This window comes from Triticum urartu, chromosome 7A, assembly GCF_056163025.1.
Source record: "Triticum urartu cultivar PI428250 chromosome 7A, HENAU_Tu73, whole genome shotgun sequence".
Classification (NCBI taxonomy): domain Eukaryota; kingdom Viridiplantae; phylum Streptophyta; class Magnoliopsida; order Poales; family Poaceae; genus Triticum; species Triticum urartu.
This window is the reverse complement of record NC_141879.1, coordinates 59,520,016-59,592,104: the sequence shown is the minus strand read 5'-3', so window position 1 is coordinate 59,592,104 and position 72,089 is coordinate 59,520,016. Positions and strand designations below refer to the sequence as shown.

Sequence of the window (72,089 nt, the reverse complement as noted above, 5' to 3'; positions counted from 1 at the left end):
ACAGTGCCTTGGAGGCCGCACACCCACCGGTTCCGACCATTGATTCGGAGCCTACTGCGCCGATCGAGGATCAGCGGTTGGACGCTGCCTCAGGGGCTGCGATCTTAGAGGCGATCGAGCCGAACTGCAGCCCCGCACTCCGCATGGCCCGTGACTCCGAGGAGCCAGATTCCTTTCCGAACTCCGAGCCCCCCGCGCCCCTGCCGATCGAATCCGATTGGGCGCCGATAACGGAGTTCACCGCCGCACACATCTTTCAGCACTCGCCCTTTGGCGACATCCTGAATTCCCTAAAGTCTCTCTCTTTATCAGGAGAGCCCTGGCCGGACTACGGTCAGCAAGGATGGGATTCGGACGATGAAGAAATTCAAAACCCGCCCACCACCCACTTCGTAGCCACTGTCGACGACTTAACCGACATGCTCGACTTCGACTCCGAAGACATCGACGGTATGGACAACGATGCAGGAGACAACCAAGAACCAACGCCTATAGGGCATCGGACAGCCACCTCATCTCACGATGTGTACATGGTGGATACCCCTAAAGGAAGCAACAACGAGGAAAACGGGGATGGAACGAGGGATCGATCTCTCGAAAAACAATCAAAGCGTCGGCGTAAACGCTGACCCAAGCCCCGCCTCGATAAAGACCCAGCCATAGAGCAGGATGAGCCGGTAGACGACGAGCATGCCTTAGAGCAACCGTCCCAACAGGACAACCCGGATAGAGAAACCGAACATCCCTCCCCGGCGAAAATGGCATTCCGGACGACCCTACGCCAGACAAGCCCACGAAGCAGAAGAACCTCCACAAACGGCTCATTGCAACCGCATGCAGCCTGAAAAAGCAGAAGCGGAAGCTAAAAACTGCGGAAGATGCACTCAGGATCAGATGGAGTAAAGTAATCAATACCGTAGACAAATACGGCGACAGTCGCCGCACTAAAAGCTATCCGAAGAGAAAGCTACTGTCTGAATTCGACGAGGAGGCCTTAGAGCCCTCGCATTCCAAAAGTGAGAAAGCCACACGGTCGGATAGACGACCCCATGGCCACCGTAAAGAGGCAAGCAGCGCCGCACTTAAGCCGGCATGCGACCCACTTAAGGATTCGCATCATGGCCCAGCCAGGTCCATTTACGGGCCAAGAAAGCAAGCTCTCGTAAGCAATGCAATAAAGCCATTATCAGAATCCGGCACACCCAAATACAGGGGTGCCGCATGCCCCCTATGTTTCACCGATGAGGTCCTGGATTATGAATTTTCAGCGGGATTCAAACCCGTAAACATAGAGGCATATGATGGAATAACAGACCCTAGAGTCTGGATCGAGGATTATATCCTCCACATACATATGGCTAGAGGAGATGACCTCCACGCCATAAAATACTTACCCCTCAAGCTTAAAGGGCCAGCCCGGCATTGGCTCAAAAGCCTTCCTGAAAACACAATCGGAAGTTGGGAAGAGCTCAAGGACGTTTTCCGAGCAAATTTTCAAGGGACCTATGTCCGCCCTCCGAATGCAGACGATCTTAGTCACATAACTCAACAGCCCGGAGAGTCAGCTCGACAATTCTGGAATAGATTTCTTACTAAAAAGAATCAGATAGTCGACTGTCCAGACGCTGAAGCCTTAGCGGCTTTCAGGCATAATGTCCGAGACGAATGGCTCGCCAGACACCTCGGCCAAGAAAAGCCAAGAACAATGGCCGCACTAACAAACCTCATGACCCGCTTTTGCGCAGGAGAGGACAACTAGTTAGCAAGATGCAGCACCAGTGAACCAAGTACATCCAAAACTAGGGATGGAAACGGAAAACCGCGACGCAATAAGGACCATCGCCGGACTAAGGAAAAAAGTCCGAAGAGCACGGCAGTCAACGCCGGATTCAAAAGCTCACGACAGAATCAGAAAAAGCCGCCCCTCCAAGATAACAGGGGCGACCTATCCAACCTAAACAAATCTTGGATAGGATATGTCAAATACACAGCACTCCCGGAAAGCCTACTAACCATACCCAGAGAGATTGTTGGGTTTTCAAACAATCCGGCAGACTCAATGCCGAACACAAGGGGCTCGACACACCAAGCGAAGACGAGGACGAACCCCAAAAGCAGAGTACTAGGAAACAAAAGAATTTCCCACAAGAAGTAAAAACAGTAAACTTACTCCACATAACAAAACGTGCGGCGCCCATAAAGGTACGCGCCCCACGGCCTATCCCAAAGGAATCCCGCCACTGGTTGTCAAAACCAATCATCTTCGATCGTCTGGATTATTCTAGAAGTACCAGGAACCCAGGCTGGACTGCCCTGGTACTCGATCCAATAATTGGCGGACTCCAGTTTTCAAATGTCCTCATGGACGGTGGCAGCGGACTCAACCTGATATATCAGTACTCAATCCGCCACATGGGGATCGACCCAAAAACAATTCGCCACAGCAAAACCTCCTTTCAAGGAGTAACGCCAGGTCCGGACACCCATTTCATGGGTTTTCTCCGGCTCGAGGTTATTTTCGTCTCTGCCGATAACTTCCGTCGCGAAAAGCTGACTTTCCACATCGTCCCATTCTCAAGTCGCTACCAAGCACTACTGGGACGCGAAGCTTTCACTCGCTTTAACGCAATACCGCATTATGCATCTCTTACGCTTAAGATGCCCGGTCCACGCTGCATCATCTCTTTAAAGGGGAAGCACTGAGAACACCTCCCCCAAGGGGAGGATTGTGCGGCCGCTTTAACAGCCCCACAATACAATGGCTTCACCAGCCAGAACATCGGAACAGGTCATTAAGACCACGGATACGGATAGACGAGTCCGGCACAAAAGTATCATTGATAAAGGCTTAGTGGCCATATGCCCCTACACTAGGGGCTTCACACGTATAAAATAAGAGACAATAAAGCTCAATTTTTCATATTTTACTTTACACTTTGTTTATTTCATATGACCTTTGTTTGGCACGCCCCTTTTTCAACTTAGTTGCTCTCTTTTTACAGATGAACGTCGTGCTGCGCCCGTCCAGGATACGGCACAACGGAGACACAGTCGCAGACGTGCAGTAGGGACCCGTTCCAAGGATTCTTTTCAGATTAAGACCCTGCGTAAACCTTTTTTGCTGTCTCTTGTTGATACACATCCCCTGGTTCTATGACCAAGGAGGAGGCTGGCGTCTTGGCATGTGGCCACGTCAGAATTCTTGCGCGTACCTGGACACTAGGGGCTTATACCTCAGAGCGTTACCTCGCCCGCTCTCATAAAGACCGAATACCTTAGGGAGTGTTCGGCGTCGCGAGTTTGGCCTTATATGCATCAGCTTGGAGTCATGATTTTGGTCAAATGTTGGGTTGCACGGCTCCTGTGTTCGGCCGCCTTACGTTCTGCTCTATCGGCTAAGGCGGCACCAGGAGAACTACTGCGATTGTGCCCTGGTTCGGCCAGGCGAGCACCTCAGTAGAGAAAGCCGAAAACCGACTGTCATTATATGGCGTGAGACTGGTCAACCACTCGATGACTCTTCGGAATCTGTAGGATTCCTCCGCATTAACGAAGGGCCATTTCCCGGCCAAGCACATACGCGCCCCGAATTCGGGTGAGCGCAGTCACCACCAGGAGCTACCTAAATAGTCCCATTGTCAAGCTCCTATGGCTAAGTGAAAGTGTTAAAGCATTATAGTCAGGTTGCCTAGCTCGCTGCGCTATCACCTCCTTTGTAGGACCAAGACGTTGGATTAAGTGTGAAAATGCGCCTTCTGCGAGCACCCCCGCACTATGTGCGTGGGGGCTGAAGCCAACGACTGCAATCTTTCAGATTTTGTATATATATATATATATATCTTAAAACGGCCGCACGGGAGGTGTTCCAAATACTTGAAGGCACAAGTATAAAGGCTACTACAATTCATCAAAATATTGCTTTATAATTACATATGCTATCAGAACATAGCATCCTTCGAGCACTGCGCCTCTATTACACGAGTGCCTTCAAGGACTTCCTGAAAATAGTGCTCGGAGGGTACTCGGCTTTTGTCCGATTCTCGGGATGCAACAACGGTGGTCTCCATCTCTGTCGTATGTCTTGACACGGGCAAGAGCCATCCGTGCGCCCTCTATGCATGCTGACCTCTTCATCGCATTGATACGTGGCACCGCATCAAGGAATTGCTGCACCAAGCTGAAATAACTTTTAGGCTCCGATCTCCCCGGCCACAGATGACCCATGACGTACTTCATGGCGAGTCCGGACAATCTATTCAGTTCGGCCCATTGAGCCAGATGACCGTCCACTGCCAGTGGACGCTCTGGATTCTGGAACTGCGACCAGAAAAGCCTTTCTACTTCGTGATCTTTTTTATCTCGAAAGTATTCGGTCGCATCAGCAGCACTCGCTGCCAAATCCAGATAGGTGTCCTCCGCACTCCACATCCGGTCCAACGGAGCAAACTTTGGATCGCAAAACTTCCTCCGCAGCATAAAGGGCTTTCCAGCCGCAATCTGTCCGGCCTGACGCAGCTCCTCCTTCGCAACTCTCATCGCAGAGCGAGCGTCCTTGGCATCAGCAACGGCCTTCTCTAAGTCCGTCTGTCTCGCCCAGTCTTCTTTCTCAAGAAACTTGCAACGGTCAGCAGCACTTTTTAACTTCACGGCCATCTCGGCCATCTCCTTCTTGCTTTGGCAGTGAGCAGCCTGTTCGGCTTTCAGCTCTTCAAGGGCCTTCTCGGCAGCCGCATCACTTTTCCTGGCTCGTTCCTTAGCTCGGGCAAGTTCCGCCCGAAGATTCTCCACGGCGGCCGCACCATCTGCGTCAAGCACACACATTGTAAGATACTGGCATAAAGCTCCTCTTACCAGATGCCGCCTGAGGAATTGCATACCTTGAGCCTCATCAAGCAGCTCGTTGACGAGCGCGATGTCGGCATCTGCCACGTCAAGTTGCCGCTTTAGTTCGGCAAAATCATCAGTTCGGCCCGATTCCGGACACTTCGCCACCTATATAAAAAGGCGACATTTTAGACCTGGGATTATGATCCTCTGCGCGCCGTCAATTTTGACAATGCACAGAGTCTCAGGGGCTACTATCTACACAGGGCGCATCTTGTTTATGCGCAACTGACAGAGAAGTACATTATCAAACGTACCTCAAAACCCGTCAGCAAACTTCTGACGGCCTCATACAATCCGCTTTCCGCAGACGAAATCCTTCCAATCACCGTACCCATCAACGCAAGGTGCTCCTCTGAGATAGAAGCTCACCCCAGCAGAATCATCAGCTCCTCCGACCGCGCATCGGACGGTGCCGGACTCGTCCTATGACCTCCATTGAAGGCCAGACGCGGAGAACCTTGGGGGGCATATGGCTACCTTCCACCCCTGCCGGATTCGGAGAAACCCTCCGTGACGACACCTCAGGGTCGCCCGCCTCGCCAGGCGGTACGGCAGGGGGAGGCGTTCCACTCTCCATCATCTCCGGAAGAAGACCCCCCGAAGACGAGCTCTGCTGAGAAGGGCTGAGGTCCGAGCTACAAAGTAAAATTTCGGTTAATCTTCTCAGATAAAAAGCAAGGATTTCTCTCATCCCTCTAAAGGAAAATCTTTCTCTACTTACGGCTCGCTGGAGGGCTGATCCCTTTGAGGGCGTAGTTCGGCCAAGGATCTCCCCGGCGTCGGACCCTCTGACGAGGACTTTTCCCTCGCTTTGAGGCCATGGTCTCCGGGTCATCAGAGGTGGCCCTCTTCTTCCCCTTAGGAGAGGAACTGTCGGTTCCTCCCTTCGGAGCAGCCTCCTTCGAGGAGGCCATATTTTCCTTGTCCTCCCCCTCACTTCCCTCCAAGGGCACGATCTTCAACATCCTGACTAGCACGGGATCCGGCCTGGTCTCGGGAAGGGGAGTCGGACACCTGATCAGCTTTGCCTTCGCTATCCACTCCTGTTTAAAAGGACAACTCTTTTAGGGGCGAATTATGACAATTTTACGGATAGCGAGTCCGGGCACAAGGTTACTTACTTGAGTATCCGGGCGATTGCAGCTTAAACCTGCATCCTCGGTCAAATCCGGACACATTGCTTGTGATCCGAAGAACATTTTATACATCTCCACTGGCGTTGCGCCCATAAAATGCTGGAGAGCTCGTGGTCCCTCCGGATTAAAATCCCACAGACGAAGGGAGCGACGTTTGCCGAGCAGTGTTCGGCGAATCAGCATGACCTGTGTCACCTTGACCAGGTTGAGGTCTCTTTCTAAGAGATCCCTAATGCGGCCCTGCAACAATGGCACGTCTTTGGATAACCCCCAATCTAATCCTTTGTTGACCCATGATGCTAGCCGTGGTGGGGGACCCGAGCGAAAGGCAGGAGGCGCCACCCACTTGGCGCTCCTGGGAGCGGTGATATAGAACCACACTCGTTGCCACAAGCCAATCTCCTCTTGAAAGGAGCCCTCGGGCCATGGAGCATCAGCATTCTTACTTATGACAGCGCCTCCGCACTCTGCGTGCCGTCCCTCGATCATCTTCGGCTCCACTCCAAAAGTCTTGAGCCATAATCCGAAGTGAGGAGTAACACGGAGGAACGCTTCGCACACAACGATGAATGAGGAAATGTGGAGGATGGACTCCGGAGCTAAGTCATGAAATTCCAGCCCATAATAGAACATCAGCCCCCTCACGAAGGGGTCCATCGGGAAGCCTAACCCCCGAAGGAAGTGAGACATGAACGCTACGCTCTCACCGGGCTGGGGACTGGGAGTAGCCTGCCTTTGAGCAGGCAACCTATGCGAAATTTCGGCGGTCAAGAACTTAGCCTCTCTCAACTTTAGCACGTCCTCCTCCATGACGGAGGAGGGCATCGATCAGCCTTGAAGGTCGGAACCGAACATTGTCGAAGGTCCGAAGCGCCTGGAATCTGGAGCCTAGGGTGTTGGAACTCGAGGCGACGGGCGAACTTGTTTTAAGATTGGAGAAAAGGAGTAAGGCCCTGGTCTCTTTATAAGAGGTTGAATACCAGGAGCCCTCCCCGTAACCGTTTGGGACTCGCCTTTAATTGAGAAGACATGCTAACGGGCATGATTGGGTTACCCACGTCCATATTGATGAGAATCCCGTAAATAAAGGCGACACGATCTCTGCTTTGACAAGACGTGCCAAGGAAACCGCCTTGCAAAACACGCTGAGGTGGAAAAGTGAAAACAATTCGAATAAAGGCTTGGCCGTAGTGTGATGTCACGCTGCGGAATACGTGAGCAGATTAGATTTGTGTTAAATTATTCTCTCTGTGGCAATACGTGGAAACTTATTTTGCAGAGCCGGACACTACTCTTGGTGTTTACAAAGTTTTATGAAAAAATTGGAGGAGGAACCCGCCTTGCAATGCCGAAGACAATCTACGCGCCGGACTCGTCGTCATTGAAGCTTGGTTCAGGGGCTACTGAGGGAGTCCTGGATTAGGGGGTGTTCGGGTAGCCGGACTATACCTTCAGCCGGACTCCAGGACTATGAAGATACAAGATTTAAGACTTCGCCCCGTGTCCGGATGGGACTTTCCTTGGCATGGAAGGCAAGCTTGGCCATGCGGATATTCAAGATCTCCTACCATTGTAACCGACTTTGCGTAACCCTAACCCTCTCCGGTGTCTATATAAACCGGAGGGTTTTAGTCCGTAGGACAACTTCATCATACAACAATCATACCATAGGCTAGCTTCTAGGGTTTAGCCTCCTTGATCTCGTGGTAGATCTACTCTTGTAATACCCATATCATCAATATTAATCAAGCAGGACGTAGGGTTTTACCTCCATCAATAGTGCCCAAACCTGGGTAAAACATCGTGTTCCTTGCCTCCTGTTACCATCCGGCCTAGACGCACAGTTCGGGACCCCCTACCCGAGATCCGCCGGTTTTGACACCGACAAGTGGTCTTCTAAACCATCAACACTTGATGCTTTTCTTGATTTCTACCTTCGTCGATTTTAGCATCACGAAGAGCTTGGGAATCATCTCCGTTATCCCTTGCATATTATAGTTCATCACGAAGTTCTAGTAACTTGGTGATAGTGACTAGAGAACTCTGTCGATCACTATCTTATTTGGAAGATTAACTCCCACTTAATTCTAGTGATTGTAGTACTCAGACATTCTAAGCACATGCTCACTAGCTGAGCTATTCTCCTCCATCTTGTAGGCAAAGTGCTTGTCAAAGGTCTCATACCATTCGACATGGGCATGAGTCTGAAATACTACATCTCATATGCTTCGTGGCGTTCAAAACGTCTTTGAAGCCCCGATTCTAAGTCGCAAAGCATGGTGAACTAAACTATCAAGTAGTCATCATATCGAGCTTGCCAAACGTTCATAACGTCTGCATCTGCTCCTGCAATCGGTCTGTCACCTAGCGGTGCATCAAGGACATAATTCTTCTGTGCAGCAATGAGGATAATCCTGAGATCACAGATCCAATCCGCATCATTGCTACTAACATTTTTCAACTTAGTTTTTCTCTAGGAACATATCAAAAATAAACGAGGAGCTACATCGCGAGCTATTGATCTACAACATAGTTATGCAAATACTATCAGGACTAAGTTTATGATAAATTAAAGTTCAATTAATCATATTACTTAAGAACTCCCACTTAGATAGACATCCCTCTAGTCATCTAAATGATCACGTGACCAAATTCAACTAAACCATGTCCGATCATCACGTGAGATGGAGTAGTTTTCAATGGTGAACATCACTATGTTGATCATATCTACTATATGATTCATGCTCGACCTTTCGGTCTCCAGTGTTCCGAGGCCATATCTGCATATGCTAGGCTTGTCAAGTTTAACCCGAGTATTTCTGCGTGTGCAAAACTGTCTTGCACCCGTTGTATATGAACGTAGAGCTTATCAAACCCGATCATCACGTGGTGTCTCGGCATGACGAACTTTGATAATGGTGCATACTCAAAGAGAACACTTGTACCTTGAAATTTAGTGAGAGATCATCTTATAATGCTACCGTCAATCAAGCAGAATAAGATGCATAAAGGATAAACATCACATGCAATCAATATAAGTGATATGATATGGACATCATCATCTTGTGCCTGTGATCTCCATCTCCAAAGCACCGTCATGATCACCATTGTCACCGGCTTGACACCTTGATCTTCATCGAAGCATCGTTGTTGTCACGCCAACTATTGCCTCCACAACTATCGCTACCGCTTAGTGATAAAGTAAAGCAATTACATGGAGATTGAATATCATACAATAAAGCGACAACCATATGGCTCCTGCCAGTTGCCGATAACTATGTTACAAAACATGATCATCTCATACAATAAAATTTAGCATCATGTCTTGACCATATCACATCACAATACCCTGCAAAAACAAGTTAGACGTCCTCTACTTTGTTGTTGCAAGTTTTATGTGGCTGCTATGGGCTGAGCAAGAACCATTCTTACCTACGCATCAAAACCACAACGATATTTCGTCAAGTTAGTGCTGTTTTAACCTTCAACAAGGACCGGGCATAGTCACACTTGGTTCAACTAAAGTTGGAGAAACTGACAGCCGGCAGCCACCTGTGTGCGAAGCACGTCGGTAGAACTAGTCTCGCGTAAGCGTACGCGTAATGTCGGTCCGGGCCGCTTCATCCAACAATACCGCCGAACCAAAGTATGACATGTTGGTAAACAGTATGACCTGTATCGCCCACAACTCACTTGCGTTCTACTCGTGCACATAACATCTACGCATAAACCTGGCTCTGATGCCACTGTTGGGGAACGTAGTAATTTCAAAAAATTCCTACGCACACGCAAAATCATGGTGGTGCATAGCAACGAGAGGGAAGAGTATCGTCCACGTACCCTCGTAGACTATAAGCGGAAGCGTTATGAGAACGCGATTGATGTAGTCGAACGTCTTCACGATCCGACCGATCCAAGTACCGAATGCACGACACCTCTGAGTTCAGCACACGTTCAGCTCGATGACGTCCCACGAACTCCGATCCAGCAGAGCTTCATGGGAGAGTTCCATCAGCACGACGGCATGATGATGGTGATGATGTTGCGACCGACGCAGGGCTTCGTCTAAGCACCGCTACAATATGATCGAGGTGGATTATGGTGGAGGGGGGCACTGCACACGGCTAAGGGATCAATGATCAACTTGTGTGTTCTAGGGTGCCCCCTCCCAATGTATATAAAGGAGGGAGGGGAGGCCGTCCAGCCTCTCTAGGCGCACCAAGGGGGGAGGAATCCTCCTCCTAGTAGGAGTATGATTCCTCCTTTCCTAGTCCTACTAGGAGGGGGAAGGGAGGAGAAGGGGAGGAGAAGGAAAGAGGGGGCGCAACCCCTCCCCTAGTCCAATTCGGACTAGGCCCATGGGGGGCGCACGGCCAGCCCTCGTGGCTTCTTCTCTTTTTCCCTTAAAGCCCACTAAGGCCCATATGTACTCCCGTATTCCCGTAACTCCCCCGGTACTCCGAAAAATACCCGGATCACTCGAAACCTTTATGATATCCGAATATAGCCTTCCAATATATCGATCTTTACGGCTCAATCATTTCGAGACTCCTCGTCATGTCCGTGATCTCATCCGGGACTCTGAACAACCTTCGGTACATCAAATCACATAAACTCATAATACCAATCATCACCGAACGTTAAGCGTGTGGACCCTACAGATTCGGGAACTATGTAGACATGACCGAGACATGTCTCTGGTCAATAACCAAAAGCGGAACCTGGATGCTCATATTGGCTCCTACATATTCTACAAAGATCTTTATCGGTCAAACCGCATAACGGTATACGTTGTTCCCTCTGTCATCGGTATGTTACTTGCCCGAGATTCGATCACCGGTATCTCAATACCTAGTTCAATCTCGTTACCGGCAAGTCTCTTTACTCATTCCATAATGCTACATCTTGTAACTAACTCATTAGCTCCATTGCTTGTAAGGCTTATAGTGATGTATATTACCGAGAGGGCCCAGAGATACCTCTCCGACAATCAGAGTGACAAATCCTAATCTTGATCCATGCCAACTCAACAAACACCATCGAAGACACCTGTAGAGCACCTTTATAATCACCCAGTTACGTTGTGACGTTTGGTAGCACACAAAGTGTTCCTCCGGTATTCGGGAGTTGCATGATCTCATAGTCATAGGTACATGTATAGTTATGGAGAAAACAATAGCAACAAACTAAACGATCATCGTGCTAAGCTAATAGATGGGTCAAGTCAATCACATCATTATCTAATGATGTGATCCTGTTAATCAAATGACAACTCATGTCTATGGTTAGGAAACATTACCTTCATTGATTCAACAAGCTAGTCAAGTAGAGGCAAAATAGTGACACTCTGTTTGTCTATGTATTCACACATGTACTAAGTTTCCGGTTAATACAATTCTAGCATGAATAATAAACATTTATCATGATATAAGGAAATATAAATAAAAACTTTATTATTGCCTCTAGGGCATATTTCCTTCAATTGCTAATGCTAGTGGTGGTGCACAAGGGGAAGAAGCTGAAGCGCAGTGGTTCCGTGTATGGCTGTGCATTCATTCAGAGAGAACGGGTTGAGGCGCACAAGGGGTTGATGCGCAAATATTTCGGTTCACCACCCATTTTTTCGGAGAGGTACTTCCGACGCCGGTTTGAAATGTACAAAGACTTGTTCATCCACATTTGCAATTATGTGAAGCAGCATGATCGATCCTTCGAGCAGAGGAGGAATTGTGCAGGGTTGCTTGGACATAGCACCGAACAGAAGGTCACTACCGCATTGTGTATGATGGCCTACGGTGTTCCGGCAGACTACATTGATGAAAACTTTGCGGCGACAGAGAGCACTTCTATGTTCTATATCAAGCAATTCATAAAGATAATGGTAGAAGTGTTTGGCCCAGAGTACTTGAGAACTCCCAATGCTCAGGACACTCAGAGGATGTTGGAGATGGACAAAGATCGTGGGTTTCTAGGTATGCTAGGGTCCGTCAATTGCAATCGTTGAAAATGAAAAAATTTCCCAAGAACATGGCATGGACAGTCGTGGAAAGGATGACACTATCATTCTTGAGGCCATTGCCGATCGAGAAACATGGATTCTGCATTCATATTTTGGGATGCCTGGATCTTGCAATGACATCGACGTGCTCAATCGGTCACCTATTTTTGCCAAGTTAGCAAATGAAGAAGCACCACCGGTGACCTTCGACGCAAATGACTGCACATACAACTACCAGTACTATATTGCGGATGGGATCTACATGCTAAAAGCAATAGGACCAAAGTCTGCACTCAAGATAAAAGATAAAAATATTAAAGAGGGTAGCATGTAAGTAGCCATTTCAGAACAGAAATGCAATAACTTCTCGTGAAGGAATTAGCATTTCAAACTGCAACCACCCTACCTTTCATTCTTTTAATGGTGTAAACTGAAAGTAAACAGGAGCGAACAGTAGAACTGTTCTAATGTGGCATAGATAATCCATGTTCAGAACATACATTAACATGACTAGTCGTCAACCCATGCATTTGCATGGGCTAGCATATTTATTGCCCTAACAAACATGAATTTCCACAGAAAGCACCACATGGTTATTCATGTAAATCATGACATGGTTATTCATGGTTTTTCATCAGTTCTCATTTACCGCATTATTCATGTTAATACATATACTAATGGAGTTAGAGCCATTCTAAAAGTTTGATGTCGAGTTTGGAAAATGGTTGTCTTATACTATTATAAAGAACTCATGTCGGTGTCAAAACTGGCGGATCTCGGGTAGCGGGTCCCGAACTGTGCGTCAAGGCCGAATGGTAACATGAGACAAGGGACACGATGTTTTTACCCAGGTTCGGGCCCTCCCGATGGAGGTAATACCCTACTCCTGCTTGATTAATATTGATGATATGGGTAGTACAAGAGTAGATCTACCACGAGATCAAGGAGGCTAAACCCTAGAAGCTAGCCTATGGTATGATTGTTGTATATGGAGTTGATGTCCTACGGACTACAACCCTCCGGTTTATACAGACACCGGATAGGGTTAGGGTTACACAGAGTCAGTTACAATGGTAGGAGATCTTGAATATCCGCATCGCCAAGCTTGCCTTCCACGCCAAGGAAAGTCCCATCCGGACACGGGACGAAGTCTTCAATCTTGTATCTTCATAGTCCTGGAGTCCGGCTGAAGGTATAGTCCGGCTACCCGAACACCCCCTAATCCAGGACTCCCTCAGTAGCCCCTGAACCAGGCTTCAATGACGACGAGTCTGGCGTGCAGATTGTCTTCGGCATTGCAAGGCGGGTTCCTCCTCCAAGTCCTTCATAGAAGATTGTAAACACCAAGAGTAGTGTCCGGCTCTGCAAAATAAGTTTCCACATATTGCCATAGAGAGAATAATATTAACACAAATCAAATCTGCTGACGTATTCCGCAGTGCGTCATCACACTACGGCCAAGTCCTTTACTCGAATCATTTTTACTTTTCCACCTCAGCACGTTTTGCGAGGCGGTTTCCTTGGCACGTCTTGTCAAAGCAGAGATCGTGTACCCCTTTTATGGGATTCTCATCAATACGGACGTGGGTAACCCAACCGCGCCATTTATCATGGCGCTTGGGAGGCAAGCGAGTTTTACTAGGCTGGTGGGGATGCACAACCGCATTTGCCCATATAAGGGGATAAGGATCCACCTTTTTACCTACGCCTTCTTCCTCCTTTGCGTATCCATCTCCTGCGCGCTCGAGCTCCAGCGCCCAAGCCCGCACTTCCCACCTCAACCTCCTCCAGCAATGTCCGAAGCGGGAGGCAAGTGGATGGTCTCCTCTGCTACGGAGGGCCAAGTCAAGAAGCTAAGGAAGGCCGGATACCTGTCTAAGGACATCGCGCACCGGCTTCCCAAAAAGGGGCAGCTTCTCCCCACCCCAAGGCCCCATGAGAGGGTAGTACTTCTCCCCCACTTCCTTCGCGGACTGGGTTTTCCACTCCACCCATTTGTCCGGGGGCTCATGTTCTACTACGGCCTGGATTTCCACGATCTGGCCCCGAACTTCATATTCAACATCTCGGCGTTTATCGTCGTGTGCGAGGCCTTCCTCCGTGTCCGCCCTCATTTCAGCCTCTGGCTCAAGACCTTCAACGTCAAGCCCAAGGTGGTGCGCGGCAGCCAGGCGGAGTGCGGAGGCGCCATGGCGGGCAAGATGGCCAACGTCCTATGGTTCGAGGGCTCTTTTGTGGAGACCCTAAAGGGGTGGCAATCCGGGTGGTTTTACATCACCGAGCCACGCGATTCGAACTGGATCGCAGCCCCCGAGTTCCGATCCAGACCCCCCACGTGGCTTATGTCCTGGAAAGAGACGGGCCTGTCATGGGGTGATGAAAAAGAGGTGACCGGATTGCAAACATGCATCCAGTCCCTAGTGAACAAGCCAATCCGGCTTGTTAATGTAATCCAGGTTATGCTCGTCCGCCGGATCCTCCCGTGCCAACAACGGGATTTTAATCTATGGGAGTTCGACCCGGCGCAGCACCAAACCCTTAGCAGGTTCTTCGACACGACGTACGAAGATGCCTGCAAGGTGCTTTTCAAGGGCGCCGAGGCTCCCACATCCGCTTCCGAGGACCGCGGATACAGCTCGCGGCGTCACGCTAGCGAGGTAAGCTATCTTCACCTTTTACAGGATGTTAAGCTTTTTTCACAGTTTGACTCTATGCGGATCTAAACTCCCTTACCTTTGACAGGCTTGGCGGGCGATATCCGGACCGATTAACTGTCCGGCTCCGCTGCCCGAAGACCCAGCCCCAGCTCTACTAGTGAAGCTGCTGGTTCCGGCGCCTTATGTGTTGCCGGAGAAGAAGGCCAAGAAGAAGAAGACCACGGGGACTCGAAAGAGTGCCCGTAACGTGGTGGTGTCGGACTCGTCATCCGACGAGTCCGAGACGCCCTCTTCCCGTGAAAACGAGGAGGAGGAAGAAGAAAACTCCCCCCCCCCAAGCGGAGGGAGGAGAGAAGAGGAAGGCCACCCCAACGGGGGAGGCCGAGGGGTCTAGGAAAAGGAAGACCCCTCCGCCGGACTACTCCCCCGAAGCCGAAGAGGGCGAAGAGGAGTGGCCAAACAGGGCCAAGCGTCCGGCGAAATCGTAAGTTCGGATATCAGAGTAACTCATGATGTTCCTTTGTTGCACAGCTTTCCCTAATGTCGAACGTAATTATGCAGCCCGCCCCGGGCCGAACCTGGGTAAAACATCGTGTCCCCTGCCTCCTGTTACCATCCGGCCTAGAAGCACAGTTCGGGACCCCCTACCCGAGATCCGCCGGTTTTGACACCGACAGCTGGACTCATATGGAATAACTTTGGAGTTTATGGAATTGGACGCACAAGCAGTATTCCCGCTTAGTACATGTGAAGGCTAGAAAAAGGCTGGGAAGCGACCTGCTAGAGAGCGACAACAGTCATGAACACACATAGAATTAATCAACACCGAATGCAAGCATTAGTAGGATATAATGCACCATGAACATAAATATCATAGAGGCTATGTTGATTTTGTTTCAACTAGATGCGTGAACATGTGCCAAGTCAAGCCACTCGAATCATTCAAAATAGGATACCACCCTATCATACCACATCACAACCATTTTAATAGCATGTTGGCACGCAAGGTAAACCATTATAAGCTCCTAGCTAATTAAGCATGACATAAGCAACTATAATCTCTAATTGTCATTGCAAACATGTTTATTCATAATAGGCTGAATCAGGAACGATGAACTAATCATATTTACAAAAACAAGAGAGGTCGAGTTCATACCAGCTTTTCTCATCTCAATAAGTTCATCATATAATCATCATTATTGCCTTTCATTTGCACGACCGAATAGTGTGGATAATAATAATAGTGCACGTGCATTGGACTAAGCTGGAATCTGCAAGCATTCAATTTAAGAGAGAAGACAAGGTAATATGGGCTCTTTGTTAGATCAACAATAATGCATATAAGAGCTACTTTAACATTTTAATCATGGCCTTCTCCTCTCGACCCCCAAAGAAAAGAAACAAAACTATTTACACGAGAAAGCTCCGAACAAGCAAAAGAAGAATGAGAAATATTTTTGGGTTTTCTTTTTAATTACTACTACAAGCATGGAAAGTAATCTAATTAAAAGCTACAACTAATTTTTTTGTTTTTCTTAAGGTTTATTAAACACACAAGAAGAAAGCATAAAAAGGAAAATAAACTAGCATGGATGATACAATGAAAAAGTATGAGCACCGACAACTAGCAATGAGTGTGTGAACATGAATGTAATGTCGGTGAGAAATACGCACTCCCCCAAGCTTCGACTTTTGGCCTAATTAAGTTGGTCTATGGCCACGGCTGGCCTGGCGGATATCCAAAGTAATAGTTGGGGTCGTACTGAGATGCAGCAGCTATTGCATCTTGGGCTGCAGCGTGGAGGTGAGTTGTCTCCACCCTCCTCTCGTACTCGGTCGCCTCCTCCCTCGTTATAACATATCTCCCTTTTGCTTGAAAGTCAAAGAAAGTAGGAGCAGGGAGAGCGACGTGATAGATGCGTCGTCTGTCAAAGATTAGTCAGTACTGGAGAAACTAATCATTCCTCTCAACAAACTGATGACGAACCATAGCCTCATAATCTAAATAAACAGGAGGCAACTCAATATCATACCCACATATGGGTATATCAAGAAAATTAGCTAGACGGGTTGCATAAATTCCACCAAAGAAATCTCCATTGAATATATTATTATGCAACCTACGTGCAACAATGGCTCCCAAATTATAATGTTTATCTCCTAATACAGCACTCCTAAGAACACTGAGGTCAGGGACACACATGTGACATGCTTCATCCTTACCATTTATGCACCTACCTATGAAGAGAGAAAAATAATGTATAGTAGGAAAATGAATGCTCCATATGGTAGCTTGTGTTATATCTCTAGATTCCCCCACAGTTATACTAGCAAGAAAATCTCTAAACTCAGATTTGTGAGGCTCACTAGTGCTGCCCCATTGTGGAAGTTTGCAAGCAGTATTAAAATCCTCTAAGTCCATAGTATAAGATTTTTCATAAAGATCAAATAGGACAGTTTGAGAATTGTGTGATGATGAAAATTCAAACCTTCTCACAAAGGAATCAGTGAGATAGTGGTATTGGCGGCACTTATCTGCCTCGAAGATTTCAAGATCGGCATTACGCACATACGCGTTAAATTCTTCCTTGATTCCTGCTCGATTCATAAAGTCCTCTGACAGCCATTCACAAGCCCGCACCTGGGCTTCCCTCGGTGGTTCGTCGCCGGCATCGCGTATTGCGAGACTGGGTCCTTGCTTCCTTGAAGGACCACCTTGGTACATTTTCCTAAACATATTTCTTCCTCTGAAAAATTTCTAAATTTTTTAGTAACTTCAAAATAAAAGTGAACCAAACTCAACAAAATTGATAGCAACTACTCCCACAAGTGCCTAGAGGATATATCATGCATTAAACCTACTTTTGACCATATAAATTTGACATGCATGCTCAAGAACATGGTCAATGAATAAATCACTAGAACAAAAACTAATTGGACCATTGGAGGAGTCACATACCAAAGAACAATCCCCCAAAGCAGTTTTGTGAATGGAGCTTTGAGCTAGGAGATCGAAAATGGCAGCAAGATGAACTTGGACTCGGGTTTGAGCTGGCTAGTGATGTTTGTGGGAGGAAGAAGGAGTGTGTGGTAGCTGGAATAAGTGGAGGGGAGCCACCGTGGGCCCACAAGGCAGGGGGCGCGCCCAGGGGGTAGGGCGCGCCCTCCACCCTCATGGCCAGGTGCTTGCTCCCCCTGTTGTGTTCTCAGTGCCATATATTCTCAAATATTCCAGAAAAAAACATATTTAAATTTCAGGGCATTTGGAGAACTTTTATTTTCGGGTATTTTTTTATTGCATGGATAATTCAGAAAACAGACAGAAATTACTATTTTTGCTTTATTTAATATAAATAACAGAAAGTAAAAAGAGGGTACAGAGAGTTGTGTTTTCTAAATTCATCCATCTCATGCTCATCAAAAGGAATCCACTAACAAGGCGTTGATCAGGTCTTGTTAACAAACTCATTCCGAATAACATGGAACCGGATAATTTTCGAATAACACTAGGTTACCTCAACGGGGATATGCATGTCCCCAACAATAAGGATATCATATTTCTTCTTGACAGTAGGAAGAGGAAATTCAAAACCTCCAAAAATAATCGATGGGATTTTCCCAATAGAGTTTATACTATGAACTTGAGGTTGTTTCCTCAGAAAGTGTACCGTATGCTCATTACCATTAACATGAAAAGTGACATTGCTTTTGGTGCAATCAATAACAGCCCCTGCAGTATTCAAAAAGGGTCTTCCAAGAATAATAGACATACTATTGTCCTGGGGATATCAAGAATAACAAAGTCCGTTAAAATGGTAACGTTTGCAACCACAACAGGCACATCCTCACAAATACCGACAGGTATAGCAGTTGATTTGTCAGCCATTTGCAAAGATATTTCAATAGGTGTCAACTTATTCAAATCAAGTCTACGATATAAAGAGAGAGGCATAACACTAACACCGGCTCCAAGATCACATAAAACAGTTTTAACACAGTTTCTTTTAATGGAGTATGGTATAGTTGGTACTCCGGGATCTCCCAGTTTCTTAGGTATTCCACCCTTAAAAGTATAATTAGCAAGCATGGTGGAAATTTCAGCTTCCGGTATCTTTCTTTTATTAGTAACAATATCTTTCATGTACTTAGCATAAGGATTCATTTTAAGCATATCAGCCAAACGCATACGCAAGAAGATAGGCCTAATCATTTCAGCAAAGTGCTCAAAATCCTCATCATCCTTTTTCTTGGATGATTTAGGAGGAAAAGGCACGGGTTTCTGAACCCATGGTTCTCTTTCTTTACCATGCTTCCTAGCAACAAAGTCTCTCTTATCATAACATTGATTCTTTGATTGTGGGTTATCAAGATCAACAGCAGGTTCAATCTCTACTTCATTGTCATTACTAGGTTGAGCATCAACATGAACATCATTATTAACATTATCACTAGGTTCATGCTCATTACCAGATTGTGTTTCACCATCAGAAATAGAAATATCATTGGGATTCTCACGTGTGTCATCAACATGTTCACTAGAAGCATGCAAAGTCCTATCATTTTTCTTTTTCTTCCTCTTAGAAGGACTAGGTGCATCAATATTATTTCTCTGAGAATCTTGCTCAATTCTCTTAGGATGGCCCTCAGGATACAAAGGTTCCAGAGTCATTTTACCACCTCTAGTCATACCTCTAACGGCGTTATCATTTTTCTTACTATTTAATTCATTGAGCAAATCATTCTGAGCTTTAAGTACTTCTTCTACTTGAGTGGTAACCATAGAAGCATGTTTTACTAATAAGTTTTAGTTCACCTTTACCATTAGCCATATAATCACTCAAGTGTTCAATCATATAAGCATTATGTTTCAATTGTCTACCAACATAAGCATTAAAATCTTCTTGTTTAACCATAAAGTTATCAAACTCATCTAAGCATTGGCTAGCAAACTTAGTAGGGGGGATTTTAGCTTTATCATATCTATAGAGAGAATTTACCTTTACTACCTGTGTCGGGTTATCAAGACCATGTATTTCTTCAACAGGCGTTAAATTAAGACCATGTATTTCTTCAATAAGAGGTAAATTCTTAACATCTTCAGCTTTAATACCTTTTTCTTTCATAGATTTCTTTGCCTCTTGCATATCTTCAGGACTGAGAAATAGAATACCCCTTTTCTTCGGAGTTGGCTCAGGAGTTGGTTCAGGAAGTGTCCAATTATTTTCATTGGTCAACATATTATTCAATAAAATTTCAGCTTCATCTGGTGTTCTTTCCCTGAAAACACAACTATCCAGGTGGTCTCTGGAAGCATCGGTTAGTCCATTATAAAAGATATCAAGTATTTCATTTTTCTTAAGAGGATGATCAGGCAAAGCATTAAGTAATTGGAGAAGCCTCCCCCAAGTTTGTGGGAGACTCTCTTCTTCAATTTGCACAAAATTATATATTTCCCTTAAAGCAGCTTGTTTCTTATGAGCAAGGAAATATTTAGCAGAGAAGTAATAAATCATATTCTGGGGATTACGCACACAACCATGATCAAGAGAATTAAACCATATCTTAGCATCACCCTTTAATGAGAACGGAAATATCTTAAGTATATAAAAGTACCGAGTTTTCTCATCATTAGTGAACATGGTGGCTATATCATTTAATTTAGTAAGATGTGCCACAACAGTTTCAGATTCATAGCCATAGAAAGGATCAGATTCAACCAAAGTAATTATATCAGGGTCGACAGAGAATTCATAATCCTTATCAGTAATAAAGATAGGTGAAGTAGCATAAGGAGGATCATATTTCATCTAGCATTCAGAGTTTTTTGTTTCAGCTTAGCTAATAATTTCTTAAGATCACTCCTATCATTGCAAGCAAGAAAATCTCTAGAAGTTTCTTCATCCATAACATAGCCCTCAAGCACAACAGGTAATTCATATCTAGTGGGAGAATCTTCATCATCACTTTCATCAATATTATCAGTTTCAATAATTTCATTCTCTCTAGCCCTAGCAAGTTGTTCATCAAGAAATTCACCAAGTGGCACAGTAGTATCAAGCATAGAAGTAGTTTCATCATAAGTATCATGCATAGCAGAAGTGGCATCATCAATAGCATGCGGCATATCAGAATTAATAGCAGAAGCGGATTTAGGTGTCGCAAGCTTACTCAAAACATAAGGTGAATCAAGTGCAGAGCTAGATGGCAGTTCCTTACCTCCCCTCGTAGTTGAGGGATAAATGTTGGTACTTGGATCTTTCAAGTTCTTCATAAGATAAGTAGATATAAATCCTAAGTGACTCAAAGAATAGAGCTATGCTCCCCGACAACGGTGCCAGAAAATAGTCTTGATAACCCACAAGTATAGGGGGTCGCAACAGTTTTGAGGGTAGAGTATTCAACCCAAATTTATTGATTCGACACAAGGGGAGCCAAAGAATATTATCAAGTATTAGCAGCTGAGTTGTCAATTCAACCACACCTAGAAACTTAATATCTGCAGCAAAGTGTTTAGTAGCAAAGTAATATGACAGTAGTGGTAACGGTGGTAAAAGCTAACGGCAGCAAAAATAATATTTTTTGGTGTTTTATAGTGATTATAACAATAGCAACGGAGAAGTAAATAAGCGAAGAATAATATATGGAAAGCTCGTAGGCAATGGATAGGTGATGGAGAATTATGCCAGATGCGGTTCATCATGTAACAGTCATAACATAGGGTGACACAGAACTAGCTCCAATTCATCAATGTAATGTAGGCATATATTCCGAATATAGTCATACGTGATTATGAAAAAGAACTTGCATGACATCTTTTGTCCTACCCTCCCGTGGCAGCGGGGTCCTAGCGGAAACTAAGGGATATTAAGGCCTCCTTATAGTAGAGTACCGGACCAAAGTGTTAACACATAGTGAATACATGAACTCCTCAAACTACGATCATCACCGGGAGTGGTCCCGATTATTGTCACTTCGGGGTTGCCGGATCATAACACATAATAGGTGACTATAGACTTGCAAGATAGGATCAATAACTCTCATATATTGATGAAAACATAATAGGTTCTGATCTGAAATCATGGCACTCGGGCCCTAGTGACAAGCATTAAGCATAGCAAAGTCATAGCAACATCAATCTCAGAACATAGTGGATACTAGGGATCAAACCCTAACAAAACTAACTCGGTTACATGATAAATCTCATCCAACCCATCACCGTCCAGCAAGCCTACGATGGAATTACTCACGCATGGCGGTGAGCATCATGAAATTGGTGATGGAGGAAGGTTGATGATGATGATGGCGGCGGATTCCCCTCTCCGGAGCCCCGAACGGACTCCAGATCAGCCCTCCCGAGAGAGTTTAGGGCTTGACGGCGGCTCCGTATCGTAAAACGCGATGAATCCTTCTCCCTGATTTTTTTTCTCCCCGAAAGTGAATATATGGAGTCAAGGTTGAGGTCGGTGGAGCGTCAGGGGGCCCATGAGGCAGGGGGGCACGCCCAGGGGGGTAGGGCGCGCCCCCACCCTCGTGGACAGGTGAAGGCCCCACTGACGTGGGTTCTTCTTCCAGTATTTTTTTATATATTCCAAAAGAATTCCCCGTTGATTTTCAGGTCATTCCGAGAACTTTTATTTCTGCACAAAAATAACACCATGGCAATTCTGCTGAAAACAGCGTCAACCCGGGTTACTTCCATTCAAATCATGCAAGTTAGAGTCCAAAACAAGGGCAAAAGTGTTTGGAAAAGTAGATACGACGGAGACGTATCAGCTACCAGCCCAGATTTATTCTGGTCATCGGTCGTGTATGGTCCATACACACTCACGTGGGGCTGGTCGGAGGACTCGTGGCTCCCGATTGAGAGGGAGTTCATGTCGTCGTTGATGGTGCGGTTGATCTTCTGTAGTTGCTTGTGCTCCATCCGCTGCCCCCCGGTTTGAGATTTCGCGTCATTGTTGAAGAAGAACACGCCGCTGCCAGGCGTCCTCTCATGAGGTAGCTTGTTCAGCCGATCTCTGAGATCCTCACCATGAAATGCCGCATCATGCAAATATCTTGGGTCTCTCGGTCTCTTGACGAAGTCCCTTTCTCTGTCAGAACTCGGTGGATATCTTGGTTCTCTCGACCTCCCAATGGAGTCCCTCTCTTTGTCAGAACTCACACTGGGGCTAGGGCTCTGTGGGTGCTGTGGAGGTTGGTCTCCAAGAATGTCCCCTCCCCCATCCAGCTGGGTTGAGTAGTGAGACCAAGTGGAATATGACCCATGGAAAAAAATCAATGAAATTTCGGAAACTTTGGTGGGCCAGTACTGGCCAAAAAAAATCCCATAAAAAATGCTTTTCCTTGATTTGACCTAAAACCCAAGTGAAATCAAATGAATTTCTTTTACAAACGATATAATAGATCCAAACCAATAGATACACGTGTCAATAAGTCATTGGACAAAAAATCAACCTAAACCGAAATGAAAAACAAATGTTGGTGTTTGATTAGTCATTAGGCAATCCTAAATATTTATATTCAGTAAATTTATCATGCTTTCTGCACATGCATAAATGCGAGAGTTTTTTGGCGGGCAATGGCGAATAAATGGACGCTATCGGATGTCTCCTCCATCAAACGGTCCAAGGATGATTGGTTCATTCAGCTTGTCTGCTAGTTTGACGAACCTACAAGGTGCGAGTACTGATGCTCTTTTGGAGAATCTGGTATGTACGTAATGAGCTGGTTCATTATAAACATGCACCTCCAATTGAAGTTTCTGTCAGATTCCTCTCAAGCTATTTGGCCTCTTTAAAAACTATAATGATTTGTATTGTTTTCCTCACACAGCTCATGCATGCAATAATATGCTTACTGTTGGCACCATTTGGAGACCCCCGATTGATGGTCGGGTTAAACTATAAAATACTGAAGGTTCTATCCAAGATGGTGTTGGAGGGACAGGTATGCTGCTTCGAGATCATTTGGTGCCAACATCTTCAGCTCGTGCAGGCATCTTTTCTTATGCAATGATGTGCTGGAACGTGATATCTTAGCAATTCGAGAGGGCCTCATTTTAGCTTTGCAATGGAGTAGCCTGCCAATTGATGACATTGAAAGTGATAGTTTGGAGGCAGTCACCATGGTGAGAAGCGGAGATACAAACAGATTAAAGTATGCTTTTCTCATTCGAGAGATTAAAGCTAGCATGTCCTAATGTAATTCTTGTATTATTCATATTTGTCGTAGTTGTAACTTGTAACTTTTCTAGTCATACTTTGGCAAACTTTGGTAGAGTTCAAGGCCGAACTATGTTATGGCTTGGGTCTGGACCAAAGGACGTTCTGGACACTGTCGAGCTTGATTATATTCTTTGATTGAGCAATACAAGATTTATTTCACACAAAAAATGGATTTCTTATTAAAAAAAAGGGTGTAACTAGGTCTCAGTTGACTGAGAATTAACCAAGTTTCACAGTCAAGTAACATAATATGCAAGAGAGAAAAAAATTAATTTTTTTTGTGCGGATCTCAGTGTAAAATCTTACGGATATATCATCGACTGAGACTTCGACTGGGACTTAGCAAGATTGTAAAAAAATCAGGAAAACCCTCCCGTCTCCTGCTTCCTGCATCGATTGATCATTGATGCACAGCCATCTATTATTATTTCAATATGATGCACAGCCATCGATTGATGCATATCAGCGTACCCGGTAGAAACCCGGATCGCTAGAAAGATCACTCCCTCTACTATTATTTCAATATGACGAAGTAGGAAAGTGCACTCATAGTATCGACAGAACAAGTGTGCTCGGTCGAGTCAGTCACTCGCGGCGTGGAGGAAGGTGAGGCCTGCCGCATGGAGCTTGTCGGCGACGATGTCGTCTAGGCGTCGCGCCATCTCCGGCGTCATGTGGTTCACCCAGTCGCCGGCCACGCCCTTCCTGAACAGCGCGTCACGCGGGATCGGGAGTCCGGCATTCATGTGGCCCGTCTTGTTGGCTTCCAGGGTCTTGAGGTGCCCGAAGCTGCAGAGGTTGACGATGTCGTGAACGACGCCGGCATCCTCCTCCGCGCCGGAGAAAGGCAGCCCCACGAACCGCGCCACCTCCCGGACGTGCCCGGCGGGGTCGCGCAGCAGCTCCTCGTACCGCAGGAAGAGCACGCCGTCCGGCCTGGCCGCGCTGGCGCTCCAGTAGCCGGCGATGTGGTCCCACACCGGCCCGTACCCCACCGCGCCGCCGCACACGGCCTCGAAGACGTCGGCTAGCGGCAGCTCCGGATGCAGCCGCCGGTGGAAGTGCCACAGCGAGACGACCATGTCCTTGGGCTCCCTGCAGACGTACACGACCTTGCACCCGCCCCCGCCGGGCATCATGGCCAGCGGCATGTGCGTGTTCATGAGGCGCGGGGACGGCAGTGCCGCGGCGGCTGCCGAAGAGGGCCTCCAGGAAAGGGACGCACTGGTGCGGGTTGAGGCGTAGCAGCGGGTGCCCGGCGCCGGCGGCGGGGTGGGCGCGCCGCGCCATGGTGGCGAACGTGAGGGCGTTGACCCACGTGGTGCCGCACTTGGGGAAGCTGGCGACGACGACGTCGTCCGGGCGGGGCTCGAAGCGGCGCTGTAGGGCGACGGCCGCCGGGACGGACCACTCCGGCAGCCAGAAGCCGTCGTAGAGACGGAGGCTCGACAGGCCCTTGGGCCTCGGCGCGCTTGGCAGGGCGGAAACAAGGTCGTCGGGGTCGGCGTGCTCCTCCGGGAGCTGCTCCGGCACGCCGGAGACCAAGCCCGAGTCGGCTTCGACGTCCGCGAAAGGGACGGGCCCGAGCGGGGCACCAGGCGCCTTCGCCATTGACGATGATGTTGATAAGAAGAGTCTGGAGTCTGGAGTATGGAGTGGACAGCAGCAGCAGCAGCACTATGCCTGCTATATGTTCTTGCATTCGTTCAGTGAGAGCCTATACAAATAGATAAAGGAGCATCTAGCTAGACAGCGCACGTGGAGCACGCGCCTCTCGGCACATCTCACCTACCCTGTGCACAATAGAGACATACTGTACGAAAGTGCATAGAGCACTCGGCGACTCCATTCACCGAAATCTAAGAGGGTGCTTAGATACGTTTTAGTCCCATGATTAAAAATAGTGGGATTAAAACTTGCTAGCCTCACTCATGCTTGGGTCCAAATACTAAAAAGACTAAAATCAAGTTATTGAGCATTTATTATCCTCCAAACCCTTCAATCCAGAACTCGCATGTGTTAAAGGAGAGGCATTAAATGATGAGAGAAGGCTAATACATATTTTAGTAGGTTTCCTATGACTAAAAATTTTTAGCCTCAAGACTAGTTCTAGCCTCTCTTTAATCAGAGGTGCTTGGAACTTTAGCCTCTAAAAGAGACTATTTTTAGTCAAACTAAAAATAGTCCCTTGGATCCAAGCACCCTCTAACTCATTCACTGGCATCGGGAGTCGCATCATCTATAGTAGCCAGTCTGTATTACAAATTTGTGCGACATGTATCTCTCATAAGCTTTCATGTATCTATGCTGATATTAAATGTACTGACATTGTCAGACTATAGTCTTGTTGGATGCTGGTTGTTGAGATGCATCGGGTGTCCCCATAATCTAATTAATGCGTCTGAGCCTCCCACCCACCCACACATGTCTTCTCTCCACCACTGACCTTCCCACGACACCCATTCTTCCCATCTGTTCTTCCCCTGAATCCTCTTGTACAGCTCCTACCCCTTCTACTTCTTCCCCACTTATTCTTGCTACTTGGAACCAAGCCCATAGGAATTAGGAAGACCATGTCAGCCCTGACCGTCGTCCGAGCTTGCCGGGTCCTCCGCAGCCACTGCCGGTGACACCATGTTGGCCCTGGCCACCGACATCATCTCATGCGTTCTAGCGGCCAGCCACAACCTGTGAGAAGAAAACCAGGAGGAAACCTATGCCACCATGACGAGGAAATCAAGGTAGCTCTCGTAGGTGTTTGCCACGTTCTGCGCACCGCGTCTACTTTGGGCGCCGACTGCATGTTCTTCGTGACCACGGCCAGCGACAATATCGCCGCCGGCATCACTTCCTAGCACGACATGAGGTGGCCGCCTGTACATCGTTCCATCCTAGTCGTCCCGTCGTCATCAAGCTTGCATAATCGTCGTTCACGTCCTGGTCATCCCGGTCGCCGCCAAGCTCGGCATGGTCGTGCTTCTCCTCAAACAGTGTCGTGTAGGTCGTGCTATCCATGTTTGAGGTCCTGTGCATCCTAGCCGTGGCCGGCGTCCTTGACCTGGGCTTGCGTCATGGCCGTGGCCGGCGTCCTTGACCTGGGCTTGCGTCATGGCCGTGGCCATCGTCCTTGATCTCGGCTTGCGTATGGCCAGCGCCTGCCCTGACCCGGTCCCTACCACGGCCATGAACTTGCTCCACTCCGCTTCAGGCGAGCAAGCTCACATGTGAGACAACAGCCATACACTGTATACTAGTAGAGTGCCCGTGCGTTGCCACGGGCTTTTGAAATAGTTTGCAAGAGTTACATATTGAATACCACACATACAAATAATATAACACAAACACAATTATTGAATAATTGAAATTCATTTTTGCAATGTAAATTGATAAAAAAAGATTAACGACATGTCCATGTAACGATGTTCGACCTTAACATCTATTACAAAACTATCAATATCATGAAAGTTGCCTTTAGTTTCATTTCCATGATGTTTTAGCAAGTATAATAAAAAATTGCTTCCTCAACTCATACTCATCCTGCACAAACAATATATGTAGTTAATATGAAAATTTCACGCCGAAGGTCTTAAAACATCTAACGGACAATACTCACCGCGCAAACCGGCTTAACCAATTCTTTACCATTCCACCAGAGCATAAAATGAAAAACAAAATAGCTAGACATATTCCTGCAATAATTTCAATTAATAATATAAAAAATGTAGTGATAAAAAAAATAAATTGGAATTGGAATTGGAATTGACCAAGTTGTAGGTTACCTAGATTAAAGAAATATACGACGTCCAGCTGTGTGCGCTCTTTACCCGAGTGATAGAACCTATTGCCACATTGTTAGTTGAGTCCATGTAATAAGAAAGGCGACAAAAGAGAATTTCTACTAACCTGTTTTCTAAAGAAGATGGCATAAATACTTATAATAACATGGCATAAAAGTTAGCATAATAGATTCAATTTGCCCATGCGTTGCAACGGGTGTGGTACATATTGTATAGGCTCAACATCAATCATATGAACATCATCATGCACATCAAGCAGCATTATTGATTTCTTATTTACCGTTAAATCACTCATGTTCTTCTTCTTTCCTGATCCAACTTCGCCACTGACATCAATGGCACATCTAGCTCACAAACCCAACCTTCCACATCCACACGCAAATTTTTAGGGGTTTCTTCTCCATCCTTTTAGATTCACCATCAATCAATAACAACAACGTAGGAAGAATTACCGTATACACCAAACTCCTCTACACTCAGTGCAGTACCAGTCTGACCACGACCTCTCCTGCCTCACCTCCATGCCTCCATGTTGCGCACCCTTTCGACCACCACGGGCCGAGGCTGCCACGGCTGTCACATGTGTCGTTTGATTTGGATCCAAGAATCAAGATGACAACCATTATCATACAGATAGATTATATACGACATACTAAATGCAGAAGTGGTAACATCACAACTATCAAAAAGTCACCATATTGATAAAGTACATTGTATACCACATACCAAATGAGAAAGCTACGCCTGAACTGAAACAACAAGTTAATCTGTCATATTGTGCATTAAGGAACTCCACACAAATTAAATTCGAATCCAAAAATAACTAACAGCAGTCGTATCGTAAGAAGAAAATTCTAATTAAGTGAAAGGATGCATGAGCCATCGCCGGTATGCACAAATGTGTCTCCAACAGACTCTTTGAGGTTGCTAAGCATGCACATCTAGTTGGATACGCCAGGTCTAAAGCAGGGTGTTAGTATGTTGATCAGCGATGCCTCGCATTGACGAGTGCCCAACACACCTGCTCGCCCATCATATTTCCCCAGACTATGAGCCAATTCTGTTTCTTTTTTGCCCTGTGCAACCGACTTCTCCAGCCTCCAATTCTCTCATTCAATTAATTTAATGTCAGATTATGGCTGCATAATCCTTAGTTTTGAAAGTCAATCTCGACTTGCCTTGTAGAAATTAGAACAACGTTTGTATGGCTCAACCACCAGCTAATAAGAATTCAGGCTTTTGTCTATCTTCAAGTAATCTGAATGTAATACTTTCTGAAATCAACTGACTGCAACAAAGATGAAGCCTAATTAAAATGAAACCTAATCAACATTTGTCCTTCCTCGCCAAAATATATTTGCTCTTCAATTCGATCCAGTCGTGCATCGTTGTAGATGATTCCATGAAAGATGGGCTCCTTACTCCGCTTTCGATCAACAAAATTTGAAGCACAAGAAATCCTATGGACAACATCACCATAATTATCTGCAATATCATAATGTTGTAAATTGAACAATGGTGAAACTGGCTATAATCACTCGGACCACAATGTATATGTCAAGGGCATGTTAATTTTACATAAATGACGGTTGAGATTCATGACAGGAAAAGAAGTCTGGTTGAACAGTTCTGAGATCTTTGTGTTATACTATCTCTGTTCCTAAATATTTGTCTTTCTAGAGATTTCAACAAGTGACTACATACGGAGAAAAATGAGTGAATCTACACTCTAAAATATGTCTATATACATCCGTATGTGGTAGTCCATTTGAAATCTCTAAAAAGACAAATATTTAGAAACGGAGGGCGTGGTGTGCGCTCATAGCTGTATAATCTAATTAAAACAGACATACCATTTTTGGTATCACATAATGTACAAAGAAAAAAGATCTAGATAGCCAACATTCTTGGTTAAGCATAGATTAACTCTAACCGATTTCCATGAAAATCTGGAAGGACATGGGTGTTTTGACTCAAGGCAGAAAGAAAAAGGCATACTTTGTTCATGTGACATCAAAAGCAATGTCTTCTTCATCAACTCATAAATGGACACACCTGGATAATTTGAGATGAATAGTATACACCTTTACACGGTACACCCTCAAAGGTAATCTACATCATGTCAGAAAAAAGGCAATCTACATTGGGAGAAACATGCAACTTACTTTCAGAAGCAGCATGATTAGCATGCAAGAAAAGGGAGCCGCAATATGGTTTTGAGCAATGTAATCAAGTAAAGCGTCAGTTGCACTTTGGCCACATTCCTTGAGCCAAAACTCAGGTATCATCGCTGGATGTGCAATGAAAAGATAAGCACTAAAATTTCAAGAAATAAAAGCATTAACTTAACATAGCCAACATATGATCGCGGAGAGCAAACCACATACAAAAATTAATAGAGACGTTGGCAAGGAAGTAAAATATATGAAGGAAACTACACCAGACAAAAATAGTTCCCCAACACCAGGGATAAATAGCTTATTCTTTGAAAAAGCCATGTGGCATGTAAATGTTCCGCAAACCAAGACCATGCAATGGAATATTGCTTCTTCCTCAAATACCGCAGAAAAAAATGCTCCACATAATCTTGTGCATTGTGTACCTATCTTAGGCTTGTACATATTATTTTTCTCTATCAATGCATCAATACACAAGTTTTTACGTCTTTTTTTGGGACAAATGTTTCACATAAATAAATGTGAAGCTTTAGAAGGAGTCATAGTTTCTTTAGAAAAACATAGGGGAACCGGCACCTACTTTCAACTTTAAACTCTGCATTTGGCACACTTTCCATGACTCCAAGACACCCGGCATAAGCATCATAAGGGAAGTCCCAACAAGAGTCCCGGGAAGCAAGCCTAACTCCTAAACATTGGAGGTAAACGCCATTACAAAATGAAATACCGGAAATTAACAGCACAGACATTTATTCTCTTACTTCTAACATAAAAAACTACAAAGAAAGCACTTAGGTAATCGATTGTATCTTTGTTCACTCATGAAAACACTTTGCATTAATAGCTTAAATAGTGTCACATTAAATGAACTGCAAAACTGATTTGCTTGCCTTTGCAGAAGTAGGTGTCAAACTAGAACATAGAGGATGACGAGGAAACACAATCGAGTGTCCTATTTGAGTTGCATAGAATGGCGTATTAGAAAATTAAGAACTACAAATGATACATCACCTTTAGTGAAAAAAAGGAGAAATGGATAAGCATTCAACCTGTTTTTGCGTAGCTCTCTTCATAAAGGTCTCCCAAACTTTCTGCCCAAAAGACTTCACCCCTTCCACATGGTTCCATACCACACGATTTTAACTCCCTCCGCTGCTCATGTGTGATAAGCTGCGGGTTTCATCACCAGTTTCCCTAGAAAAAAAAGAATGAAGCAAACTTGTTAGAAATTCAGCTCATAGCTTATTACAAGCTTAGAGAGGTTGTGAGTTGAAACTCACCTATATAACATAAACCAAGATTTTTGTAGATTTTCCTTTACCCATAAATGTTTTAAAAGGTAAATCAATACGATACAATCAGCGCCAATAAATGTAAAATACACAGCAAATGTTGTCTACCGATCTTACGAAATAATTCAAAACTATTTATCTGTATTCTAGGGAGAAACTCGCACCATAAAATTGCAATACCGGTGAACTGTGAGAATTAATTCACTCGACTTGGTCAAGAGCCCTATGGTCCATCCACACGATGATGCCCCTTCTTGAATCGCCATTCCAAGAAACCAAGACAGGGGAACCATCAGCACCCACAACAACTGCAAGCACCATCCTCTGTTATTAAGTTGGTAAAGCTCTACTCGCATAACACAAAATTCTACATTCAAATTACTGAATACACACGGCTAATGTGGAGAATCAACAAAACCCTAATCTGCTACTATCAAGTGCTGCCGAAGTGTAGAAACATAGTTACAATGAGATTGTTGATGGGCTGGTGGATGCTTACGGTGGAGAACTTGGTCATGACCTTGTGGGAGGGGCAGTGGAAGCCGACGTAGGCGAAGCTAGGGCCGCTGGTGCGCACGAACTCGATGCCGGAGATGCAGCCGATGGAGCCGAACACGACCTCCACGTCGTCCGCCGACACGCCCTCCGCCAGCCCGCCCTCGTCCAACAACATGACCTATCTGCAAAAAAATGAAATGCAACAGTCATATAATAGTACATATGAGGCTATGATGAAGTGTAGACAAGGAAACTGACTATGATTTACTGCCATAATCTACTAACAGTGGGCTCCAGATCGACAAACAAGGCCCTTGAAACATGTTTCCTGAACATGTTAAATGCATCAAACAAAAAGCAAAGACACTTGTTAGTATGAATTCTTGAGAAAAATGTTAGTAGGATTTAAGCAAGGTGCGCTATCAATTCGTAAACAGTACCCAGATGCCTCATGCCCGCTAAAATTAAACCGGACCAATAGATCATCTAACAAAAATCCATGAACATTACACCTTTCATGATTTGCCACTGGTAGAAAAAGGGCCTATAGTCCCGGTTCGTAAGGGCCTTTAGTCCCGGTTCAGGAACCGGGACTAAAGTGTCGGTACTAATACCTCCCCCCTTTAGTCCCGGTTCAATCCAGAACCGGGACTAAAGGCCCTCCACGTGGGCAGTGTGCAGAGCCCAGCCAGGAGACCCTTTGGTCCCGGTTGGTGGCACCAACCGGGACCAATAGGCATCCACGCGTCAGCACTTCTGTGGCTGGGGTTTTTGTTTTTTTTTTGAAAGGGGGGGGGGGTTGGGGGTTTTGGGGGGTTAATTTAGGTGTTTCATATATTGTGTTAGCTAGTTATAATTAATAGAGAGAAGTGTCCTCTGTTATGTCCGTGCTTGGTCGACGCTACGTACTATACATACGTATATAGAGAGGACTAGACATGCTAGCTAGCTAGTAATTAAGCAAACGAAGGAAACAGAAAGATCGTCATGAACATATATGCATATATACAGAGAGAAGTGATATCGACCACCTCTCCTTCTCCGAGAGATTGGTCGAACAACAAGTTCTCGTATATCTATCTGACACTACCGGCTACATATATACAATAATTATCTCTTACAAATATAATCATATGGACTCAGGGTCCACATAGAATTCTCCGTCTTCAGGGATCACGTGGTCAAGAAAGAATGCCGCCAATTCCTCTTGAATTCCTCGCATGCGAGCTGGTGCTAGGAGTTCATCCCGCTTCCGAAACATCTAATTTAAAGAAGGGGGTCAATACATATATATATATATATATATATATATGAATGAATGAAACTCAACACAAATGATGGTAATAAAATAAAATTGTGAATGTTGTTATTTACGTACTTCATATTGTTCGTCAGTGTAGCCCCGCTCACAGGTCGTGTGGCGGATGGACTCGCAAACATAGTATCCACAGAAATCATTCCCTTGTTGCTGCCACAACCACTTTACAAGAAATAGAGGTTAATCAAACTGATAAGCAAGAATGCCAAATGGTATTGATGAAACTAGCGCTTGAATGACTAGTAGATGCGCTTAAAATGCTACTATAGCTAGTACTTACTTTCGGGTGTCTAAATTGCAGCTCCTTCGGCGGTCTCGGAGCTTTTTTGGTGAATTTTCTCCAAACCCTGCCGTACAAAGAAAACAATTACTTGATATATCAGGAAATGAACAAAGTTGCTGATATGGTGGATAATGATCGATTTAACTTACTTCTCGAGTATTTGAGTCATGTCTGCATAGTCCTTGGGATCTTTTCGTCTTGAGTCTAAGACGGTTACTAGTCCCTGCCCAAGCTTAATATGTAGGAGAATATAGTGGAAACTGCACACGCATGCATAACTCATCAATTACATTACTATAACCTTGACTAATATATAAGGGAAACCGAATACGCACAAGACAGTAACACTCACTTGAAGTTGTAAGGAAAGAGTATTATATCTTTGTTTTGATTTATTATCAACGATTCTAACATGCTGGCCTCGGTTTCTGCGCATGAAATTTAACCTGAGTTGCATCTATGAGATATGTGTTAATGAACCCAATATCACCGACTTGTCTTTTCTTCAATTCGACGATCTTCAATCTGCATAATATAGTGCGGATGATTATAAATACATGCAATGAAAGAGCTGAGCTATATGGAGAGACTTAATGACAGAAGTAGTAGTACTTACAGACAGTAGCAGGTGACCGTTGCTTTATCGAGGGCCAATTGATTGAAAAACTGATAGAACTCCTCAAATGGAACAGGCAACAGATCAATTCCAATGAGGTCATGCTCCTTTTTAACTTTCAAATACAAAGTACTCCTCCCCCCAGAGTCTCTACAGATTTTCAAGTACCAATCATGCAATCTTCGCATCATCGTTGATAGAGATCTTTCATCTTTGACGAGAGGCTTCCCGTACTCGTATCTTTGTATCTGCACGTCCATGGGTTCATAATGTACTTCGTCGGGCAGGTAATCTGCAAGATTGCTATAACCGGGCACCATCCTCGGATCATTATCGACGTTGTGGCTAGGCACCTTGAGCGGGGGGCACGATTGCTTCGCTTGTTCGCCGAGCTGGGCAATTTGTTTCCCAGCTCGTCGTTCTTTCAGCCTTTGATCACTGACAGTACTTCCCGACCACTCCGCTTCGGCAAATTCCTTTCCAATAATGCGGTCATAGTTTCCTTTCGGCGGATCAGACTTCGGTGGTTTTTTCAGGGCAGCCAGAGTGCGCTTCACTTTCACCCGATCTACCTTCTCCTCCGGAGGTGGATGTTTCTTTGCTTTCACCCCTTCAAAGAATTTCTTCACTTCTTCTTGCGCGATCTCGGCGTTCTCCTCCTGGGTCCTCTCGTATGGTAACTTCTCTGGAGTCTTCAGAGAAGGACCGAATCTGTATGTCCTCCCGCCTCTGGTTGTACTGCTAGACGTCGACCGAGCAGACGTAGCGGTTGTCTTCTTTACTTGCTTAAGCGGCAGAGGAGAAGGACTACGACGCGCCGGAGCAGCTGGAGCGGCGGCAGGTCTCTTCCGCCCTTGCTGACGAGGCGGAGAAGGAGGAGGCTGGCTGCTCGGGCGCGTCGGCGCAGGCGGAGAAGGAGGCGGAGTGCCGCCGCGCGCCGGAGAAGGAGCCGGCCGAGGGCCCTGATCGTCACTCGCCGGAGGAGGAGGAGGCGGTGGAGGCGGAGTGCCCTGACTCGCCGGAGGAGGAGGAGGAGGCGGAGGCGTCCAGTTCGGAAGGTTGATGAGCTCCTTCCGCCATAGGCATGCAATCTTCAAAGCAGACCCCAGCCGAGTCTCCCCTTCACCGGTAGGGTGGTCAAGCTGGAGGTCCTCAAATCCCTCCGTTATCTCATCCACCATCACCCTAGCATATCCTTCTGGAATCGGCCGGCAGTGAAAAGTTGCGCCGGGTTCAGTAGGATAAACAGAGCCAACAGCCGCCTTGACCTTCAAATTCATCCATTGCGTCATAAGGTGGCAATTTTGAGACTCCGTGATAGCATCCACGGGATAGCTGGCAGGAGCCGTCAAGGCATGCTCTGGCTGAAGCAGCTCGGTGGAAGCCACGCTGCTTCTGCGCTGAGATGGCGGGGTAGCTTCGGGGGAGGCTTCGGCAGTACGTTTGCTGCGATTTTCTTCTCGTTCCTCTATCGCGTCCACCCTTGCTTGCAGCGCCTGCATTTGGGTCTGCTGCACTTTTTTCCTCCTCTCGTGGGATTTGTAACCGCCTGCGTCCGGAAACCCAACCTTCCACGGAACGGAGCCTGGCGTGCCTCGTGTCCGTCCAGGGTGCTCAGGATTCCCGAGGGCCATTGTGAGCTCGTCGTTCTCTCTGTCTGGAAAGAACGTCCCTTCCTGCGCTGCTTCGATATACTGCTTAAGCTTACTGACTGGTATGTCCATTTGATCGTTCGTCCAAATGCACTTCCCTGTTTCAGGGTCCAGGGTTCCGCCAGCCCCGAAGAACCAAGTCCGGCAACGGTCTGGCCAGTTATTTTTCTCTGGTTCGATCCCTTTATGAACCAGATCATTCTCACTCTTGGACCACTTAGGCCGGGCTACGAGGTAGCCACCTGACCCTGTGCGATGGTGAAGCTTCTTCTTTGCAGCATTTTGCTTGTTTGTCGCCGACATCTTCTTACTCTTTTCTGATGTCTTGTGGGCCACAAATGCGGGCCAGTGATCTCTGATCTTCTCATATCTGCCCTTGAATTCTGGTGTTTCATTATTTTCGACAAACTTATTCAGCTCTTTCTTCCACCTCCTGAATAGTTCTGCCATCCTCTTCAGAGCAAAAGACTTGATTAATTTCTCTTTAACTGGGTTCTCTGGATTTTCCTCAGGCGGTAGGGTGAAATTTGACTTCAGCTCAGTCCAAAGATCATTTTTCTGCATATCATTGACGTAAGACACCTCAGGGTCTTCTGTAGCTGGCTTAAACCATTGCTGGATGCTTATCGGGATCTTGTCCCTAACCAGAACCCCGCACTGAGCAACAAATGCGCTCTTTGTCCAGAGGGGTTCAATAGGTTGGCCGTCGGGCGCGATTGCTATGATCTCAAACTTTTCATCCGAGCTCAACTTTTTCTTCGGGCCTCGTCTCTTTACCGAAGTTGTGCTCGATTCGGAGGGCTAGAAAAAAGAACAAAGACTTAATTAATATGTGTACATACCAAAACAATGAATGCATCAATCAGCTAGTCAGCATAGGCTTAACTAATATATATACCTGGCCGGACTCGGTTCGGTCACCGGAGCCGTCATCACGGTCTCCTTCTTGCACCGGCATTGGGTCACCGGAGCTATCCTCATGTTCTTCTTCTTGCACCGGCATTAGGTCACCGTAGCCAGCTTGTTCACCCTCTCCTTCCAGACCATCTGTTTCGTTGAGAAACAACGAGATGGCATCACTTCCTTCTGCGATTATGTCCCTCAACAACGCTTCTTTTGTTGCTTCGTCTAGGGCGGTGTCCATAGTTTCTACAAATATTTACAACATGGCAATTATTATTCAAACATGACAGATGGATATATTAGTGCCAAACGTAGAACTAGCTACCTAATCATAGTAAGCTATCGGGAGGGGGTATATATCGACAACGACGACACTACATCATGTTCGAGAGGATCGCCGAGGGGTCGGGAGGTTGCCTAGTGTCAAAGGATTCAACAAAACCATGTCTTCATCATTAGGCGAAAGTAACATGTGCAAGATGGTACGAAGCTCTTCAAAGTTGTTCTGGAACGGAGTCCCGGATAGGATAATTCGCTTTTTGGTACAAAGTTCAGAAAGAGCCTTCCGAATATCGCTATTTGGAAGGCCTTTGCTGAATTCATACCAAAAGGCGGATTATTCTATCCGGGACTCCATTCCAAAACAACTTTGCAGAACTTCGTACCAACATGCCCTGGTTACTTCCGGCTAATGATGAAGGCATGGATTTCTTCAATACTTTGACACTAGGAAACCTCTCTCTACTTCCGGCTAATAAGAATAAGAAGAAGAAGAAGAAGAAGAAAGAAGAAAAAGAAGAGGAGAAGAAGAAAGGAGTAGTGGAGAAGAAGAGAAAATAGAATATCGTGGGTGTGAGATACATGTGGCCTTCGGTGTCGGACACTACATCCACGTCCCACAAGTGACGTGGGCGTCGAAGCCCGCGCCACTTGTGGGATGTGGGTGTAGTGTCCGACACCGACGGTACATGTATCTCACACCGACGATACTTTCTATTTAGGGTTTCTCCTCTACCGCTCCTCGACCTCTCGACGACCCTCGTTCCCGATAAAATAAAGAGGAAGAAGAAGAAGAAAAAAGAAGAGAAGAAAGAATAGAGGAGAAGACTTCCTCTTCTTCCTCTCCTCTTCTTCTCCCTCTATTCCTTTTTCTCTTCTTCTCCTCTATTCCTTTCTTCTTCTCCTCTTCTTTTTCTTCTTTTTTCTTCTTCTTATTTATTTCTCCTCTTTGTCCTCTCCCCTCTTCTTCTCCTTTCTTCCTCTTCTTATTTCCTTTTTCTTCTCATTCTTTTTCTTCTTCTTCCTTTCTTAAAAATACATGAAGTAGTATTGCTTGGTTTTTTTTAAATAATGATCAAATATAAATTTTAGAAAAAAGTAAAGGTTTTGCCTAATTCATTGTTCATATGAATATACAAACATTTGCATATTTACAATAATTAATATCACCAAAAAAATCTATGAACAGAAAAAAAATACTATTTTTTTTAAAATCTATCTTCTTATTTATTTCTCCTCTTCTTCCTCTCCTCTTCTTCTCCTTTCTTCCTCTTCTTATTTTCCTTTTTATATGAACATATCATCATATATATGAACATACATTTTCTTTGCATATGCATATGAACATACATACATACATTTTTCTTTCATATGAACATACATACATACATTTTCTTTCCATATGACCATACATACATTTTTCTTTGCATATGACCATTCATACATTTTCTTTGCATATGCTTTGCATATAAACATACATACATATGAACATACATACATACATATAAACATAACATACATACACAAAAAATTCTAAAAATCTGCCTAAAAAATCTAAAAATCTGCCTAAAAAAATTATATGAAAAAAGCATACATCATCCATCCATCCATATAATGAACATATACATCATCCATCCATCCATATAATCAACATATGCATATGAAAAAAAATTATATGAAAAAAAATTATATGAAGAGGATCGAGGGGACAGGGAGGAAAGGGGGTCGCCGGAGCCGGACCGAACGGGGAGGAGGGGCGGCGTCGAGGCAGGGGCGGCAGTGGGGGCGGGCGCCGGCGACGACGACAATGGTGGGGGCGGGCCGGGGCGCAGGGGTGCGGCCGTGCGTGCTCGGGGACGGGGCAGGGGCACGGGGCGGCGGCCGGCGTGGGCTCGGGCGCGGGGCAGGGGCACGGGGAGACGGGGATGGCGGCCGGCGGCGGCGACGGCGACGAGGAGCGCGCGAGCGATTTGGGCAGCCTGGCGGCGGGGGCAACTGGCTAGGGAGGCGAGGGAGATGTGAAATTTTCACAAGTCCTGGTTATATAGCAAGGGCATTGGTCCCGGTTCGTGGCACCAACCGGGACTAATGCCACCCTTTAGTCCCAGTTGGTGCCACGAACCGGGACCAAAGGCCTCTTTTCAGCAGCCCAAAGGGCGGGAAGCGAAGCCCATTGGTCCCGGTTGGTGGCACCAACCGGGACTAAAGGGGGGCAATGGTCACGGCTGGTGCCACCAACCGGGACCAATGCCACCTTTAGTCCCGGTTGGTGCCACCAACTGGGACCAATACCCTTGTGCTGCCCCGCGCCCATAAGTTTAGTCCCACATCGCTAGTTGACAGCGCCCAACACCAGTTTATAAGCTCTGCTGCCTCCTCCCTCTCGAACTTCTCTGAACAGCAGGCCTATGGGCCTAATTTGACACTGCTTTGCCTGTGGGCCTATTGGGCCTTCTGCGGGCCTGAATCCTGGCCCATGTAGGGTTTCTAGTCGTATTCAGGCCGTGGAGGCCCAGTAGGTGGCATTTTTTTTGGTTTTTTCTTTTTTATTTCTATATTTTTTTGGTTTTTTATTTTTTTATTTCTACTTAAAACTAAATACTTACAGTTTTTTAGTGATTTCTTTTTGCTTTTAGGTCACAAAAATTATAAACTTTATGTTAGTGCCATTAGTTTTAAATTTTAAATAGTTTAAATTTGAATTTTTAAAAATTTGTGTGAATCACTAGTTTATGAATAACTTTACTATAAAATTAGAATTTTTTTTCTATTTATTTTTTATTTCTACTTAAAACTAAATACTTACAGTTTTTTAGTGATTTCTTTTTGCTTTTAGGTCACAAAAATTATAAACTTTCTGTTAGTGCCATTAGTTTTAAATTTTAAATAGTTTAAATTTGAATTTTTAAAATTTGTGTGAATCACTAGTTTATGAATAACTTTACTATAAAATTAGAATTTTTTTCTTCTTTGCTATTTATTTTTTATTTATACTTACAATTAAATACTTATAGTTTTGTAGTTCATTATGTTTGCTATTAATTCATTCTTTGAGCTAAATGACTGTGAAATTGGAAAGCATTTCAAAATGAACTCTGAAAAGGTTGAAAGTTGGCATGGTCTCATCATTTCACCCACATAGCATGTTCCAAAAAGTAGAGAGGGTTACGACAAAAACTTGATGCACTTCGTGTACAAAATGGACAATCACTTTCGAAGTATCAAAGTTTCGAACCATAAGACATGAAAGCATTTCAAATGAACTCTAAAAAAGTTGAAAGTTGGGATGGTATCATAATTTCACCCACATAGCATTTGCTTATTGCGGGAGAAAGTCTTCACTTTTTCTTCGCTTGTATCATTTGCTTATTGCGCCGTAACCATGGATAATCTTCATTGTTTATTAGGATGCTTGGGTCAGCCTTGACATTGAAGGGAGGAATTTCATGAAACTTTTCATAATCTTCAGACATGTCTGTCTTGCCGTCCACTCCCAGGATGTCCCTTTTTCCTGAAAGAACTATGTGGCGCTTTGGCTCATCGTATGATGTATTCGCTTCCTTATCTTTTCTTTTTCTCGGTTTGGTAGACATGTCCTTCACATAGATAACCTGTGCCACATCGTTGGCTAGGACGAACGGTTCATCAGTGTACCCAAGATTTTTCAGATCCACTGTTGTCATTCCGTACTGTGGGTCTACCTGTACCCCGCCGCCTAACAGATTGACCCATTTGCACTTAAACAAAGGGACCTTAAAATCAGGTCCGTAGTCAAGTTCCCATATGTCCACTATGTAACCATAATATGTGTCCTTTCCGCTCTCGGTTGCTGCATCAAAGCGGACACCACTGTTTTGGTTGGTGCTCTTTTGATCCTGGGCGATCGTGTAAAATGTATTCCCATTTATCTCGTATCCTTTGTAAGTCAATACAGTCAAAGATGGTCCCCTGGACAACAAGTACAACTCATCACAAACAGTGTTGTCACCTCTGAGACGTGTTTCCAACCAACTGCTGAAAGTCCTGATGTGTTCACATGTAATCCAGTCGTCGCACTGCTCCGGGTGTTTGGAGCGCAGACTGTTCTTGTGTTCATCGACATACGGGGTCACCAAGGTAGAGTTCTGTAGAACTGTGTAGTGTGCTTGAGACCAAGAATATCCGTCCCTGCATATTATTGAGTCTCTTCCTAGAGTGCCTTTTCCAGTCAGTCTCCCCTCATACCGCGATTTAGGGAGACCTATCTTGTTAAGGCCAGGAATGAAGTCAACACAAAACCCGATAACATCCTCTGTTTGATGGCCCATGGAGATGCTTCCTTCTGGCCTAGCGCGGTTACGGACATATTTCTTTAGGACTCCCATGAACCTCTCAAAAGGGAACATATTGTGTAGAAATACGGGCCCCAGGATGACAATCTCGTCGACTAGATGAACTAGGACGTGCGTCATGATATTGAAGAAGGATGGTGGGAACACCAGCTCGAAACTGACAAGACATTGCGCCACATCACTCCTTAGCCTTGGTACGATTTCTGGATCGATCACCTTCTGAGAGATTCCATTGAGGAATGCACATAGCTTCACAATGGCTAATCGAACGTTTTCCGGTAGAAGCCCCCTCAATGCAACCGAAAGCAGTTGTGTCATAATCACGTGGCAGTCATGAGACTTTAGGTTCTGAAACTTTTTCTCTGGCATATTTATTATTCCCTTTATATTCGACGAGAAGCCAGTCGTGACCTTCATACTGAGCAGGCATTCAAAGAAGATTTCTTTCTCTTCTTTCGTAAGAGCGTAGCTGGCAGGACCTTTATACTGCTTCGGAGGCATGCCGTCTTTTTCGTGCAAACGTTGCAGGTCCTCTCGTGCCTCGGGTGTATCTTTTGTCTTCCCATACATGCCCAAGAAGCCTAGCAGGTTCACGCAAAGGTTCTTCGTCACGTGCATCACGTCGATTGAGGAGCGGACCTCTAGGTCTTTCCAGTAGGGTAGGTCCCAAAATATAGATTTCTTCTTCCACATGGGTGCGTGTCCCTCAGCGTCATTCGGAACAGCTAGTCCACCGGGACCCTTTCCAAAGATTACGTAGTGTAAATCATTGACCATAGCAAGCACGTGAACACCGGTGCGCATGGCGGGCTTCTTCCGGTGATCTGCCTCGCCTTTGAAATGCTTGCCTTTCTTTCGACATTGATGGTTGGTCGGAAGAAATCGACGATGGCCCAGGTACACATTCTTCCTGCATTTGTCCAGGTATATACTTTCAGTGTCATCTAAACAGTGCGTGCATGCGTGGTATCCTTTGTTTGTCTGTCCTGAAAGGTTACTGAGAGCGGGCCAATCGTTGATGGTCACGAACAGCAACGCCTTAAGGTTAAATTCCTCCTGTCTGTGCTCATCCCACGTACGTACACTGTTTCCATTCCACAGCTGTAAAAGTTCTTCAACTAATGGCCTTAGGTACACATCAATTTCGTTGCCGGGTTGCTTAGGGCCTTGGATGAGAACTGGCATCATAATGAACTTCCGCTTCATGCACATCCAAGGAGGAAGGTTATACATACATAGAGTCACGGGCCAGGTGCTGTGATTGCTGCTCTGCTCCCCGAAAGGATTAATGCCATCCGCGCTTAAAGCAAACCATACATTCCTTGGGTCCTTTGCAAACTCATCCCAGTACTTTCTCTCGATTTTTCTCCACTGCGACCCGTCAGCGGGTGCTCTCAACTTCCCATCTTTCTTTCGGTTCTCACTGTGCCATCGCATCAACTTGGCATGCTCTTCATTTCTGAACAGACGTTTCAACCGTGGTATTATAGGAGCATACCACATCACCTTCGCAGGAACCCTCTTCCTGAGGGGCTCGCCATCAACATCACTAGGGTCATCTCGTCTGATCTTATACCGCAACGCACCGCATACCGGGCATGCGTTCAGATCCTTGTATGCACCGCGGTAGAGGATGCAGTCATTAGGGCATGCATGTTTCTTCTCCACCTCCAATCCTAGAGGGCATATGACCTTCTTTGCTGCGTATGTACTGTCGGGCAATTCGTTATCGTTTGGAAGCTTCTTCTTCAATATTTTCAGTAGCTTCTCAAATCCTTTGTCAGCCACAGCATTCTCTGCCTTCCACTGCAGCAATTCCAGTACGGTACCGAGCTTTGTGTTGCCATCTTCGCAATTGGGGTATAACCCTTTTTTGTGATCCTCTAACATGCGATCGAACTTCAGCTTCTCCTTTTGACTAATGCATTGCGTCCTTGCATCGACAATGACCCGGCGGAGATCATCATCATCGGGCACATCGTCTGGTTCCTCTTGATCTTCAGCAGCTTCACCCGTGGCAGCATCATTGGGCACATCGTCTGGTTCCTCTTGATCTTCACCAGCTCCCCCCGTTGCAGCATCACCGTATTCAGGGGGCACATAGTTGTCATCGTACTCTTCTTCTTCGCCGTCTTCCATCATAACCCCTATTTCTCCGTGCCTCGTCCAAACATTATAGTGTGGCATGAAACCCTTGTAAAGCAGGTGGGAGTGAAGGATTTTCCGGTTAGAGTAAGACCTCGTATTCCCACATTCAGTGCATGGACAACACATAAAACCATTCTGCTTGTTTGCCTCAGCCGCATCGAGAAACTCATGCACGCCCTTAATGTACTCGCGGGTGTGTCTGTCACCGTACATCCATTGCCGGTTCATCTGCGTGCATTATATATAATTAAGTGTCCAAATTAATAGAAGTTCATCATCACATTAAAACCAAAGTGCATACATAGTTCTCATCTAACAACATATAGCTCTCCAGAGCATCTAATTAATTAAACCATACATTGAAACTATGTAAAACATTTCAATGCGAAAACAAATGCGATCATAATCGCAACCAAGGTAACAATTGATCCAACGGCATAATGATACCAAGCCTCGGTATGAATGGCATATTTTCTAATCTTTCTAATCTTCAAGCGCATTGCATCCATCTTGATCTTGTGATCATCGACGACATCCGCAACATGCAACTCCAATATCATCTTCTCCTCCTCAATTTTTTTTATTTTTTCCTTCAACAAATTGTTTTCTTCTTCAACTAAATTTAACTTCTCGACAATAGGGTCGGTTGGCATTTCCGATTCACATACATCCTAGATAAATAAAATCTATGTCACGTTGGTCGGCATAATTTTCATAAACAATAAATGAACCAATAGTTATGAAGATAATATACATACCAAATCCGAATCATAGACAGGACGAGGGCCGACGGGGGCGGATACCAAAACCATCGCACTATATAAGATGCAATAATAAATGTAAGAAAATGATACAAGTATCTATCTAAACAGACAAGTAAGAATATTTTTCCTTTCAGAAAGAAGATAAGAACAAGAGGCTCACCACGGTGGTGTCGGTGATGAGATCAGCGCGGGTGATCGACGGCGGTGAAGACGGGGACGGGGCGTGACGGACCGCTAAATCTAGACAAATCTCGAGGAAAATGAAGCTTGGAGGTCGAGCTTCGAGAGGAGAAAGTTTAAGTAGTATGGCTCGGGCATTCCATCGAACACCTCATGTGCATAGGAGGTGAGCTAGAGCACCACAAACCCCTCCCCTCGCCGGCCAGAGAAAAACAGAGCACTGGAGTGCTCTGCTCGCGGGCGAGGGTATATATAGGCACCTCATTGGTCCCGGTTTGTGGCAAGAACCGGGACTAAAGGGGAGCCTTTGGTCCCGGTTCAGGCCACCAACCGGGACCAATGGTGGTGGGCCAGGAGCGAGGCCCATTGGTCCCGGTTTGTCCCACCAACCGGGACCAAAAGGTCCAGACGAACCGGGACCAATGGCCCACGTGGCCCGGCCGCCCCCCTGAGTTCACGAACCGGGACCAATGCCCACATTAGTCCCGGTTCTACACTGAACCGGGACTAATGGGCTGAGCCGGCCTGGACCATAGCCCTGTTTTCTACTAGTGTGCCAATGCAATTCTGAAAAAAAACAAATCAACAACAAATGATATAAAATAGTAACAGGCTGCTGCCTTTGGGCTGTAGTTAATTTAGCTGTTAGAAAGTAAACTTGTTAGAAATTCAGCTCATAGCTTATTACAGGCTTAGAGAGGTTGTGAGTTGAAACTCACCTATATAACTAAACCAAGATTTTTGTATATTTTCATTTACCCATAAATGTTTTAAAAGGTAAATCAATACGATACAATCAACGCCGGTAACTATAAAATACACAGCAAATGTTGTCTACCGATCTTACGAAATAATTCAAAACTATTTATCTGTATTCTGGGGAGACACTCCCACCATAAAATTGCAATACCGGTGAACTGTGAGAATTAATTCACTCGACTTGGTCAAGAGCCCTATGGTCCATCCACACGATGGTGTCCCTTCTTGAATCACCATTCCAAGAAACCAAGACAGGGGAACCATCAGCACCCACAACAACTGCAAGCACCATCCTCTGTTATTATAATAGAATGCCCGTGCGTTGCCATGGGCTTTTGAAATATTTTGCTGGAGCTATGTAAATATAAAGCATGTTAAATTTCATGTGTAGAGAATAGATATCATGGGCCCAATCGAGTAACAATTTAAATCCACTTCACTTGCAATGTTAATTGATAGCAAAAAGGAAATTTGACCTTCTAAAAAATTGTTACAAATTAAGATCTACTATTTTATGTACTTAAGAAATCTCGCACAATATCAGAAATTTTGTTTTTATCTTCACTGGCATGAAATTCGAGCAAGTATAATAAAAACATCTTCCTGAAGGACCTGAACTCATACCCATTATGCACAAGCAATATATGCAGTTAGCAAAAATACTTCACGTCAAAGGGATTAAAATGTCTAACAGAGAATACCCATCATACAAATCGGATGAAGTAATTCTTTACCATTCCACCAGAGCATAAAGAAATAATAGCCAGACAAATCTCGGTTCCTAAATTAATATTATTTTGAATATAGTGATATATAATAGAAGTAAAATATATTCGTATGGTCACAATGCATGGAAATTTGAAGGGAGTGCCTTTGCAATTAACTAAAAAGAAATGTGTGTTTTAGTCGAGCTCGATTGTCGCTGGTCTTCCTCCAAATGTTTGTCTTTTTCTTCACCCGTCGATCCAACCACCTTCACTACGCCACAATAGAGAGCATCGACATCCGAGCACCAAAAACCGCCCCTATACGCCCGGTCGAAAGGCCCAGTCACTAACCGGTCAGAAAAACCGACGCAGACCGATGACTCATAACAACCCTATAGGCATGGGTTGTCACGCACCCATCATATCTAACCAAAATCTGGGGCAGATATAGGAAGGCCGCATCCGCCACATTAGCCTAGCCCATGCTAGCCCGCGTCGACCCCACTTTGTCCCCACTAAAATCCCCACCCGAAGAAAACCCTAAGTCCACTTCACTTTCAATCCGCACTCCATCGATTCACCTCCACTCCACGTCCATTCCCCTCCCCCTCTCTGTCCCAATGTCGACATCGACGATGCCAGAGGTGACAGATCCGGCAAAGAGGATGACTGGGATGCCTTCGTTCTCGAGGTGGAGGGGGACAAGGAGGAGTTGCCCTCCACATCGCGCTATAGCGGTCGCGGGTTGACACGGGCAACAGCTCCTGCTCAGCTTCGCCCCTTGTCGCTCGCCACTGCAACGCCGATGTTGGTGTGGGCCCGTCCCATACCCACGAACATACTGATCTGATGGCCCTCGCAGCCCCTAGTTGAACCCGCCAACCCCCTGCCTTGAACTGATGTACTTGGAAATAATCGTCGTGGACAAGTCAATTCAAGTTTTCTTGAAGCGCAAATTCAAATTCATAAGATTAGATGTTTCTATCTTTAGGGCATGTAAAAGTTAAAACACGGTGAAGAATTCTCGCTTTAAACAAATATCATTGAACTTTTGCTAACATATTACCGACAACAGTATGCAAGACCTGAAAAATAAAACATATCAAGAGTTTTTCTTGATGAAAAAGCAGCAGATTGCTGATTTTCACTTATGAAGCGGTAGAAGAAAACAGTTACAGGGAGCTGGAAAGAAAGAAGAAAGAAATCCATGCAAGGCGCCAGCAGCCTCGCCTATAAACATACCAAGAGTAATGTTTCCAATCATTAAATACTTAGTAAATCCTCAAATGCCATCTTACAATCCACCAGAACATAGTAGCATCACATCCTTCTTATTTCACAGTCCTCGTATCATTCTAGATATAGGTTTATGTCATTGTGTGAGATTTTCTTAGATGGATCACACCAGTAAGCTTAGCTATTTCCAATATCACCAATCGAACATATAAAAAGTGTATCAACTTACATAGTATAACAAAATTGGGTCTTCTCAAACTTGCTATATCGACCAAAAATTACCAATTTGCCCGCTGTTAAGGAAGTAGAATAAGTGTCACTGGTCCCAGCAGTATATTGTATACTATACGTTGTCAGTGCTAGCACGACCAACATGATCACAGTGGCAAAACCCTCTGAGCTTGTCGTTACCACCGGTCCACCGCAACAGCCCATGCTCTCAATACTTAGTTCATTGAGTTGTGTCATTAACCATTACGTAGTTCATGAAAATAGCAACAATATTATGACCTGGATATAGTAAATTAGTAGGCTAACATAATACAAAGGTAACATGAGATTACCTCAGCAATATCTTAATTATGTTTTCATCAAAGATCTACATGCTTAAATTTCTGCATTCTGATTAAGAAAAACTAAAGGCTCTTTCTTTAAGTATTGACACCTGATCACACGCCTCTCAAATTTCCAGCTAGGCATTTGCTTAGTTGTTATGATAATCCTGCTAGTACAACTATGAAAAATAGGAATCACCATGGAAGAAAGAAACACCATCAGTAATGACGCCCTTAAGGAATCATGACATGACCTGAATCTGATCTGCTACAAGATATTTGTCCTTCCTCATATTCAGATCAAGTGGGCAAAACTCCAAACGAAACGATGTACGCATGAAAGAAACACTATTTTTGGCATTTGCTAAATAATCATGGGAGTACATAGAAAACAGAAGATGATTTGGGGCTTCAGGGTCCAGTAGTATATATATTGCCTTTTGCTTACGTGTTTGATGTGACGAAGCCGATGAAGAAAAATGCAATGATTCCGAAGTACGATTTGTCGGGTTTGTAAGGGAGCTTCGCGTGCCTTACTCATAAATTGAAAACCCCCAACGATTGTAATGGGAGATGTCCTCCAAAATATTACAGGAATGGACCTTTGAGAAGCCCAGTAGAAACAAAGGTGAAAAGATGGAGATGTAGTCACTTCATTGTCAGACTCATTATTAACAAAAACAAAGGTTGGTAAAAAAAGAGTGGCTATCTATAGTCTCCAAGTCTTGGTCTGATTTACCTGAACAAAGGCTACAGAAAGAATATACCAGCATAACACCTATCTGCAGCAGCTTTCCGCAGAGTTTCTGAAAATGCATAGCAGAAGGACAAGCAGATTGTCAGATACCAAGCAACTTGTCATAATAATTTGCATGGGAGTTCAAAAAATTGTGTGGGATCTCCATTGCCTGGGTAACTAAACCAGGAGGTTAATATTCCAAACTTCTCTACCAAGCTATATCATTTTGGTAGCTTATTTGTGCTTTCTAATTACATGGTTGACCAGCTAAGAAATGATTTAGAGTTAGCTTGTACTATTTCCTCCAGAATTGCTCCGTGCAAATTGAATCAATCATCAATTAGAAGAAAAATATCAGCAAAATGTGATTATTTAGATGTCCCAAGAGGCGGTGGTTGCGTGGGCTACTCCCATAAGTTGAGCACCACCATGCCGGCGTGTACGATGAGCACGGCAGTGCCGACGTTTTGGAGAAAAAGGGTTCTCCAGCCACATGGACCCACCAACACCAATTTATTACATCAAAGAGGCTTACCAAGTCAACGACCCTGTTGTGTTCTTGGCTCTTGAACTTTTCTCTCTAGCATTTTGGCGCTTATAGCGTGTTCTTGCTTATAGTAACTAACCAACTGAATCAAAATTCGTCAGTACTTACCATTCCCACTGTCTGTAACAATCATAGCACATCTAGCAATCAATCGCTAGCAACAAGCATAGCACTGTCTACAACAAGCCTAACATGCCCATTTTTAAAGGACACAACACTACAAAGCTCACAACAAACAGTTCACATTGTGTAGAACTTCACAGCTTAGGTGGCGTCCGACAAACAAACTGCACATCAACAAAAATTGGAGCTCACCTTGGTGATTGGCAGTCAGGGCATCCACCTTCGCTCGCGGTGCTCGAGATAGGCGGCCGACGAATAGGATATTAAACACGGCGACCGGGAGGAAGGGTCACGGCTGAGGTTGACGAAGCAGTGTACGGAAGCGGCATCCGGAGGTTGAAGATGCAGTCGACGATGATGTCTGTGGATGCATCAGCTTGCAGCCTCAGACTTGACCTCGACGTGCAGCGACGAGGACCGGAGGGCACTGGTTGCCTTAAGCTTTCCCCCGCCTACTGCACTGGGGACACCTCACTCTCTCGCCAACGCTGGCGCTACCAGCTCGTGTTGCAAGCTCCGCAACCGACCAACAATCATCGCGACAGTCTCCGGTCACCGCCAATGTCCGGCGGTGTGGGCCCGACGGCGGGGGGCATCGCGCTGCCATCGATGGGGCAGCCGCACCCGCCGCTACACCCGAAGCCCACCTCGCCCACGGCGCGCCCGCACCACCACTACTACCTCTTCTCGGGGCATCTAGGAAAATAAATGCATCCGACAGACTAACAACTTTCAGGAAATTAGACAGATGACTGGACAGAGATAAAATTATAAATTCTTTCCATGAACCAAGACTTCGAAGCAAGCAGGAATAAACTATAGCCAGCACAGATCATGTAATGTTAATTGTGTCAAGAACTAAATTTTCCTTGGTTGTGAGCGAGATTGTCAGCAAATTAGCTTGAATTGTACCTGCATTGCCACAGTGAACCGCTCCTTCGGATTGGGGTCATAGGCCTCAATATGTTTGGTAGTCTTATTGGTGAAGTAGCCTACAAAGAGATTGTTTTGAGCGAAATGGAAGGTGTACAGTGCCTTGGAGAAGTACTCGGATTTGGGTAGGATCTCATGATAAATTCCACCTATAGAGTAAAATATCAAAAATTACTGTCGCGTTCTCTGAAATCTGAATGAAAATATGGAATATGACACGCCTTTACTCCTCACCCATTCTGTTATACACGAACTGGCTTCTCTTGGTGAATTGTTCCAACTCCCAGGTCTGCACATCCAAGTAGATCGGGCTGTAAATGAATGTCCAAAAAATTATGAGGCTGTAATTGGAGATGAATATACACCAATTAGATAGCTGTGACTGAGAGTCTGAGATAGATGATGCACTGACATATGTACCAGCCGGCCGGCACCTCCGCGGAGATTTAATGAAAGACATCATGATTGCACGGTATGTCAATTTTTGATATTGAATAAGATTCTATGCATCTTGCATTAGCAGCATCAGGGAGGGACGAAGCTACATTACTCTCTCGCCGTGATTCAATACTGGTCATACATGTAGCTCTCTTCTGCTTTGACATTGACCAAAACTACTGCACCTAATTACACTGGTCATACATGTACGTTCACATAAAGAAGAGAACGAAGCATCTCACTAATTTGACTACCAAGAGGAAAAATACGCCACCGCCAATCCAACTCGACATGGCACGAATTCATCATCAGAGCACGTAAATTTCATTAGCTGGTACCATGAACCAAAATGATTAAAGAAACCCTGCATAAGCATCTCTGAAACATCCAACAGAAGACATGTGCACGCATTATGTATTTCAGTACCAATATAATGCAGCACAAATCAAACTATGTGAGGAAATAGACAGGGCTCAAGTGAAAGTCATCTTACCTGAGCCAATCTCTCCTGCCTCCTCGCAATATTCCTCTCCCTGCTAGCTAGCCTTGCTCTTAGCACGCTTGGCCTCAAACTGAAGCCTCAAACTGGTCAGAGAGGGTCTTCTCTCTTTCCTTCTCAGCCTCGGACTTGTGGATACTCTCCATGAGGATCCTCTTGTTCTTGAACATGTTAACCAGCGGCAGATCAACAAAATAGGCCAGGTCATAACCAAAAACTCATCTCGAGTTTGAGCTCTTTATTGAGAATCAGACAAAGAAACATAGAAATTTAAGAGAAGAGAAAAAATTTACTGGGTGGATAGACTGCCGATCCAGCCGGAGAGGAAGCTATCAGGCACCATGGTCCCAGTTGCGGAAGGCCTCGATGGCAAATAAGAACCCCAGCCGGCAGGGCGGTGCTGAGCAATGGCAAGACGGAGACGTCGACATGCTCCACGCGCAGCCCCGGGACAGACTACTCGAACACCTCCGCCGCTGGTCAACGACAGGTCAGCTGCGTTGGTGCGTGCATGAGCGAAGAGAAGAAGGTTCGGATCAGAGAACGTACTGGCGTAGAGGATGCCTTGCGGAGAGAGCCCCTCCTCGAGATGCTCAAGCCATACCATACTGCATCCCGCGCAGCCGCCGTTGACCACCGAACCACATCGTCCCACTTCGACCCGCTTCGGTAATTATACTCCAGTTCAAAGCAATAGTTGGTTGATTTCCAGTTAAATTATACTCCCTGCTTGGCAAACTGAACCTATGATTATCCTAAATCCTACTTCTAGAGTTGCTGCAGATCAACAGCTGCTCTGAGTACAAGAACTCTCCCCCTATCTGCAAGATCAGCAGTACAAACAGTACATTTTTTGAGTATATTTTCAAAGTACTTCAAGCAGGATAATTGAAGTTACTGAAATTTTACTAAAACTGTGCCTACGACTACATCTCGTACTCATAATCTGTACCCATACTCATACAAATAAACTGAACCCTACTCCTAATCTGTACCCAAGCAGTACTCTAAATTTAAAGGGAGGAGACAGGGGGAGCTCACCATGCAATGGAGATGCTAGCGAAGAGGAGCATCGTCGAGCAGGGTGTCCTCGAGCAGATGTTCGTCGTCGAGCATCACCTGTTCGAACCAGGTGACTGCTTATTCGAACCAGCAGACTTAACCTTTTTATTTTGCTACAATTTTTATTAACATTTATCCAGATGCTATCAAGTTACAATCTTTAATTTCCAGTCTACCATGATAGAGTGACATTACCACTCACACTCACTTTCTGTAGTCAGTGTATAACTTGACATACACCTTATATTGGAAATAGACCATATATTGATAGTGAATATGTTGTCCTGCAGTACAGAGCCCTACATAAATGGTAATCAAACATTACAAAGAGGTCAGAGTTTGCTGATTGCTCCCAGGTCAAAAAAATGTTTTAAATGTTATAGCAGCACATTAGGCTAATCATCATATATGATTCAATTGCCTCTAATTATGGGAACCTCTATTTCGAATCATCTTGCTCCGTACTATGATTGCTTGCTCTTCAAAGGGAACTCGTCTTTGAATTCCTTAAAACATGTCTCGGGCATTTATTTTTCTAGCACCTGACATAATGATGCAAAGTTTGAGATAGAAAATGCTAAGAAACCACATGAATTTTATTTTAGTTAAGATCGCTTCCGATAATAGAAATGAACTACAGATCAAAAGGAGAAGTAAGCTTACTTAACTGGAAGTAGCATGAAGATGAGATGATGAAACTATTATTATGTGCCACATTCTTCTGACGGATTCCTGCATACCACACCTGACCACAACCAAGACGATTAGGACATGCATCTCAAATACAAGTTACAGGAATCTTGCAACCGTAGGGGTTCTCCGGCTGCTCAGAATACAACAGTAATGGTGCAGACTGGTAGTGGGAAGGCGCCGCCAAAACAATCAACCTCAATGGCGGCCTGTCATCCTTGATGGTGGCAGTTCCAACTCGGTGCTCGATGGTCGTCGGCAGCGGCAGTACCCAGAGTTCTCAATGGAGGCAGTTCCTGCTCATACCCGGCGGCAGTGCCAGTAGCCCTCAAGAATCAGTATCGGCAGTAGAAAATGACGCATGTGTGGCATCAATGCCTACAGCGTTGTTTACATCATGTCACTCATCTCGTGCAGTGCATCACGACCCGCCGATGTGTCGTCCCGTGCCTCCTTCCTGCCTCGGCACTACGCTGCCGCCACGCCGACTCCCATGTGTTGCCTGGATCTGACCGACATGGGCCCCAAGTGGCAACCTGGCCTCATCCGCGCTCGGATCCGGCCGCTGACTTTCCTAATGTGCGCCCCTCCCCCCCTACAGAAACGCATGCCGCCACTTCACCTCGAGCACTCACGGCCAACTCCAAGCCCTTCGTAGCAAGCTTCGTGTTGGATCCGAGAGACTGCTGCAGCGGCGGCGGTCTCGCGCGGAAGAACACAACGCAAAGGTCCGGCACGGAGGACTGCATGGCGGCCGGCGGCCAGAAGAGCACGGGCGCTGGTGGCGATCAGATGCGAAGCGGTGGGGGCGTGGGCGATCGATAGGAAGGGGATCGTGGAGTCGAGCTGGAGGTGGGGTGGGGGCCGCGGCTGGAGGTGGCGGGGGCGGCAGCGACGGGCGGCGGCGTTTGAGGGAGGGAGATGGGGGAGGGGATCGGCGTTGGCTGCGAGGGGATTGAGCGACGTAGGAACGAATGAAGGCGGCGACTCGTGCGGGCAAGTGCATCGAGGGCACGAGGGTGCGAGCGTCTGGCGTAATTTCGTAGGTTAACTGTGTTAGTTCGTTTTAGGTCTTTTTTCTAGCTGTGAACCGGCGCGGTTCAGATTGACGTAGTTGTATCTTAACGTTTTTTTTATCGGTTGGGAGGTAAGATGTGGGGGAACGGTGGAAAGCCGGAGGTGGGACGAAGTATTAAAAAAGTTAAGGGAGGTGGGACGAAAATTGACCGGCGAAGACTACCAACTGCTTCATTAGGAATAGAGATAATAAATGCCGAAGCACAGGTACCTACTGTTGCCTTGTACGTCTGGGTTGCGTATTCACACGCAACAATCATTTGCTCCTCGGTTACACAGATCCCAAGAGAGCGGGTGGGCCGACGTGATTTCGAAGAGATGCGTCGCCAAGTGCTCTTAATCTGCTTCCCATACTATACAAAAACTGTATGGTGATTGCCATGCATGCATTAGTTTCATGTGCTCTTTAACAAAAGCTGATCCGTTTAGAACATCTTCAATAGAAAATGTATATGCAAAAACAGGCCCAAAAACACCTTCATAATAGATGGCGTACATGTAAAAAAGTTACATCTTCACCTCCGAGAGCGGAAGTACCTTTCTACACCCAGGAGCAAATGCTCCTGGTATGAATAGTAAAATAGAAAAAAATAGGAAAAATGTTTAAAAAATTCTGAATTTTTTTTATGACATACTTTCACAAATGTTTGTTTTGCACGTAAAATTTTATTGTGAAATCACATTGATGAAAGCTGTGCCAAGAAAAACAATATCAAAGCTCCAAAATGCTTTTATAAGTAACATTTTCAGACCATTAATTTTGTTTTTTTACCACGCCTTCCACCAATGTGATTTTGCAATGAAATTTTGCAGGCACAACAAACATTTGTAAAAGTATGGCACAAATAAATTTGAAATTTTTTTGAATTATTTTTTAATTTATTTGATTTTACCGTTCACACCAGGAGCATTTGCTCCTGGGTGTAGAAATTCCACGCCCCTCCGAGAAATGTAAACTACCATACTTCATGGTGCAAATTTGCATCTTCACCTCTAGAAGATATAAAAACGCAACCGTCCGCCAATTGCCCAACTGTCGTTCATTTGTCTTCCACGCGACCAGCCGTCGCCGGTCGTATTCGCACCAAATCACCGCCACCGCCCGCCCGCCCGACAGCCATCAGGCCCGCCGCGACTTCCCCCCCCTCCCCCCTACCGGTCCCCTGTCCCTCGCCACCCGCAGCCGTCGATTCACTTTTGGCCGCCGCCGAATCGAAGCATCTCCGGCGGCAGCGGCAATGCCTTCCCTGGCGAGGTCTGCGATGAGCTAGGCTTCTTCCTAGCCTAGACCCCCCCCCTCCCCGGCCGGAGTAGCTGAGGCGCACCATGCCGCCCGTCCGAAGGCCGCGAACCTCGGCCGTGCAAAGCCGCCCGCCCGCCTGCACTGACCTCCCGCCTTCTCTGCCAACTTGTGGCCATCTCCTGTGTCAGGCAGTCGCCACCACTAGCACTCACCGTTGCCACCCGCCCAAAGGCCGCCGGCCCCGCCACGACTTCGCCTCCCCCCCAACCCCCCCCCCCCCCCCCCCCCCCCCGTCCCCCACTACCTGCCTTGTCGGATCTTCATCCATAGCCGCCGACACTTTCGGCCGCCGCCGAATCGAAGCATCTCCGGCTGGCCTAAATGCCTTCCTTGGTGAGGTCTATGATGGGCCAGGCTTCCTTCTAGCCTAGACCCTCCGCCGGAGTAGGGGAGGGGCGCCATGCCGCTGTTGGCTTTTGATCGCTAGACCAAATTGCCAAGGACAAATACACGTACGTATGTGCAAAGCTAGCCAACCGACCATGCAAGCAGCTTGATCAATTCCTTAACCACAGCACATGCACGTATACGTAGACAGCTAACTTCAACAGTCTCGACGAAACAGATACGAGGCACCAAATCGGTGGATCGCTACAGGCTCGTCTCGAGCCTGATATTCTCTTTATTGCTCTGAACTCGTTATCGTTTACACGGGGGTATACACGTATATATACTACCAGAGGAACTGCTAGGCTATACCTAACCCAAACCGAGTAGGAACACGTATACCACATGGACACGTATACTTACATGACAGACACGTGATTACTCTAATATTCACCCTCTAATCATGATGTCCTTACTTCCTCGACATGGATCCCAAATGCGACTGCTGCTACTCGTAGTCTTTAGCTTCGGCATTGCTTCTGCCATTTCTTGTAGCATTCCAGTCACCGACTTTGCTATTGTCGGCTCATCCGTAGCTTGACGCTAGTGCTCCTCCTTGGTTGTGTCTTTTTCAACCTTCATTTGTTCTTCCATGCTTGATAGACTGTCTTTTGGATTCTCTTGAAGACATCTTTTGAATCTGAGCGAGACCAAACTTCTGTCTAACTTTGAGTTCCAAGCTCTTAGCGCTTGCTTCAGCCCGTAAAATGCCTTCTTGAGTTTGTAAATTTTCCCTTCTTCGCATTTCTTCTCGTAGCTGAGGTGTTGTTCCACGTACACTTCTTCTGTGAGATCGCCGTTGAGGAAAGCGGATTTCACATCCATATGATGAACCTTCCAATCCTCTTGTGCTGCCAAAGCTAGGAGCACTCTCACCGTCTCGATTCGAGCAACCGGTGCAAACACCTCCTCATAGTCAACTCCTTGACGTTGTACATAGCCCTTTGGAACGAGTCTTGCCTTGTACTTCACAATGGCACCCTTCGTGTCCGTCTTTAACTTGTTAACCCACTTCAAACCTATGGCCTTTTGGTTCAGAGGTCGGGTTACCAAAGTCCACGTGCCATTGCTCTCGATCGCCTTCATCTCCTCATCCATGGCGTGCATCCAACTTGAATTTTTGCTCGCCTCTACGAAGTTCGCTGGCTCCTCAACTCTGAGTAAATACAAATCGGAGTACTCAATCGTAACTGGCTTTGCGTACTTGTAGACTTTCCTGAAGGTCTTGTAGCGACGAGGCCCGGAAGAATCCATTGTGGCTTGCGAAGGAGGCGACACAAATTGTGTCAGCGTTGATGCACTTGAGGAAGACGGTTGAGTCTCGGCCGTGGTAGATGCCGGGTCGTTGGCATCCGCGTCGTCGACATCCACTTCGTTGACATAGTCGTTGTGACCGTGACTATCATCTTGATTGTCGTCGTCACTATGCGCCTCGTTGTCGAGATCTCTACCCGTGTCTTGCGCGTCGTTGTCACTATCACCTTGCGACCCATGCGAGTCGTCATTGGTGTCGGCACCATGATGATCACTACCATTGTGGTCACCTTGGTTGGGCGCCTTACCAACCACCTGGACGTCCTCCCCTGCATCATCATTAGTTGGAAATTCAACTGTGAATATGTTACTGTTTGGAGCATCGTCGGCTGCTGCGCTCCAATTCCACGCTTGGTTTTCTTCAAACACGACGCCGCGTGAAATCCGTAGACGCTTGGTTCGTGGATCGTAGAAGCGGTATGCCTTGGTGCCGGAACTCCTCTCGTATCCGATGAACACTATCTTGGTGCTACGATCAGCAAGCTTTGAGAGATGCGGCTCCGCCGTTTTCACATGCGCCACGCACCCGAACGTCTGTAGATGAGACACATTCGGCTTCCGTCCGTAAATTGCTTCATATGGAGTCTTACCGATCACTACCTTCGTTGGAGCCCGATTGAGAAGATAGACCGCCGTCGAGACAGCTTCTCCCCAAAAACTCCCCGACAGGTTCTTGCTCTTGAGTAAACTCCTTGCCATGTCAACGATGGTTCGATTGCGCCTTTCAACAACCCCGTTCTGCTGCGGCGTATAAGGTGCCGTGAGGAACCTCTTTATGCCAATCTTCTCGCAGTAGTCGTTGAACTCGTTCGACGTAAACTCTCCGCCGTGATCTGTCCGTAGAGCGCGAACCTTCAGCTTGTGTTCCATCTCCGCTGCAGCCTTCAGCTTCTTAAACGCTTCAAACGCCTCATCTTTAGATCGTAGGAGAACAACCAACATGTATCTTGAGTAGTCATCTACCACAAGAGAGAAGTACTTCTTTCCTCCGTGAGTTGCAGGGGTGATAGGGCCACAAAGATCACCATGAAGCAGCTCGAGTGCATCACTTGCGCGATAGGTAGACTGAGCAGGGAATGGCCTATGGTGCTGTTTTCCAACCAAGCACCCATCACATATTCGATCAACATGGTCGATAAACGACATCCCCGATACCATCTCCATCTTCGACATCTTCTTCAAGGCGTAGAAGTTGACATGTCCAAATCTAGCATGCCATAACCACGAATCATCATCACTCTTGGCGAGCCAACACTCCGGTTGAGATTGATCAAGGTTGAGGATATAGAGCCTGTTCCGTGTGCGATTTACACAGGCTGGCACGTTCTGGAGGTTGTCGAAGATCGTCATCACTCCGTTCTCAATATCCACCTTGCATGCATTCTCGTCAAGTTTCCCGACAGAGATGATGTTGTTGCGTAGCCTTGGGATGTAGTACACTCCAGTGAGTATGCGATGTTCTCCTGTGAGACCCTCGAAGAGGACAGAGCCGTGCCCGCAAATCTCCACATTTGAACCATCACCGAACTTGACCGAGCCTTAAACAACATATTCTAGCTCGAGGAACTTCTCCTTGCACCCCGTCATGTGGTTACTGGCACCCGTGTCTAGATACCATGACACATTCTGGTTTCCGGATAACTTCGGTATTACTTTCTTCTCATGAAGTAGCACCTTCCGGTTTGGTTTCACAACCGCTGTTTGGACGAGATCACAAACTTCGGCCATTAGAAGACCTGGACGTTCGTCTTCCTGCTTCGATAAATTTTCCTTCATCTCCCGCCTGTTAGGCTCCGGACAATCCTTCGCAAAGTGACCCATCTCGTTGTAGTTATAGCACTTGACCTCGGACATATCCAAGTTCCATGGCTTCCGCTCTTTAGATCGGTCCGCCTTACCACGACCTTGTAGCTTGCCTTTTCCTTTGCCTTCTTCGGTTTGTCCGCCGCGCTTCGCGTTGCTTGAGCCTTCACCAACGTTGCGCCTTCCTTTGCTACTTGGGGACTCCCAATCTGCGCGTGAGTACATGAGTTGGTCACTTCCTCCTCCATTGCCTTTTCGACAGCCACGAGCATTCTCTTCCCATGTCCGCAAGCGTCCGATCGCCTCCGTTATGGTCATGTCATCGATGTCTTAAAGCTGCTCGAGCGCGCCGATGATGTACGTGAATTTATCAGTCACCGAACTGAAAAACTTCTCCACAATCTCGGTCTCGTCAAGCTTTGCACCAAGCGCACGGATCTCTCCCACCAAAGTAGTCAGATGCATGGCATAGTCGTTTACCGATTCAGTTCATCCATCTGCAACTTGTGAAATTGGCGCTTCAGCACTTGTGCCCGAGCCTTCGTGACGCGATCTTCTCCAATCCTCATCTCTTTGAGTGCGTTCCATGCCTCTCTTGCCGGCTCGAACTCCGCCAATGTCACCAGCACGAAATCCGGCACAGACTGGGCTATGGCGGCCATGGCACCTTTGTCGCACTCCTGGTCGACGTCGTCATCCGTGATGGCCTCCCACACTCGAAGGGTTCGGAGAATAATCTTCATCTTGACCGCCCACACGCCGTAGCTGGCGTCGACGAGTGATAACCCACAAGTATAGGGGATCGCAACAGTTTTCGAGGGTAGAGTATTCAACCCAAATTTATTGATTCGACACAAGGGGAGCCAAAGAATATTCTCAAGTTTTAGCAGCTAAGTTGTCAATTCAACCACACCTGGAAACTTAATATCTGCAACAAAGTGTCTAGTAGCAAAGTAATATGATAGTAGTGGTAACGGTAGCAAAAGGTAATGATAGCAAAAGTAATGGTTTTGGTAGTTTGTAGTGATGATAGCAATAGCAACGGAAAAGTAAATAAGCGAAGAACAATATATGGAAAGCTCGTAGGCAATGGATCGGTGATAGAGAATTATGCTGGATGCGGTTCATCATGTAACAGTCATAACATAGGGTGACACAGAACTAGCTCCAATTCATCAATGTAATGTAGGCATGTATTCCGAATATAGTCATACATGCTTATGGAAAAGAACTTGCATGCCATCTTTTGTCCTACCCTCCCGTGGCAGCGGGGTCCTAGCGGAAACTAAGGGATATTAAGGCCTCCTTTTAATAGAGTATCGGACCAAAGCATTAACACATAGTGAATACATGAACTCCTCAAACTACGGTCATCACCGGGAGTGGTCCCGATTATTGTCACTTCGGGGTTTCCGGATCATAACACATAGTAGGTGACTATAGACTTGCAAGATAAGATCAAGAACTCTCATATATTGATGAAAACATAATAGGTTCAGATCTGAAATCATGGCACTCGGGCCCTAGTGACAAGCATTAAGCATAGCAAAGTCATAGCAACATCAATCTCAGAACATAGTGGATACTCGGGATCAAACCCTAACAAAACTAACTCGATTACATGATAAATCTCATCCAACCCATCACCGTCCAGCAAGCCTACGATGTAATTACTCACACACGGCGGTGAGCATCATGAAATTGGTGATGGAGGAAGGTTGATGATGACGATGGCGACGGATTCCCCTCTCCGGAGCCCCGAACGGACTCCATATCAGCCCTCCCGAGAGGTTTTAGGGCTTGGCGGCGGCTCCGTATCGTAAAACACGATGAATCCTTCTCTCTGATTTTTTTCTCCCCGAAAGCAAATATATAGAGTTGGAGTTGAGGTCAGAGGAGCTCCAGGGGGCCCAATAGGTAGGGGGCGCGCCCCCACCCTTGTGGCTAGCGTGTGGGCCCCTTGGTCTTCATCTTTTGCAAGGACTTTTTATTATTTCCAAATAGACGTTTCGTGAAGTTTCAGGTCATTCCGAGACCTTTGTTTCTGCACATAAATAACACCATGGCAATTCTGCTGAAAACAGCGTCAGTCCGGGTTAGTTCCATTCAAATCATGCAAGTTAGAGTCCAAAACAAGGGCAAAAGTGTTTGGAAAAGTAGATACGATGGAGACGTATCAACTCCCCCAAGCTTAAACCTTTGCTTGTCCTCAAGCAATCCAGTTGATAAACTGAAAGTGATAAATAAAAAACTTTTACAAACTCTGTTTGCTCTTGTTGTTGTAAATATTTAAAGCCAGCATTCAAGTTTTCAGCAAAGATTATAGACTAACCATATTCACAATAATGCATAGGTCTCATGTTTACCCATATCAATGGCATAATCAACTAGCGAGCAATAATAATAAATCTCGGATGACAACACTTTCTCAAAACAATCATAATATGATATAACAAGATGGTATCTCGCTAGCCCTTTCTGAGACCGCAAAACATAAATGCAGAGCACCTTTAAAGATCAAGGACTGACTAGACATTGTACTTCATGGTAAAAGAGATCCAGTCAAGTCATACTCAATGTAAACTAACAGTAATGAATGCAAATGACAGTGGTGCTCTCCAACTGGTGCTTTTTAATAAGAGGATGATGACTCAACATAAAAGTAAATAGATAGGCCCTTTGCAGAGAGAAGCAGGGATTTGTAGAGGTGCCAGAGCTCGGTTTTGAAATAGAGGTGAATAATATTTTGAGCGGTACATTTTCATTGTCAACATAACAACCAAGAGATGGCGATATCTTCCATGCTACACACATTATAGGCGGATCCCAAACAGAATGGTAAAGTTTATACCCCCCCACCCTCCACCAACAAGTATCAATCCATGGCTTGCTCGAAACAACGAGTGCCTCCAACTAACAAGAGTCCCAGGGGGAGTTTTTGTTTGCAATTATTTTGATTTGATTTGCATAAAGCATGGGACTGGGCATCCCGGTGACCAGCCATTTTTCCGTGAGTGAGGAGCGGAGTCCACTCCTCATGAGAATAACCCGCCTAACATGGAAGATACGGACAACCCTAGTTGATACATGAGCTATTCGAGCATACAAAATAGGATATTTATTTGAAGGTTTAGAGTTTGGCACATACAAATTTACTTGGAACGGCAGGTAGATACCGTATATAGGTAGGTATGGTGGACTCATATGGAATAACTTTGGGGTTTATGGAGTTGGATGCACAAGCAGTATTCCCGCTTAGTACAGGTGAAGGCTAGCAAAAGACTGGGAAGCAACCAACTAGAGAGCGACAACAGTCATGAACATGCATTAAAATTAATCAACACCGAATGCAATCATGAGTAGGATATAATCCACCATGAACATAAATATCGTGAAGGCTATGTTGATTTTGTTTCAACTACATGTGTGAACATGTGCCAAGTCAAGTCACTTAAATCATTCACAGGAGGATACCACCCTATCATACCACATCACAACCATTTTAATAGCATGTTGGTACGCAAGGTAAACCATTATAAGCTCCTAGCTAATCATGCATGGCGCAAGAAACTATGATCTCTCGTTGTCATTGCAAACATGTTTATTCATAATAGGCTGAATCAGGAACAATGAACTAATCATATTTACAAAAACAAGAGAGGTCAAGTTCATACCAGCTTTTCTCAACTCAGTCAGTCCATCATATATCGTCATAATTGCCTTTCACTTGCACGACCGAACAATGTGGATAATAATAATAGTGCACGTGCATTGGACTAAGCTGGAATCTGCAAGCATTCAATAAACAGGAGAAGACAAGGGAGTATGGGCTCTTTAAGAGCCACGTCAACAATTTAATCATGGTCTTCTCCTATCGACCCCCAAAGAAAAGAAATAAAACTATTTACACAGGAAAGCTCCCAACAAGCAAAAAAGAAGAACAAGAAATCTTTTTGGGTTTTCTTTTTAATTACTACTACAAGCATGGAAATTAAAACTAGCTAAAAGCTACAACTAATTTTTTTGGTTTTTCTTAAGGTTTATCAAACATACAAGAAGAAAGCATAAAAAGAAAATAAACTAGCATGGATGATACAATGAAAAAGTATGAGCATCGACATCTAGAAATGAGTGTGTGAACATGAATGTAATGTCGGCGAGAAATATGTACTCCCCCAAGCTTAGGTTTTTGGCCTAAGTTGGTCTATGGCCATAGCTGGCCTGGCGGATATCCATAGTAATACTTGGGGTCGTACTGTGATGCAGTGGCTATCGCCTCCTGAGCTGCAGCATGGCGACGAGGGGCCTCCTCCCTCCTCTCGTACTCATCTGCCTCCTCTTTTGTAATAACATATCTTCCTTTTGCCTGATAATCAAAGAAGGTAGGAGCAGGGAGAGTAATACGGACAGCACGTCGTCTGTCAAAGATTAAGCGATACTGGAGAGGTGATTCATTCCTCTCAACAAACTAGTGGTGAACCATAGCATTAAAGTCTAGGTAAGCAGGAGGCAATTCAATATCATCATTACATATGGTTACACCAAGAAAATCAGCTAAGCGGGTTGCATAAATTCCACCAAATAAATCTCCATTAAATCTATTATTATGCAACCTACGTGCAACAATGGCTCCCAAATTATAAGATTTGTCTCCTAACACAACACTCCTAAGAATACTGAGGTCAGGAACAGACATATGACATGCTTCATCTTTACCATTTATGCACCTACCTATGAAGAGAGCAAAATAATGTATAGCGGGAAAATGAATGCTCCCTATGGTAGCTTGTGCTATATCTCTAGATTCCCCCACAGTTATACTATTAAGAAAATATCTAAATTCAGATTTGCGAGGTTCACTAGTACTACCCCATTGTGGAAGTTTGCAAGCAGTGGTAAAGTCCTCTAAGTCCATAGTGTAAGAATTTTCATAAAGATCAAACATGACAGTTTGAGAATTACGTGAGGATGAAAATTCAAACCTCCTCACAAAGGAACTAGTGAGATAGTGGTACTGACGGCATTTTTCTTCCTCGAAGCTCACAAGATCAGCGTTACGCAAATATGCGTTAAATTCTTCCTTAATCCCCGCTCGATCCATGAAGTCCTCTGAAGGACATTCACAGGGCCGCACTTGAGCGTCCCTTGGTGGATCATCTGTTGGGAACGTAGTAATTTCAAAAAAATTCCTACGCACACGCAAGATCATGGTGATGCACAACAACGAGAGGGGAGAGTGTTGTCCACGTACCCTCGTAGACTGAAAGAGGAAGCGTTAGCACAACGCGGTTGATGTAGTCGTACGTCTTCACGATCCGACCGATCAAGTACCGAACGCACGGCACCTCCGAGTTCAGTACACGTTCAACCCGATGATGTCCCTCGAACTCCGATCCAGCCGAGTGTTGAGGGAGAGTTTCATCAGCACGACGGCGTGGTGACGATGTTGATGTTCTACCGACGCAGGGCTTCGCCTAAGCACCGCTACAGTATTATCGAGGTGGACTATGGTGGAGGGGGGCACCGACACGGCTAAAAGATCAACTTGATCAATTGTTGTGTCTATGGGGTGCCCCCTGCCCCCGTATATAAAGGAGCAAGGGGAGGAGGCGGCCGGTCAGGGAGAGGCGCGCCAAGGGGGAGTCCTACTCCCACTAGGAGTAGGACTCCTCCTATTCCTAGTAGGAGTAGGAGAGGGGGAAGGAAAGGGAGAGGGGGAGAAGGAAAGAGGGGGCCGGCCCCCTTGCCCTAAACCAATTCGGTTTGGGCCTTGGGGGGCGCGCCCCACACTCCCCTTGCTGCCCTCTATTTCCACTAAGGCCCATGTAGGCCCATTAAGCCCCCGGGGGGTTCCGGTAACCTCCCGGTACTCCGGTAAAATCCCGATTTCACCCGGAACACTTCCGATATCCAAACATAGGCTTCCAATATATCAATATTCATGTCTCGACCATTTCGAGACTCCTCGTCATGTCCGGGATCACATCCGGGACTCCGAACAACCTTCGGTACATCAAAACATATAAACTCATAATATAACCATCATCGAAAAGTTAAGCGTGCGGACCCTACGGGTTCGAGAACTATGTAGACATGACCGAGAAATGTCTCCGGTCAATAACCAATAGCGGAACTTGGATGTTCATATTGGCTCCCACATATTCTACGAAGATCTTTATCGGTTAAACCGCATAACAACATACGTTGTTCCCTTTGTCATCGGTATGTTACTTGCCCAAGATTCGATCGTCGGTATCTCAATACCTAGTTCAATCTTGTTACCGGAAAGTCTCTTTACTCGTTCTGTAATACATCATCCCGCAACTAACTCATTAGTTGCAATGCTTGCAAGGCTTAAGTGATGTGCATTACCGAGAGGGCCCAGAGATACCTCTCCGATAATAGGAGTGACAAATCCTAATCTCGAAATATGCCAACCCAACAAGTACCTTTGGAGACACCTGTAGAGCACCTTTATAATCACCCAGTTATGTTGTGACGTTTGGTAGCACACAAAGTGTTCCTCCGGTAAACGGGAGTTGCATAATCTCATAGTCATAGGAACATGTATAAGTCATGAAGAAAGCAATAACAACATACTAAACGATCCGGTCTAAGCTAACGGAATGGGTCATGTCAATCACATCATTCTCCTAATGATGTGACCCTGTTAATCAAATGACAACTCATGTCTATGGTTAGGAAACATAACCATCTTTGATCAACGAGCTAGTCAAGTAGAGGCATACTAGTGACAATCTGTTTGTCTATGTATTCACACATGTATTATGTTTCTGGTTAATACAATTCTAGCATGAATAATAAACATTTATCATGATATAAGGAAATAAATAATAACTTTATTATTGCCTCTAGGGCATATTTCCTTCATCATCATCATCACGCATTGCAAGCCTGGGCTCTTGTTTCCTTGAAGAGCCACCTTGGTACATTTTCCTAAACATATTTCTTCCTCTGAAAAATTTCTGAAATCTTTAGTAACTTCAAATAGAAGTAAACCAAACTCAACAAAATTGATAGCAACTACTCCTACAAGTTCCTAGAGCCTATATCATGCATCAAAACTACTTGGAACCATACAAATTTGACATGCAAGCTCAAGAACATGGTCACCTAGGTAGCATAAATTTGCAAAGAATAAAGCACTAGAACAAAAACTAATTGGACCAATGGAGGAGTCACATACCAAGGAACAATCCCCACAAGCAGTTTTGTGAGAGGCGCTTTGGGCAAGGAGATCGAAAATCGTAGCAAAATGAGCTAGAACTCGTGCTTGAGCTGGATATTGGTGTTTGTGGGAGGAAGAAGGAGTGTGTGAGTGCAGGAATAAGTGGAGGAGGGCCACCGTGGGCCCATGAGGCAGGGGCACGCCCAGGGGGTAGGGCGCGCCCTCGACCCTCGTGGCCAGGTGCTTGCCCCTCCTGTTGTGTTCTCAGTGCCAGGCATTCTCAAATATTCCAGAGAAAATCATATTTAAATTTCAGGGCATTTGGAGAACTTTTATTTTCGGGGTATTTTTATATTGCACGGATAATTCAGAAAAAAGACAGAAAAATACTATTTTTACTTTATTTAATATAAATAACAGAAAGTAAAAGGAGGGTACAGAGAGTTGTGTTTTCTAACTTCATCCATCTCATGATCATCAAAAGGAATCCACTAAGAAGGTTGATCAGGTCTTGTTAACAAACTCATTCCGAATAACATGGAACCGAAGAAATTTCTATGTTACCTCAACGGGGATATGCACATCCCCAATAATAAGAATATCATATTTCTTCTTGACAGTAGGAAGAGGAAATTCAAAACCTCCAAATATAATCGATGGAATTTTTCCAATAGAGTTGATACTATGAACTTGAGGTTGTTTCCTCGGAAAGTGTACTGTATGCTCATTACCATTAACATGAAAAGTGACATTGCCTTTGTTGCAATCAATTACAGGCCCTGTAGTATTCAAAAATGGTCTTCCAAGAATAATAGACATTCTATCGTCCTCGGGAATATCAAGAATAACAAAGTTTGTTAAAATAGTAACATTTGCAACCACAACGGGCACATCCTCACAAATACCGACAGGTATAGCAGTTGATTTATCAGCCATTTCCAAAAATATTTCAGTATGTGTCAACTTATTCAAATCAAGTCTACGATATAAAGAGAGAGTCATAACACTAACACCGGCTCCAAGATCACATAAAGCAGTTTTAACATAGTTTCTTTTAATGGAGCATGGTATAGTGGGTACTCCTAGATCTCCAAGTTTCTTTGGTATTCCACCTTTAAAAGTATAATTAGCAAGCATGGTGGAAATTTCAGTTTCCGGTATCTTTCTTTTATTCGTAACAATATCTTTCATGTACTTAGCATAAGGATGAAGGAAATATGCCCTAGAGGCAATAATAAAGTTATTATTTATTTCCTTACATCATGATAAAAGTTTATTATTCATGCTAGAATTGTATTAACCGGAAACATAATACATGTGTGAATACATAGACAAACAGAGTGTCACTAGTATGCCTCTACTTGACTAGCTCATTAATCAAAGATGGTTATGTTTCCTAACCATGGACAAAGAGTTGTCATTTGATTAACGGGATCACATCATTAGTTGGATGATCTGATTGACATGACCCATTCCATTAGCTTAGCACCCGATCGTTTAGTATGTTGCTATTGCTTTCTTCATGACTTATACATGTTCCTATGACTATGAGATTATGTAACTCCCGTGTGCCGGAGGAACACTTTGTGTGCTACCAAACGTCACAACGTAACTGGGTGATTATAAAGGTGCTCTACAGGTGTCTCCAAAGGTACATGTTGGGTTGATGTATTTCGAGATTAGGATTTGTCACTCCGATCGTCGGAGAGGTATCTCTGGGCCCTCTCGGTAATGCACATCACATAAGCCTTGCAAGCATTACAACTAATATGTTAGTTGTGAGATGATGTATTACGGAACGAGTAAAGAGACTTGCCGGTAACGAGATTGAACTAGGTATTTGATACCGACGATCGAATCTCGAGCAAGTAACATACCGATGACAAAGGGAACAACGTATGTTGTTATGCGGTCTGACCGATAAAGATCTTCGTAGAATATGTAGGAGCCAATATGGGCATCCAGGTCCCGCTATTGGTTATTGACCGGAGACGTATCTCGGTCATGTCTACATTGTTCTCGAACCGTAGGGTCCGCACGCTTAAAGTTTCGATGACAGTTATATTATGAGTTTATGGTTTTTGATGTACTGAAGTTAGTTCGGAGTCCCGGATGTGATCACGGACATGACGAGGAGTCTCGAAATGGTTGAGACATAAAGATTGATATATTGAACGGCTATATTCGGACACCGGAAGTGTTCCGGGTGATTTCGGAGAAAACCAGAGTGCCGGAGGGGTTACCGGAACCCCCCGGGGAAGTATTGGGCCTTAGTGGGCCTGAGGGAGAGAGAGGGCTGCAGCCCAGGAGGTGGCGCCCCCCCCCATGGGGAGTCCGAATTGGACTAGGAGGGGGGCGCGGCCCCCCTTTCCCTCTCCCTCTCCCTCTCTTTCCTTCCCCCTCTCTCTTCCTAGTTGGACTAGGAAAGGGGAGTCCTACTCCCACTAGGAGAAGGACTCCCCCCTCCCTTTGGCGCACCCCATAGGGCCGGCCGGCCTCCCCCCTTGCTCCTTTATATACGGGGGCAGGGGGCACCCTAGGACACACAAGTTGATCTTCGTGATCGTTCCTTAGCCGTGTGTGGTGCCCCCCTCCACCATATTCCACCTCGGTCATATCGTTGCAGTGCTTAGGCGAAGCCCTGCGCCAGTAGAACATCATCATCGTCACCACGCCGTCGTGCTGACGGAACTCCTCCCCAAAGCTTTGCTGGATCGGAGCTCGGGGTGCGTCATCGAGCTGAACGTGTGCCAAGAACTCGGAGGTGTCGGAGTAACGGTGCTTGGATCGGTCGGATCGGGAAGACGTACGACTACTTCCTCTATGTTGTGTCAACGCTTCCGCTTCGGTCTACGAGGGTATGTAGACAACACTCTCCCCTCTCGTAGCTATGCATTACCATGATCTTGTGTGTGCGTAGGAAATTTTTTGAAATTACTGCGTTCCCCAACAGTGGCATCCGAGCCTAGGTTTTATGGTTTGATGTTATATGCACGAGTAGAACACAAGTGAGTTGTGGGCGATATAAGTCATACTGCTTACCAGCATGTCATACTTTGGTTCGGCGGTATTGTTGGACGAAGCGGCCCGGACCAACATTACGCGTACGCTTACGCGAGACCGGTTCTCTCGACGTGCTTTGCACAGAGGTGGCTTGCGGGTGACAGTTTCTCCAACTTTAGTTGAACCGAGTGTGGCTACGCCCGGTCCTTGCGAAGGTTAAAACAACACCAACTTGACAAACTATCATTGTGGTTTTGATGCGTAGGTAAGATTGGTTCTTGCTTAAGCCCGTAGCAGCCACGTAAAACTTGCAACAACAAAGTAGAGGACGTCTAACTTGTTTTTGCAGGGCATGTTGTGATGTGATATGGTTAAGACATGATGCTAAATTTTATTGTATGAGATGATCATGTTTTGTAACCGAGTTATCGGCAACTGGCAGGAGCCATATGGTTGTCACTTTATTGTATGCAATGCAATCGCCCTGTAATGCTTTACTTTATCACTAAGCGGTAGCGATTGTCGTAGAAACATAAGATTGGCGAGACGACAACGATGCTACGATGGAGATGAAGGTGTCGCGCCGGTGACGATGGTGATCATGACGGTGCTTCAGAGATGGAGATCACAAGCACAAGATGATGATGGCCATATCATATCACTTATATTGATTGCATGTGATGTTTATCTTTTTATGCATCTTATCTTGCTTTGATTGACGGTAGCATTATAAGATGATCTCTCACTAATTATCAAGAAGTGTTCTCCCTGAGTATGCACCGTTGCCAAAGTTCGTCGTGCCCAGACACCACGTGATGATCGGGTGTGATAAGCTCTATGTCCATCTACAACGGGTGCAAGCCAGTTTTGCACACGCAGAATACTCGGGTTATACTTGACGAGCCTAGCATATGCAGATATGGCCTCGGAACACGGAGACCGAAAGGTCGAGCGTGAATCATATAGTAGATATGATCAACATAATAATGTTCACCATTGAAGACTAATCCATCTCACGTGATGATCGGTTATGGTTTAGTTGATTTGGATCACGTGATCACTTAGAAGATTAGAGGGATGTCTATATAAGTGGGAGTTCTTAAGTAATATGATTAATTGAACTTAAATTTATCATGAACTTAGTCCCTGATAGTATCTTGCTTGTTTATGTTGATTGTAGATAGATGGCCCGTGCTGTTGTTCCGTTGAATTTTAATGCGTTCCTTGAGAAAGCAAAGTTGAAAGATGATGGTAGCAATTACACGGACTGGCTCTGTAACTTGAGGATTATCCTCATTGCTGCATAGAAGAATTACGTCCTGGAAGCACCACTGGGTGCCAGGCCTGCTGCTGGAGCAACACCAGATGTTATGAACGTCTGGCAGAGCAAAGCTGATGACTACTCGATAGTTCAGTGTGCCATTCTTTACGGCTTAGAATCGAGACTTCAACGACGTTTTGATCGTCATGGAGCATATGAGATGTTCCAGGAGTTGAAGTTAATATTTCAAGCAAATGCCCGGATTGAGAGATATGAAGTCTCCAATAAGTTCTATAGCTGCAAGATGGAGGAGAACAGTTCTGTCAGTGAGCATATACTCAAAATGTCTGGGTATAATAATCACTTGATTCAATTGGGAGTTAATCTTCCAGATGATTGCGTCATTGACAGAATTCTCAAATCACTGCCACCAAGCTACAAGAGCTTCGTGATGAACTATAATATTCAAGGGATGAATAAGACTATTCCCGATCTCTTCGCAATGCTAAAAGCTGCGGAGGTAGAAATGAAAAAGGAGCATCAAGTGTTGATGGTCAACAATACCACTAGTTTCAAGAAAAAGGGCAAAGGGAAAAAGAAGGGGAACTTCAAGAAGAACAGCAAGCAAGTTGCTGCTCAGGAGAAGAAACCTAAGTCTAGACCAAAGCCTGAAACTGAGTGCTTCTACTGCAAGCAGACTGGTCACTGGAAGCGGAACTGCTCCAAGTATTTGGCGGATAAGAAGGATGGCAAGGTGAACAAAGGTATATGTGATATACATGTTATTGATGTGTACCTTACTAGAGCTCGCAGTAGCACCTGGGTATTTGATACTGGTTCTGTTGCTAATATTTGCAACTCGAAACAGGGACTACGGATTAAGCGAACACTGGCAAAGGACGAGGTGACGATGCGCGTGGGAAATGGTTCCAAAGTCGATGTGATCGCGGTCGGCACGCTACCTCTACATCTACCTTCGGGATTAGTATTAGACCTAAATAATTGTTATTTGGTGCCAGCGTTGAGCATGAACATTATATCTGGATCTTGTTTGATGCGAGACGGTTATTCATTTAAATCAGAGAATAATGGTTGTTCTATTTATATGAGTAATATCTTTTATGGTCATGCACCTTTGAAGAGTGGTCTGTTTTTGATGAATCTCGATAGTAGTGATACACATATTCATAATGTTGAAGCCAAAAGATGCAGAGTTGATAATGATAGTGCAACTTATTTGTGGCACTGCCGTTTAGGTCGTATCGGTGTAAAGCTCATGAAGAAACTCCATACTGATGGACTTTTGGAACCACTTGGTTATGAGTCACTTGGTACTTGCGAACTGTGCCTCATGGGCAAGATGACTAAAACACCGTTCTCCGGTACTATGGAGAGAGCAACAGATTTATTGGAAATCATACATACAGATGTATGTGGTCCGATGAACGTTGAGGCTCGTGGTGGATATCATTATTTTCTCACCTTGACAGATGATTTAAGCAGATACGGGTATATCTACTTAATGAAACATAAGTCTGAAACATTTGTTAAGTTCAAAGAATTTCAGAGTGAAGTTCAAAATCATCGTAACAAGAAAATAAAGTTTCTACGATCTGATCGTGGAGGAGAATATTTGAGTTACGAGTTTGGTGTACATTTGAAACAATGCGGAATAGTTTCGCAACTCACGCCACCCGGAACACCACAGCGTAATGGTGTGTCCGAACGTCGTAATCGTACTCTACTAGATATTGTGCGATCTATGATGTCTCTTACTGATTTACCGCTATCGTTTTGGGGTTATGCTTTAGAGACGGCCGCATTTACGTTAAATAGGGCACCATCGAAATCCGTTGAGACGACGCCTTATGAACTATGGTTTGGCAAGAAACCAAAGTTGTCGTTTCTTAAAGTTTGGGGCTGCGATGCTTATGTGAAAAAACTTCAACCTGATAAGCTCGAACCCAAATCGGAGAAATGTGTCTTCATAGGATACCCAAATGAGACTGTTGGGTACACCTTCTATCACAGATCCGAAGGCAAGACATTTGTTGCTAAGAATGGATCCTTTCTAGAGAAGGAATTTCTCTCGAAAGAAGTGAGTGGGAGGAAAGTAGAACTTGATGAGGTAACTGTACCTGCTCCCTTATTGGAAAGTAGTGCATCATAGAAAACTGTTTCAGTGACACCTACACCAGTTAGTGAGGAAGCTAATGATGATGATCATGAAACTTCAGAACAAGATACTACTGAACCTCGTAGATCAACCAGAGTGAGATCCGTGCCAGAGTGGTACGGTAATCCTATTCTGGAAGTCATGCT

The 72,089-nt window shown here is 45.4% G+C and overlaps 1 protein-coding gene, 1 long non-coding RNA gene and 1 pseudogene across 16 annotated transcripts; all 3 read right to left on the bottom strand.

Moving 5' to 3' along the window:
• Positions 1–24,207: 24,207 nt before the first annotated feature.
• LOC125539476 (cytosolic sulfotransferase 5 pseudogene) lies at positions 24,208–25,581 on the bottom strand (annotated as a pseudogene).
• A 4,310-nt stretch (positions 25,582–29,891) lies between these two features.
• Positions 29,892–31,768, bottom strand: LOC147957731 (uncharacterized). The gene is made up of 5 exons (XR_015609824.1): positions 31,671–31,768; positions 31,382–31,479; positions 30,929–31,073; positions 30,460–30,567; positions 29,892–29,992 (listed from the first exon to the last, which is right to left on the bottom strand). It is a non-coding gene; the product is annotated as an uncharacterized LOC147957731 (long non-coding RNA).
• A 2-nt stretch (positions 31,769–31,770) lies between these two features.
• On the bottom strand, positions 31,771–53,532 carry LOC125520398 (GDSL esterase/lipase ACHE-like). Of its 15 annotated transcripts, XR_015609811.1 has the most exons (13): positions 52,628–53,532; positions 52,404–52,485; positions 51,949–52,282; positions 51,720–51,797; positions 51,228–51,499; positions 50,972–51,154; positions 50,154–50,839; positions 49,976–50,052; positions 49,721–49,890; positions 49,001–49,504; positions 47,848–48,205; positions 31,928–31,997; positions 31,771–31,851 (listed from the first exon to the last, which is right to left on the bottom strand). XR_015609811.1 is itself a non-coding variant. In XM_087532362.1 (10 exons), the coding sequence occupies exons 7-10, from the start codon at positions 50,202–50,204 to the stop codon at positions 47,988–47,990; spliced, it is 480 nt and encodes a 159-aa protein (XP_087388488.1). In that variant the 5' UTR covers positions 50,205–50,839; positions 50,972–51,154; positions 51,228–51,499; positions 51,720–51,797; positions 51,949–52,282; positions 52,404–52,485; positions 52,628–53,532; the 3' UTR covers positions 47,885–47,987. The 15 variants fall into 15 exon arrangements, 1 of the variants encoding a protein (XP_087388488.1); XR_015609814.1 differs by lacking the exons at positions 31,771–31,851; positions 31,928–31,997 and adding an exon at positions 46,163–47,355; XR_015609816.1 differs by lacking the exons at positions 31,771–31,851; positions 31,928–31,997 and having other exon boundaries at positions 47,885–48,001; positions 48,139–48,205.
• Between the last annotated feature and the right edge of the window lie 18,557 nt (positions 53,533–72,089).

Excerpts from the sequence above, each read along its gene's own strand:
- LOC125520398 (XM_087532362.1), bottom strand. The coding sequence starts at position 50,204 with ATGATGTCTTTCATTAAATCTCCGCGGAGGTGCCGGCCGGCTGGTACA. Across the intron at positions 49,891-49,975 it reads GTTCGTGTATAACAGAATGG|GTGGAATTTATCATGAGATC; the intron begins GTGAGGAGTAAA and ends TTTACTCTATAG. Across the intron at positions 48,206-49,720 it reads GGTTCACTGTGGCAATGCAG|AAACTCTGCGGAAAGCTGCT; the intron begins GTACAATTCAAG and ends ATGCATTTTCAG.